At 45.9% G+C, this 72,089-nt stretch overlaps 1 protein-coding gene across 1 annotated transcript; it reads left to right on the top strand.

Annotated features, from left to right (window-relative positions):
• The first annotated feature begins 29,376 nt into the window (after positions 1–29,376).
• Positions 29,377–60,244, top strand: LOC132832967 (zinc-binding protein A33-like). Its single transcript, XM_060851214.1, has 6 exons — positions 29,377–30,058; positions 30,567–30,662; positions 30,756–30,989; positions 31,572–31,594; positions 34,797–34,912; positions 58,849–60,244. Exons 1-6 carry the CDS (start codon positions 29,648–29,650, stop codon positions 59,397–59,399), a joined length of 1,431 nt encoding a protein of 476 aa, XP_060707197.1. The 5' UTR covers positions 29,377–29,647; the 3' UTR covers positions 59,400–60,244.
• Positions 60,245–72,089: the final 11,845 nt, after the last annotated feature.

Here is a 72,089-nt window from a genome sequence, read left to right as displayed (position 1 = left end):
CAGGGAGCATTGTGGGGCCAGCGACCATAATTCTATTCGTTTTAAAATAGTGATGGAAAAGGATAGACCAGATCTAAAAGTTGAAGTTCTAAATTAGAGAAAGGGCAATTTTGATGGTATTAGGCAAGAACTTTCAAAAGCTGATTGGAGGCAGATGTTCGCAGGTAGGTATAGGGAATGCCGGATGACTAAAGAAATTGAGGGTTTGGTTAAGAAAAAGAAGGAAGCATATGTCAGGTATAGACAGGATAGATCGAGTGAATCCTGAGAAGAGTATAAAGAAAGTAGGAGTATAGTTCAGAGGGAAATCAGGAGGGCAAAATCGGGACATGAGATAGCTTTGGCAAATAGAATTAAGGAGAATCCAAAGGGGTTTCACAAATATATTAAGGTCAAAAGGGTAACTATGGAGAGAATAGGGCCCCTCAAAGATCAGCAATGTGGCCTTTGTGTGGACCCACATATACCGGAGATACTAAATGAATATTTTGCATCAGTATTTACTGTGAAAAAGGATATGGAAGATATAGACTGTAGGGAAATAGATGGTGATACCTTGCAAAATGTCCAGATTACAGAGGAGGAAGTGCTGGATGTCTTGAAACGGTTAAAGGTGGATAAATCCACAGGACCCGATCAGGTGTACCCGAGAACTCTGTGGGAAGCTAGAGAAGTGATTACTGGGCCTCTTGCTGTGATATTTGTATCATCGATAGTCACAGGTGAGGTGCCGGAAGACTGGAGGGTGGCGAACGTGGTGCCACTGTTTAAGAAGGGCAGTAAAGACAAGCCAGGGAACTATAGACCATTGAGCCTGACCTCGGTGGTGGGCAAGTTGGAGGAAATCTTGTGGGACAGGATGTGCATGTATTTGGAAAGGCAAGGACTGATTCGGGATAGTCAACATGGCTTTGTGCGTGGGAAATCATGTCTCACAAACTTGATTGAGTTTTCTGGGGAAGTAACAAAGAAGATTGATGAGGGCAGAGCAGTAGATGTGATCTATATGGACGTCAGTCAGGCGTTCGACAAGGTTCCCCATGGGAGACTGATTAGCAAGGTTAGATCTCATGGAATACAGGGAGAACTAGCCATTTGTACACAGAACTGGCACAAAGGTAGAAAACAGAGGGTGGTGGTGGAGTGTTGTTTTTCAGACTAGAGGCCTGTGACCAGTGGAGTGCCACAAGGATCGGTGCTGGGTCCATGACTTTTTGTCGTTTGCATAAATGATTTGGATGCGAGCGTAAAAGGTACAGTTAGTAAGTTTGCAGATGACACCAAAATTGGACATGTAGTGACCAGCGAAGAGGGTTACCTCAGATTACAACAGGATCTGGACCAGATGGGCCAATGGGTTGAGAAGTGGCAGATGGAGTTTAATTCAGATAAATGCGAGGGGCTGCATTTTGGGGAAGCAAATCTTAGCAGGATTTCTACACTTCATGGTAAGGTCCTAGGCAGTGTTGCTGAACAAAGAGACCTTGGAGTGCAAGTTCATAACTCCTTGAAAGTGGAGTCGCAGGCAGATAGGATAGTGAAGAAGACGTTTGGTATGCTTTCCTGTATTGGTCAGAATATTGAGTACATGAGTTGGGAGGTCATGTTGCAGCTACATAGGACATTGGTTAGGCCACTGTTGGAATATTGCATGCAATTCTGGTCTTCTTCCTATCGGAAAGATGCTGAGAAACATGGAAGGCTTCAGAAAAGATTTACAAAGATGTTGCCAGGATTGGAGGTCCTGAGCTACAGGGAGAGGCTCAGCAGGCTGGGGCTGTTTTCCCTGGAGCGTCGGAGGCTGAGGTGAACCTTATAGAGGTTTACAATATTATAAGGCGCATGGATAGGATAAATAGACAAAGTCTTTTCCTTGGGGCCGGGGAGTCCAGAACTAGACGGCATAGGTTTAGGGTGAGAGGGGAAAGATATAGAAGAGACCTAAGGGGCAACTTTTTCATGCAGAGGGTGGTAGCTCTATGGAATGTGCTGCCAGAGGATGTGTTGGAGGCTGGTACAATTGCAACATATATGGATGGGTATATGAATAGGAAGGGTTTGGAGGGATATAGGCCAGGCACTGGCAGGTGGGAGTAGATTGGGTTGGGATATCTGATCGGCATGGACGGGTTGGACCGAAGGGTCTGTTTCCATGCTGTACAGCTCTATGGCTCTATGCAGCCTCACCAATGTCCTACACAACTGTAACATAACTTCCCAACTTCTAAACTCAGTGCCCTGACTGATGAAGGCCTGTGTGCCAAAAGCCTTCTTCATTGTCCTGCCTACCTGTGAATCCACTTTCTGAGAACCGTGTACCTGAACCCTAAGTCCCTCTGTTCTACTACAGTCCTTAAGGCCCTAATATTTGTCATGAAATGCTCACCTTGATTTGACTTTCCAATATGCAGGACCCCAGACTTATGTGTTTTAAACTCCATTTGCCATTTCTCAGCCCACTTCCCCAGCTGATCAAGGTCCTGCTGCAATTTCTGAGAAGCTTCCTCACAATACTGCTTATTTTCGTGTTATCTGTAAATTGTCATGTGTTGGTCAATGGGAACGTCCACATGTTTCAGACCGTGAAGTTGCAAAGGTGCATGGGTAGAGTATTTAGCTGGTCCAAGTCCAGTCCCCTTTCCCCTTCTGCCCTGCAATATTGTTTATACAGTCAAACTTTCATTCAATATTGTAGCATTGTCAGAGTTTTGGTTTCTTAAAATATTGTGTAAGCGTAAAGCTGCAGCAACAGGTCAGTGAGATTAACCTCGGTGGTGGGAAATTTTAAGGATAATATTCAACACCTTTAAGCAATTCTGGATAATTGAGGGAAGGCAGTGTGGGTTTATTCAAAGCAAGTCATGTTTAATTGAATTGATTGAGCTTTCGACTGAAGATACACTTCGGATTCAGAGTGAATTTGATCTTGGACTTGAAAAGGCTTTTGAGAAATTGCCACATAAAAGGTTTCTGTTTTGTTTCAGATTACCAGCATTTGCAATTCTTTGTTTTTTGATGACTAGGTGTGCTACAAACTTCAATTTTCAATGCCAAGGTGTGCTCCAAAAACAGGAATTGCTGGTGAGAATCAGCAATCTGGCAGCGTGAGTGGAGAGAAAGAAGAGACAACATTTTAGGTCCAGTGATACTACTGCAGTTTCTCGAGCAAAGTTTAGTTTTGGAGGATACCATGTGATTGGCAATGAAATTGATTTTCTTCCAGATAATTTCAAAGGGTTGATGAATTAGCTTTCAAGTAGGCTGAGGCATTAGCTTCCCCACTCCATGAGATCTTCTTGAATTCCCTTTTACATTGCAGGGCTGTGCCTCTGTGGTGAGAAAAGGACTGTGAACCCTCTCAAACCTATCACTTATATCAACATTTTCGACACCCTTCCACTGGACAGACACAATCAGCTCTGAAGAAGAGTCACATTGGATTTGAAATATTTCTCGTCCTTCAGCTGTTGCAAATCCTGCTGCGTTTCTCCAGCATTCTTGGAGTTTGTGTGGAATTTTGTGCTGCAGAGGGTTGTTGAGGCTGGGTCATTCAGTATATACAAGGCTCAGTTGGACAGACGTTTAACGAGGAAGGGAATCAAAGTTTATGAAGTTAAGTCCAGAAAGTCAATTTGAGAATGATCAGATTAGCTATGATCTTATTAAATGGCAAAGCAGAGGAGAGGTCACATCTGACAAACTTCCTGAGGCTTTTGAGGAAGTGACAAAGAAGATTGATGAGAACGATGGAAGTGTGTTTTTCTGACTGGAGATCTGTGACCAGTGGTGTTGTGCAGTGATCTGGCTGAGACAACGTATATTAATAATTTGGAGGAGAAGGTAGATGGTCTGAGCTTGCAATGTGTGACACGACCATTAAAAACCAAGACTGACACGAGTGCAGTACTGAGGAAGTGCTGCAGTATTGGGACTTTGACCCAAAAGTTGTGTAGAGGTGAATATTGTAAAAAAACCCACAGCCAATATTTATCTCTCATTAAACATCAAAATAATTAGATGAGCTGTTCACATTGCTGTTTATGGGAGCCTGCTCTGTACAGACTGGCTAACTTATGTTCCACGTTGCAACATTGAATACAATTCTGAAATACTTCATACACTTTAAGAAGCTTTGAGATTTCATTAAAGGCACTATGCAAATACCAGTCTTTTTATTTCAGGCATTCAGTAGGTTATTAAGGAACTTGACAGTGTTAGGATACCATGTCATCACTTGTGATGGAGACTACGGGTTATAAATATCAGACAGTCACTACTATATCCAGTTGACAGCTTCCCCTCTGCTGACTATAAGATGCAGCAGCAGAATGAGGTCATACACCAATCAGGTTCCCTCCACCATTTGAGTGTGGCTTATATATTTCTCAGTCCCCCTTCTCCTGCCTTCTCCCTGCCAACCTGCTCCATTTACTAATAAAGAAGCTATCTATCTCTGTCTTAAATGCGAGGTGCTGCATTTATGGTTACCTCAGATTACAACAGGATCTGGACCAGATGGACAAATGGGCTGAGAAGTGGCAGATGGAGTTTAATTCAGATAAATGCGAGGTGCTGCATTTTGGGAAAGCAAATCTTAGCAGGACTTCTACACTTATTAGTTAAGGTCCTAGGGTGTGTTGCTGAACAAAGAGACCTTGGAGTGCAGGTTCATAGCTCCTTGAAAGTGGAATCGCAGGTTGCTGGATAGTGAACAATGCGTTTGGTATGCTTTCCTTTATTGGTCAGAGTATTGAGTACAGGAGTTGGGAGGTCATGTTGCGCCTGTACAGGACATTGGTTAGGCCACTGTTGGAATATTGCGTGCAATTCTGGTCTGCTTCCTATCGGGAAGATGTTGTGAAACTTGAAAGGGTTCAGAAAAAATTTACAAGGATGTTGCCAGGGTTGGAGGTTTTGAGCTATACGAAGAGGCTGAACAGACTGGGGCTGTATTCCCTGGACCATCGGTGGCTGAGGGGTGACCTTATAGATGTTTACAAAATTATGAGGGGCATGGATAGGGTAAATAGGCAAAGTCTTTTCCCTGGGGTGGGGGAGTCCAGCATGAGAGGGCATAGGTTTAGGGTGAGAGCGGAAAGATATAAAAGAGACCTAAGGAGAAACTTCTTTACGCAGAGGGTGGTACGTGTATAGAATGAGCTGCTCGAGGAAGTGGTGGAGGCTGGTACAACTGCAGCATTTAAAAGGCATAAGTCTACATCCAGATAATCCAAAAAGAGCCGCCAGATCTTTTACAAATTTTCAGTTTTTTGGTGTACTGCATTGATCAGAATGTCTCCAGGACTATGTTCATAATTAACTTCTGCCAAACGAACAGACCTGGAGGTTTTCAGAGATCTACCACATCACAATTCTTTTCCTCACATAAAAAGTGAGAATAGTAAAGAGATTTTTTTCCCATGAGTGTTCAAAGAAGATAAATTGGGGAGGGCCAGGGGAAGAGAGATAAGATCCCTCTTAACTTCGATCCCCTCACGTTTCCAAATCAGGTTGGTGAGTGATTTGGAAGTAATTTGCAGGAGGCGGTGTTTCCATGTATCTGCTACTTTGTCATTCGAGATGGACGTGGTCATAGGTTTGCAAGGTGCTGTCCAAGGCTTTTTGCTGAATTTCTGCAGTTCAGCTTGTTGATAGTACACACTGCTGCTACTGAGCATTGACTGTGGAGTCAACAAGTATTTGTTGATGTAGTGCCATTCAGGTGGGCTGGTTTGTCCTGGATGATGTCAAGTTTCTTGAGTATTGTTGGAGCTGCATCCACCCAGGCAAATGGAATGTATTCCGTCACACTCCTCACTTGTGCATTGTAGATAATACACAGGCTTTGGGGAGTCGGGAGGTGAGTGACTTCATACAGTATGCTGAGCCTCTGACCTGCTCTGAAACCTTCTGCATTTATATGGTGAGGGCAATTGTACTTCTGGCTAATGGTAACCACTGGGATGTTCTCAGCAGGTAACGTAATGAAGCCATTGCATTTCAATGGGCAGTAGCTGGATCGGCTCTCATTCGGCATTTGTGTGGCACAAATTTAAATGGACAGTGTCGGCCTAAGCTTCTATATTGTCAAGTTCTTGCTGCATTTGTACATGTTCGGTTTCAGAATATGCGGAGTCAGGACTGGTGCTGAAGGATGTACAATCATCAAACTTCTGACCTTATTGTGGTGGGAAGGTCATTGATGAAGCAACTGAAGATAGTTGAGGCAAGGGCACCACACTGAAGAACTGCTGCGGAGATATCCTGGAGCTGATATGATTGAGCTCCAACAAACACAACCATCTTCCCATGTGCCAGGTAGCCAGTGAAAAGATTGCCCCCACAACCCCCCCTAATTTCCACAGACTCCAGTTTTGCTCGGATGCCATGATACCACACTTGATGAAATGTGGCTTTGATGTCAAGGGCTTTCACGCTCAAGTCGCCATGTTAAAATAAGTAAAGCTTGTGCTAACTTGTGGAATGTGGGCTATTCTTGCAATTTTTCTTCCATTCCCTCACCATTCTGTCCCCATGAGTTCCTCAATCACACTTGGGAGAAATGATTTGGTGTCCCCCTTAGAAAGACTCCCCTGAACCCACCCCGGCCCCCCACCCCCCAAGTCTGAGACCCACTGACTGATTCATCTCCACCACTGTCATGTAGCGCCACCTCCCGCCTGTGGAGCAACATTACAGGCAGGAAGGTCCCCGGGTTCCTGCAGCTCACAGCTCATTCTCCCCAGTCAGTCCCTCTCCACAATTGAGCTTCTCTTTGTTTCTTCGCTGCCCCAGTAATTATAGGATGGACCTGTCAATGCCTTTAATCCTGCAAATTGTCAGCTGGGCGAAGTTTTTCCCGCCATTATTTCTTCCCGCATGGAAGATAAGAAAGATCCTCTCTGTGAAAGTGTGGAGATAGGACATTGTGTTGGCATTGTAAAATGACACCTGTCCATTCTCATAGTCCAGGGAAACCCCAAACTTCTGGGGATTCACATTTGAGGAGAGGGAGGTCCATGAGTGGGAGGTGGTGGCAAAATAACCTCTTCTGGAATACAGCGCCACAATCTACAATCCCTGGGCTCGGGTCGATTCCCCCTTTCCTCTTCACAGACTCTTAGGCCACTGCCAGAGCCCACCTGTTCTTCCCCTCCATTTCTACCTCCCAGTAATGTCTCCCTGATGTGAATCCCTTTGATCCCAGGACACTGCCCCAGGAATCAGATCTCAACAGCGAGTCAGGGAGCTCTCTGTCTCCGAGTCTCACACTGGTCAGGTCCTCAGACAGGATGAGCCAGGGATGCGCTGTGTTCGGATCCAGAGTCAAAGAGGCTGGAGCTGGGAGAGAGATCATATAACACCATCAGAGAGAGAGAAAGAGGCAAAAAAGAGAAGACGCAAGAGAGGAGGTTGGGAGGAGGGAGTAAGAATTTGGGGGAGGTAGGGAGAGTGGGGAGGGGTGTGAATATTGAGGGAGGAAAAAGTGGTGAATTGGTGGGATAATGAAGAGTTGCTGACCGGAGGGAGAATTAACAGTATGTGAGGGGAGGGGAGTGAGGTAGGAAGAGTGGGTTTGGGCAGCAGCAAGGAAGAAGGAACCATGGGATTAGTGTGGAAGAAACTAGAAGGTAAGCGTATGGGAGAGGATGGAAGTTTGTACTTGAGGTGAGGGAAGGAAGAGTGAGGTGGTGGAAACAGAGAGGAGGCTGGAGGAAAAGGCAGACCTGGACTGGGGAAGGAAGAACGGGGTGGGAGGAGGGAGCGCAGGAAAAGTTGAGGTAGATCAGGAAAGCTTGGAGTGGAAGTGCAATGAAGAGACAGGGATGAGTGAGGGAGTAACAGCAGGGAAGAGGAGGGGGAATAATGAGCAGGGAGATGTGAAGATAAGAATAGATGACGACTGAGGAAGGCTGAAGGATGAGTGGGTGACAGGAAATGTGTGAGTAATGAGGAGGTTGGAAGGATAGTGAGGGGTTAGTAAGGGTGAGGGAGGTGAGGAGTTTAGGAGAAATTTAGGAATTGGGTTGGGCTAAATGGAGGAGGGAAGGGAGAATGATGATTGTGAGAGGGGAAGACAATCAGATGAGAGGGAATGAGTACAGTAGGAGAGGTGGAGAGGGAGAGTGGAGGTCGAGTGAAGGAGGGGGATGGAAGAGTGGGAGTGAGGCAGAAGATGGGGATGGAAATGTGTGGAAGTGGGGTAAGCAGTGGGAAGAAGAGGGGGAGGATCTGAGGAATGAAATGTGGGTGAGAGAGGGGAAAGGATGAGTGTGTTGGGGTGCAAGATGAGTCGGGGAGCAGAGGACTTAGGTTGAGTCGGGAGATGGGTGAGGAAGAGTGAAACAGAGGTGGATCAATGAACAATGAGCACTTAGGATGAAACAGGGGGAGAGGAAGGTCAATAGTGGAACGGCTGGGGAAGGAAGAGTGAGAGAGTGGGAAGAAGAGTGCAGGGTGGGAGGGAGGGAAGTCAAACAGGACTAAGAGAGAGAAGGGCAGTAGAGTGGGCTTTGAGGGAGAAATTAGAATCATCTTGTCCAGAGACCATTCAGCCCATTGTGTTGAATAAATCATTTTACAGAAACATGTTATTTCCTCTTCCAAAGGACATTTAGTGATAGGAAGCAAATCCTGGCCATTCAAGTGACATCCACATCCCACGTTAACACTGTTCTGGAGCTTTGAAAGTGGGTTAAATCTAGTTGGTGTGATTCAAACTTACAATCAGTGCTGGACATGGTGATGACTTATAGAATTGATCTGGTGAGACTACAAAACCATAAGATATAGGAGCAGGATTAGGCCATTAGAATCTGCTGTGCCATTCGATCACGGCTGACATGGTTCTCTTCCCCACATGCCTGCCTTCTCCCCACTACATTTAATCCTCTCACTGATCAAGTACCTCAAGAATGTTGAAGCAGTTTGTAGAAGAAAGCCAATTGAGGGAACAATTCCAAACAAACATGGATCCAGGATGGGTGCTTTGAGATTGGATTTCTAAAATCTGACATGGGTGTTGGATCGGACATGAGAAGACAGATCCCCTAACACTGTGAGCTTGCTTGGGAAACAGGAGGTGTTAATTGGGCATCAGTTAAACAGGATTGGGGTAAACTGACCTGAATGTGGGCCCAGCAGAGAATAAAATCTCAGTAAAAAACTACAGCGAATCTGGAGATTAGAACAAAGCTTAAAGACCGTTGGAATTTGCTCTGGATAAAGCCCACATCTATCCAGAAGGGAGACTTACACCCACATGCCTTCACTGCCTAAGATTAGATTAGATTTCCTCCATTGTGGAAACAGGCACTTCGGCCCAACCAGTCCATACTGACCCTCCGAAGGTTAACCCACCCAGACCCATTTCCCTCTGACTAATGCACCTAACACGATGGGCAATTTAGCTTGGCCAATTCACCTGACCTAGCATATGAGTTTATTGAATTGTATATTGCTCGATAACTAGAGAGAATAGGGCCTGTCAAAGACCAAAGTGGACATGTATGTATGGAACCACAGGAGATGGGCAAGGTCATTAATGAATATTTCTCCTTCGTAATTACCATGGAAAAAGGGCTGAAAACTTGGGAACTTGGGGGAAATTAATGGTGATATCTTGGAGACAGGCCATGTCAGAGTAGAGGAGATGATGGACATAGTAGATCGTATGAAGGTGCATAAATCTCCTAGTCCTGATCGGATATATTCACGAAACTTGAAAGAGGCCAGAGAATAAATTGCAGTGGGCCTGGCTGATATATTTGCATTATTGTTCGCGACAGGTAAGTTCCTGGAAGATTGGAGGGTAGCAAATGTTGTGCCATTATTCAAAAAGGACAGCAAAGGAAACCCTGGGAACCCTGATCCTAACATCTGTGATAGGTCAGTGATTTGGGAAGATTCTGAGGGATAAGATACACATGCATTTGGAAAGGTGGGGTATGATTAGGAGTGGTCAGCATGGCTTTGCACATCATGACTCACAAATTTGTCAGAGTTTGCTGAATAAGTGACCAGGAATGTCGATGACGTCAATGTAGTCTAAATGGATTTCAGTCAGATCTTTGATAAGGTTCCACATGGTAGGCTGCTCTGGAAGAGTAGATTGCATGGAATTCAGGGATAGCTGGGAAATTGGAGACACAATTGGCTTTGTGGTAGGAAGCAGAGGTAGTAGTGAAAGGATGCTTGTCAGACTGGAGGCCTGTGACTAGTGGTGTGCCTCAAGTGTTGATGCTGAGCCCATTGCAGTTGTTATCAATGATTTGGATGAGAATGTACAAGGCATGTTTAGTAAGTTTGCACTAAAATAGGTGGCAGCGTGGATAGTGAGGAAGATCAGCAGAAATTGCAGCAGGGCATTCGTCAGCTTGGGAAGGGGGCCAAGAAATGACAAATGGAGTTTAATATAGATGAGTGTGAGGTATTGTATTTTGGAATGTTTAACCAAGGTAGGAGTTTCATGTTGAATCGTGGGGCCTTAATAAGTGTAGTGGAACAGAGTTACCTTGGAGTTCAGGCGCACAGTTCTCTGACAGGTAGACAGGGCAGTGAAGAAGGCTTTTGGTACACTGGTCTTCATCAGTCAGGGCAATGAGGACAGAAGTTGGGAAGTCATGTTCCAGTTGTACAGGACATTGGTGAGGCTGAATTTGGAGTACTGTGTTCAGTTACGGTCTGTTGCTATAGGACAGATTAAACTGGAAAATTGTGCAGAAAAAATTTAGAAGGATGTTGCCAGGACTCATAGGACTAAGTTATCAGGAGAGGTTGGACAAGCTATGACATTTTCTTTAGTGTATACAAGACCTAGGAGGGATCTTATACAAATAATAAGATCATGATAGACATGGATAGGCTGAATGTTCTCTGTCTGTTTCCCAGGGCTCGGGAAATTAATACAAAAGGGCATCAGTTTGATATAAGATTGGAAATAACAAATGGGAACCTTAGGGATAACTATTTCTTTTAACACAGAGGGTGGTGTGCATATAGACTGAGCTGCCAGTGGAAGTAGTTGAGACAGATATATGAACAACATCTAAAAGACATTTGGGCAAATACATGATAGGAAAGGTTTGGAAGGCCAAGTGCAGGGAAATGGGGTTAACGTGGATGGACATTTTGGTCAGTATGGACCAGTTTGGATTGAAGGGCATTTCTCTGTGCTGTAGGACTTTATGACTCTATGTTCCTTTGCTTTCCCTCTCCTTCCATATCTTACGTTGAAAGATTGGAGCGACTGGGCTTGTATACCCTTGAGTTTAGAACCCTGGAAGGGATCTGATTGAGATGTATAAGATTATTAAAGGATTGGATTCTTTGGAGGCAGGAAGCATGTTTCTGCTGATGGGTCAATGGCGAACCAGAGGACACAGTTTAAAAATAACGGGTAGGCGATTTAGAACAGAGTTGAGAAGAAACTTCTTCACCCAGAGAGTGATGGGTGCGTGGAATGCTCTGACCCAGAGGGCTGTGGAGGCCAAGTCTCTGGATACTTCCAAGAAAGAGTTGGATAGAGTTCTTAAGGATAGTGAAATCAAGGGTATGGGGATAAGGCAGGAACAAATACTGATTGAGGATGATCAGCCATGATCATAATGAATGGTGGTGCTGGCTCGAAGGGCAGAATGGCCTACTCCTGAACCTATTGTCGATTGTCTACCCCCATACGTTTGTCATCCCAATCTCCACCTACCCTCACTGGAAGTGAAGCAGATTATTTACCACCTGCTAGTTCTTCAATGACCCATCTGCACATTTCCACACTGCAAATCCATGGAAAACTGACAAGAATATTGCACAGAAGCCCAAATATTGTATTAAATTGAGACACTGATCAAGTTCATGGAGTGGCCAGTGGGTTCAATGCTCGGTCAATGCGATAATCAACGCTGAAAATGTGTTGCTGGTTAAAGCACAGCAGGTTAGGCAGCATCCAAGGTACAGGAAATTCGACGTTTCGGGCCAGAGCCCTTCATCCGGAATGAGGAGAGTGTGCCAGGCAGGCTAAGATAAAAGGTAGGGAGGAGGGACTTGGGGGAGGGGCGATGGAGATGTGATAGGTGGAAGGAGGTCCACACACCCCACCAACCCAACCTCCACTCCCGGCACCTTCCCCTGCAACCGCAGGAAATGTAAAACTTGCGCCCACACCTCCTCCCTTACTTCCCTCCAAGGCCCCAAGGGATCCTTCCATATCTGCCACAAATTCACCTGCACCTCCACACACATCATCTATTGCATTTGCTGCACCCGATGTGGCCTCCTCTGTATTGGGGAGATGGGCCGCCTACTTGCGGAACGCTTCAGGGAACACCTCTGGGACGCCCGGACCAACCAACCCAACCACCCTGTGGCTCAACACTTTAACTCTCCCTCCCACTCCACCGAGGACATGCAGGTCCTTGGACTCCTCCATCGACAGAACATAACAACACGACGGTTGGAGGAAGAGCGCCTCATCTTCCGCCTGGGAACCCTCCAACCACAAGGGATGAACTCAGATTTCTCCAGTTTCCTCATTTCCTCTCCCCCCACCTTGTCTCAGTCGGTTCCCTTGAACTCAGCACCGCCCTCCTAACCTGCAATCTTCTTCCTGACCTCTCCGCCCCCACCCCACTCCAGCCTATAACCCTCACCTTGACCTCCTTCCACCTATCACATCTCCATCGCCGCTCCCCCAAGTCCCACCTCCCTAACTTTTATCTTAGCCTGCCTGGCACACTCTCCTCATTCCTGATGAAGGGCTCTGGCCCGAAACGTCGAATTTCCTGTTCCTTGGATGCTGCCTGATCTGCTGTGCTTTAACCAGCAACACATTTTCAGCTTTGATCTCCAGCATCTGCAGACCTCACTTTTTACAATGCGATAATCAGTATGTCAGTCTCTCAATCACTACTGTTACCTTGCTAATCATCATGACAGAAATGTTCAAATATCTATCCTTTACTGTAGAATTTATGACCTTGTTAAATTTGTGGATATTAGTCCCTGTACCCTTTTAAACCCTGAACACTTCAACAGGATTGACACACTGCCTCCATTCTCCAGTGTAGACTCTCAGGTTCTGCAACCCTTTCTGTTGATGTAATTATCTAATTCTATCCAGCACATTGGCTATCTGTTAACACAAGTTTTCAAATAACAATACGTTTTCCTTACAATATAAGTGTGAGGCAGATTTATAATGAGGAAAATTAGAATGTGTTTTACCCAGATTCATGTCACCATCATTTGTCTCCAAACTGCGTACTGTAAAGGTCCATTGAAATTTCCATTCGACAGGGTGCCCTCTGCTAGCAAGAGTTGTTGATATTCATCGTATATCCTGTAAATATTAAGTGGTCAATTTTAACAAATGCCACTTTATTAGAACATACAATAAATGATTTATATCATCAAGCTTTCAGCACTTTTATGTTTCAGCAAATGTGGAAGAAAATTAAGTGACAAATGTATTTCTATAACTGAACAAAATATAACTTGGAAATGTAAGGGTACAGGTTGAATCCATGCGATGTAAAGACAAAAACCTATAAAGCGATAGCAGATAGAGGCTGAACAGGCGGGGGCTGTTTTCCCTGGAGCGTCGGAGGGGTGACCTTATAGAGGTTTACAAAATTTTGAGGGGCATGGATAGGATAAATAGACAAAGTCTTTTTCCTGGGGTCAGGGAGTCCAGAACTAGAGGGCATAGGTTTAGGGTGAGAAGGGAAAGATATAAAAGAGAGCTAAGGGACAACTTTTTCACGCAGAGTGTGGTACATGCATGGAATGAGCTGTTGTGGAAGCTGGTACAATTGCAACATTTAAGAGGCATTTGGATGGGTATATGAATAGGAAGGGTTTGGAGGGATATGGGCCGGGTGCTGGCAGGTGGGACTAGATTGGGTTGGGATATCTGGTCGGCATGGACTGGTTGGACAGAAGAGTCTGTTTCCGTGCTGTACATCTCTATGACTCTATGTATTTTTAAGAGGACAAACTCGCTGTTTAATCTTTTGACTACGATACTTCTCTGTGTTTAAAGAGCACCTCTAACGTCTCGAACTGTTTCACAGGAGCCTTAGGTAGTGAATAAAATAAGAATGTCACCGAAATCTTAATCCTGATGATTGATGCAGGATTTAGCACATCTTCAAGGAGGAAAGAGGAATGGAGAGATGGAGAGATTCAGGGAGAGAATTCCAGAGCTGAGAGTCTGGGCAGCTGAAGGTCCAACCTCCAATGGGGTGTGGAGGCTAAAATAAGAGTTGGTCAGGAGGCTGGAAGTAGAGGAGCAGGATTCTCAGAGGGTTGTGGGACCCATGTATTGCACAGTTGGACATGATGTTTCAGTTTATTGTCTCTGTTCCACATGCTCTGTTTATAATATGGCAAGGAGATGGAGGGAATGTATACCATCTCCATGGTGTGTGATGACTCAGTAACTGATGTGTCATCAGGACATGGGCCTTTCTTTGGACCTGGGGTTTCCAGAGCATTGAATTCTGTCTGAATCCGTTACAAGTATAAGATGAGCATTTCACTTTTTAGCACATCCACTCAAACGTGAACGTCGCTGAAAGATTGAATATTTAAATAAAGTCATAAATACTCTGACAAAGCAGCATTTCTAATGTCACCTGTTTAATGTTTACAGGATTAGTAATGAGGAAAAAACACTCACAGCTGCTGATGATTCTTTGTCTCAAGCGCAGTTCATCAGACCATTACTGTACAGAGTTTGGAGAGAAATGATACACACTATTCACCCAGGTAAACATGTGCATTCATTTTCCAGATAATTGATCCAGTTGTGCAGGGTCTCCAAGGCCCCAGTTTACACCTTCAGTTTGATAGTTATGAAGTGATAGAGATGCACAGCATTGAAACAGACCCTTCGGTCTATCACGTCCATTCTGACCAGTTTTCCGAACCTAATCTAATCCCATTTGCCAGCACCTGTCTTCCCATAGACATACCTTTCCAGAAGTCTTTTAAATTCTCGACTTTTACCAGCCTCAACCACTTCCTCTGGCAGCTTTTTCCATCCACACATCACTCTCTGCATGCTAAAGTAACCCTTAGGCCCCTTTTATATCATTCTCCTCTCACCTATGCCCTTGCTGCTGAGTCCCACTCCCTTTGGTAATGTATATAAATCATTAGGGTGTGAACCTCGGAGGCATGGTTAGTCAAGTTGGCAGATGACACAAAAATAATGTCCAGTGGACAGTGAAGAAGATTATCTCAGACTGCAACGGGACCTTGATCAGGTGGGACAAAGGGCCGAGGAGTGGCAAATGGCGTTTAATTTAGATAAATATGAGGTGTTGCATTTTGGTCAGGCAAACCAGGGCAGCACTAATGCAGTTGATGGGGCACTGGGGAAGTGATGCTGAACGAGAGGCCCGGGGTAGCAGGTGTATGGTTCCTAAGGGTGGAGTTGCAGATGGACAGGGTGGTGAAGGGTGAGTATGACATGCTTGCCCCAGTTGGAGTGTGATGTTGTGGCTGTGCAGCACATTGGAGTGTGGTTCTGGTCACCCTTCTATGAGGTAAGGTGAGGCTTGAGAGTGTGTGGAGGGGATTTTCAGGGGTATGCTGAGGCTGGAGGGTGAGAGTGAGTGTCTGAGTAGACTAGGGCTTTTTTTCACTGCAGTTTCAGAAGCTGAGGGGTAACCTGAGAGGTTTATAAAGCCACGAGGTGCATGGATAGGGTGAATAGCCAATGTACTTTCACCCGTGTAGGTGACTTCAGAACTGGAGGGCATAGGTTTAAGGTGAGAAGGTAAAGATTTAAAATGAACCTGTGCATGAACCATTTCATGCAGAGGTTGGTGCGAGTGTGGAATGATCTTTCAGAGGAAGTGATGCAGTTGGTGTTATTATAACATTTAAAATGCATCTGGATGGGGACACGAATAGGAGGGGTGTAGAGGGATATGAACCAAATATTGGCAAATTGGACTACGTCTGATTGGTATATCCGGTCAGCATGGACTGATTGGATGAAAGAGTCTGTTTTCATCCTGTGTGACGGTCACTCCATCTGAATAACTTCCTAAATGTTGCAAAGGTTTCTGTCTCCTTTCAAGCAGTAAGTTTCTGATATCCACCATCATCTGGGGTAAAAATATCCTTAATTCCCCTCGAAAACCCCTGCTCCTTCTCTTAAATCTATACACCTATTATAGCCTATTCCATTAAAGGGAAAAGTACCCTCCTGTTTACCCAATCTGTAATCCTAACACCTTCATCATGTCCTCCCCTCAGCTTTCTCTGCTTCAATGAAAACATCCCCAGCCAATCCAGTCTGTCTTCAGAGGTTAAACACTCCAGCCCAGGCAACATCTTGGTAAATCTCAGCTGTTCCAGCCCTGCCCTGTCTCCTGTTGGATTTTCTACACATTCCCTGCAATAGTTCACATGGAGACATTTAAAGAATTCTGTCCTGTCTGAGCCCTTCACAATCTGCCTGTCCCAGTACATCCTGGGGATGGTGAATTCCCCGGATATCATTACCATTTTGTTTTTGCACTTCTCTGAGATTTGCTACATATCAGTGTTCAATTTGTCTAAGACTGGCGTGGGTCTGCAGAGCACTCCCAACAATGCAATTCCCATTTTTTATGAAGATCTCCCCATGTGGCCTCAATGGGGTGGACAATAAGATGCTGTTTTTCCAGTTTGTGCTGAGCCTTGAGCTGGATGAACAGGATCTCATTTCCTACTTGGGGACCCTGCAGCCTTCAAGAGTCAGTATTGAGTTCAATAATGTTTGGGCCTGAACACCTTCTTCCATATCCTTTACCCACATGGACACACCAGGCTCTATCATGACATGAGGTATTTACACTCCAACCAGCCCTATTTCACTTCCTTATAGTCCCCACTATCAGCTTTCTGTCTCCCTGGCTCACCATTATCCATCCCTTTGTCTGTCTAACTGTCATTTATTCCTGCTGGGCTCTGTCTCCATTGCTTTTTTAAATCCTTGACTAAGTCCATCCCCACATTCCCACTTCGACGAACTGCATTCAGCATGTATACTACATTTTTCTAGTTACTATCTAGTTCAGGAAGGTCACTGGATCAGAAACATTAACTCTGCTTTCTCTCCATATTTGTTATCAGAGCTATTGAGTTTTCTTGTACATTCTGTTTTTGTTTCAGATTTCCAGCATCCACGTTATTTATTTTATGGTTAACTGTGTTGATGTGAACTGCTTTGTATTATTGATAGCCAGAGCAGATGAATGGAACAGGGAAAGTGAGAATAAATATGAGGTGGGGGTGGGGGTTGGGGGAGGGAAGGGTGTAGATTGCGAGGGGAGAATATGAGATTATTAACAATTCAGATTTCGAGTAACACTGATTTAGAGCAGATAAATGATATAGAGGGAACATCAATGGAATAGCAGAGCCAGGTGGAGAGGAGAGATAGGATTGCATTGTGAGACAGAAGGGAGAGTGAGGTGGAAGGAAGCGTAATGCTGAGAGTGAGAGTGACAGTAATGGGAACTGACAGGAAGGGACCTTGTGGGATAGAAGGGGAGAGTGAGGGGAGAGATAGAGCATGAGGACAATCATCTTTGTGACCTCTTAAAAAATCTCAATCGTGTCAGTGATCAAGGTTTCCTCTGCACAAATCCATGAGGACTATCATTGCCTTTCCGAATGTATGATAACTAGCCCTCAGAATCCCCTGGAACAACTTCCCCACTAATGACATTAGGCTGATCAGTCACCTGTTTCTTCAATAATGGGACAACATTAAGAATCCTTCAGTCTTGCCTCATTTCACCTGTGGCTATTGATGATCCAAATAATTCAGCAATGGGCCCAGCAATCTCTTCCTTAGCTTCCCACAAAGTTTAAAGATGTAAAAGGGACATAAGGGGCAATTTTTTTATGCAGATGGTGATGCGGATACAGAATGAGCTGCCAGAGGAAGTGGTGGAGGCTGGTACAAATACAGCATTTAAAAGGCATCTGGATGGGTATGTGAAAGGGAAGGGTTCAGAGGGATATGGGCCAACTACTGGAAAATGGGATTAGATTAGGTTAAGATATTTGGGCAGCATGGACAAGTTGGACCAAAGGTCTGTTTCCATGCTGTATAATGTTGTGACTCTGTGACCCTGTATATCTGATCAGGTTCCAGGCACATATCTCCACCCAATGTATTTTAAGATCTGTAACACCTCCATGACTGTAATATGGACTCTTCATGACATCATTACTTATTTCCCAAAGTTGCATGTCCTTCTACACAGTAAATCACTAATGTGAAATATTCATTTAGCATCTCACCCGTCCCCTGTAGTTCCACACATAGCCACTCTCTTTGATCTGTAAGGGGCCCGATTCTCTCCCTTGTTATTCTTTTGCCCTTCGTGGATTGGTACAATCTCTTGAATTCTCCTTTACGCTATTCAGCAAAACTATCTCAAGTCCTGTTTTTCCGTCCTGATTTCCCTCTAAGTACACTCCTCCTGCTCTTATACTCCTCTCAGGATTCAATCCATTCCAGCTGTCAATACCCAGCAAATGCCTCTTTTTTTTCTTGACCAGAGCTTCAGTTTCTCTAGAATAAGATTAGAGTGGAATGAAGGGCTCCTACCTGAAACGTAGATTTTCCTGCTCCTCGGATGTTGCCTGATCTGCTGTGCATTTCCAGCACCACTCTAATCTGGACTCTAATCTCCAACATCTGCAGTCCTCACTTTTACCTCAGATTCTCTCATGCTGCCCTTCTCACTAATTGGAATGGTGAACTCTTGTGATCTCATTTTTGAAGGTTTTCCACTTTTCAACCATTCCTACACCTGTGAGCAGTTTGCCTCAGTCAGGTTTTAAAGTTCCTGCCACATACCATCAAATTTCAGATCCTTACGACAACTGAGAAGGTTCAGTTTTAGTTTTGGTCTTTGATTTTCCTTTACTATTTTTATCCTAATGGAATTATTATCACTTTGCCCAAAAGTACCCCACTCCTGAGAGCTCAGTCATTTGCCCTGCCATATTTCCCAACAGAAAGTCATGTTTTGCTCTTTCTTTAAAGAGAGTTATAGATTCATAGAGATGTACAGCATGGAAAACAGAGCCTTCGGTCCAATTCATCCTTGCCGACCAGATATCCGAACCGAACCTTGTCCTATTTGTCAGCACTTGGACCATATCCCCCTAAACCTTTTGTATTCATTTAACCATGTAGATGTCTTTTAAATGTTGTAATTGTATCAACCTCCACTGCTTCGTCTGGCAACTAATTCCATACACGCACCACGCTTTGCGTGAAAAGGTTGCCCCTTAGTTCCCTTCCAAATCATTCCCCTCTCACCTGAAAGGCCTTCTAGTTCTGGACTCCCACACCCATACCTTGTCTATTTACCCTCTCCATTCTCTCCATGATTTCATAAACCTCTATAAGGTCACCTATCAGTCTCCAAACCTCCAAGGAAAATAAGTGCATCCACATATTGAAAAAGTAAATTTTCTGGTACACACTTTGATTCCTTTCCATCCAAACCCTTAACATATTGACATTTCTATTCTGTGTTTGGAAAGTTAAAATCTCCTACCATTACAACAATATTAATCTTACATCTATCAGACATCTCTCCATATGTTGCTTCCCAATTTCCCACTGTCTATTTGAGGGTTTGTACTACAACCTCAATGAGGTATTCATCCTGAGGGACATAGGTAAACCACTGTTACTTCTGCAATCATAATTGCTGATGCAAGGTGAATGAACTAAACTACACCAGTGTATAGTTGTTTCAGCAAAGAGCTGAGTCAGCTAAAATGTGCATCCAAGAATGGAACATGCCTGCAAACAATGGAAGATGTTACAGACAAATAGATAAGTTGAAAAAGAACATCAAGATATTCCAAGCTCAGCAAATTTCCCTCATGTCAGCACTGAAGCAAGCCAGGTCATTGATAGGGGGAGTGTCGCCTGGCTTGGAGTCGGGGGAGAAGTAAACAAGGGCGGAGCGCAGCTGGACAGGGGCAGAACACAATAAGGATTATTGATAGGTTTGAAGGCCAGTAAGGTAAACGGGGAAGTACCGAGAATTAAACTGTATAAATTGTGGACTAATTTCTGGATCGGTGTGATTAGATTACTTACAGTATGGAAACAGGCCCTTTGGCCCAACAAATCCACACCGACCTGCCAAAGCGCAACCCACCCAGACTCATTCCCCCACATTTACCCCTTCACCTAACACTACAGGTAATTTAGCATAGAGAATTCACCTACTCTGCACATTTTTGGACTGTGGGAGGAAGCCAGAGCACCCGGAGGAAACTCACACAGACACGGGGAGAATGTGCAAACTCCACACAGTCAGTCGCCTGAGGTGGGAATTCAACCCAGGTCTCTGGCACTGTGAGGCAGCAGTGCTAACTACTGTGCTACCGTGCCGCCCAATGGTTACTTGCCAGTCACCCCTTCTTGCAAGAACGTTTCAATAAAATTTGCTGCTTCAGAATTTGACTCGGACTTAAATTTATTATATTGTGAGCTGTGTTTCTCACAATCCTTTGCTTATTTCTTACTTGCATCCATAAAACCTCCCTGATGGACTCCAGGAATATGCTCCTGAAGTACAGACATAATGCTGTTTTAATTAAAAATGCCACTGCCCTGAGCCATGGTTCATCACTAATAGCTGTGATATCTGAATCCTATGTTCCCAAGCTGTCAGGCCTCTTACATTAAAATAAATGAAGTTTAATTGCTCAGACTTGCCTCATTCTCTGCTGTGGTCCTGCCTACCTTGAGTATTTCACTTACTCCCTTTGTCTACTACATCTGCCTCAGTCTTATATCTGTTCTTATCATCTCTTTGAATTCCATCAACACACCTGCTCCCATCTTCTGAGTTTAAAGCCTCTTGAGTGGCACTGGCAAATCTCCCTGCCAGGATATTGATCTCCTTCCAATTCAGGTGCAACACATCCTTCTTGTGCAAGTGTCTTCGACTCCAGTGAAGATCCCAATGGTCTAAAAATGTGAACTCTTACTCCTTATATCATCTCCTTAGCCACACATTAATCTACCCTATCCTCCTATTTCTATTGCTACTAGCACATGGTAATGGAATTAATCCAGATATTACTCCTCTTGATGACTGTTTTTAATCTCCTGCATCACTATTAGAAACAATACAATGCACACATTCCCTTGGTGTCAGTGAACTTTTACACCATAACTAATCTAATCAAAACTGAAGGCTTTTGCATCATCACAGTGCTGTTCCTGTGACCTCACTGGTCACGGATTGATTCTCTCATTTCCTACATTCCAACAGGGAATATTCCACAAAAAAACTTCAATGGTTCAGAAACACTTTGGGCTGGACTATGGGCACACAGGCGATATTTGAATACAATTTGATTTGTCATACTCTACTCTGTAACATTTCCCATTTACCAGGAGTTCACTTAATTATTCACATGGTTACTAGTTGCCACTTTCTTTTCCATTTGGCCGCATTTTCCCAACATCCCAAATCACATCCTTCCCTTACTTGGAAGTGATAGCAACTTTCCAGATACCCGCTGTCTCCTGCAGGACCACCCAGCACCTTCTGACACTCCGAACTCTTGGAAAACTGACCAAGAAATTTGCAGTAAATCAGAACCCACAGGTTGAATTGGCCCTCTGATCAAATTCATGGAGCAGCCATTGGGTTCACTGCTTGATCAATGTGATTGCTCAAAATCTGCGAACAGTGGCTCAGTGGTTAGCACTGCTGCCTCACAACACTAGAGAACTGGATTCAATTACAGCCTCACATGATTATGTGGAGTTTTCACTTTCTTCCATACCTGTATGGGTTTCCTCCCACAGTCCAAAGGTGTGCAGATTGTGTCCAGGGGAGTGCACCCTAGGTGGATTAGCCATGGCAAATGTGGAGTTACCGGGGTATTGTAAGGTGTTGAGTCCTCGTAGGATGTTGCTCAGAGAGTCAGTGTGGCCTTGATGGGCTGAATGTCCTGCTTCCACACTGAAGGGCTTCGGTGATTCGATCAGCCTCACTACCTGAAAGTTGGCTTTTAACCCTCCCCTTTGGAAGTTTATAAATATCTCTGCCTTGGTTAATATTTGACTATGTTGAACCTATAGATATTTATCAGGCTCAGCAGGTTTAGCAGCACCTGTGGAGAGAAATGAAAATTAACGCTTTGGATCGAGTGACCCTTCCTCAGAACTGATGGTAGCTCGGACAGTATTGGTTTATATGCAGAAGGTAGGGTTGGGCATGGAGCGGGGTGGGGGTTGAGGGGTGGGGGGAGGGGAAAGTCGTAAGGGTTAAACAACAGTGGCATAGACCCCAAAGAGAGAGAAGAGCAGTTAGACAGACAAAGGAGTGGATAACAGTTTGGCTAGGGTGGGGTGAATAGCTGATGATAGAGACTGTCAGTGGCGAACAATGGGTGGTGTGTAATAGCAGACTCTGTGATACCTAGGCCTGGTTGGAGTAAAGACATGGGAGGTCTCAGGCCCAAAGTTATTGAATTTGATATTGAGTCTGGAAGGCTGCATGGTCTGCACATGGAAAATGAGATGCTGTTCTTCCAGGTTGCGTAATGCAGTGGTAATGCGGCAAGAGTAATGCAGCAAGACCGAGTCAGAGATGTTGGCTGGGGAACAGGATAGTGTGTTGAAAGACAACCGGAAGTTCAGGGTCTTTTCTGGCAAATGGAAAGCAAGTCTTATGTAAAGCAGTCAGACAGTTTACCCTTCATATCCCCAATGTAGAGGAGGCTACATTGTGAGCAGCGAATGCAATAGACAAGATTGTGAGAAGTGCAGGTACGTGGAAGGAGTGTTTGGGCCTTTGGATACGGAGAAGGGAGGAGGTAAGCAGACAGATGTTACACCTTCAGGTGCAGGATAAGCAGCCATGAGGCTGTGAGTGGGTGTTGGAAGTCACTAGAGTGTCCCAAAGGGAATGGTTCACAAGGGAGGAGTGGTGTGTGCTGTCTCGCTGGAAATGGCAGCTGATGATCTTCTGGATGTGTATGCTGGTGGAATTCTAGCTAAGGACAAGGGGAAACCTTATCTCTGTTGTGGGAGGGTTGAGGGCTGAAGTATGACAGGTAGAACCTGGCTGATGGACCTGTTAACAAGAGTGCTGGGGAATCCTTGGCTGAGGAAGAAGGTGGACATTTCGGAGGCTCCATGGTCAAAGTTGACATCATCGGAACAAATGTGACGGAGACAGAGTAACTAGGAGAATGGAATGGCATCTTTACAGGAAGCAGAATGCAAAGATGTACAGGCTAGGTACCTGTGGGTGTTGGTGGGTTTTTTGTGGATGTTAGTGACCAGTCTATCCCCAGAAATAAAAACAGATGTCCAGGATGGGAAGGGAGGAGTCAGAGAGTGATGAGGTGAAAGTGAGAGTGGTGTGGAAGTTGGAAACAAAATCAAGAAACCTTTCCAATTCCAGATGAGAGAAGGAGGCAGCAGTGTGCTCTGTGCTCTCAGATCCAACCCTGACTTTGTTATGAAGCCTGCTGATCAGAGTGGGGCTGTTGATGCCTGGCAGACTGATGTCTACATTTGCAGAGGCTGAGCACCAGCTCTGAGGTACCTCCTCCTATTAGCCTCTAACCTGTGACCCCATGATGGAACATCAGGCCATTCTGTGAACCATGGCAACCAACTTCATTTAATCTAGTGGTTTTCCCCCAATACCACTGCCTCCAAGCTGATAGACCCCAACACCACACAGCTCGCTTCTACCTCTTTCTCAAAATACACAAACAGGATTACCCAGGCAGACCCATTCTTTCTCCCTGCTTCTGCCTCACAGAACTCATCACTTCCTACCATGACTCAGTCTTGTCTCCCCTGCTCCAGTCCCTGCTCACAGCCACCATTTCTCTGACACTTTATGCCAGTTCCAAAATTTCCAGTTCGTGGCTCCAGCTGCCTCCTCCTTACCATGGACGTGCAATCCCTTTACACATTGATCCCCCCATACCGCTGGTCACAGGCCTCCAGGAAAGCAACCCCTTTTAATAATGCCCCACCTCTGTTACACTTCTCCTTCATTTACCCCTCTTCCTCACACTCCCTTCACCCACTCCACACCCCATGCTGCACCCCACTCCCTGCATGCACCCACGTCAATCACAGTCCCCCCACCCCTCTCTCTCCTCACCCTTCATAGTCATTCTGTGTCAACATCAAACACACCACACTCCTGGCTCTTTTACCATCATATCCATTCATCCTCACTCTCCCCTCTCACTCACATTTTCCCTCATTTTCTCTTCCAGTCGACTCTCTAATAACTCCCCCACCTCACTCCCACTCTCTGACACTTACATGCCCCAGACTCTTCACTCCCCTGTTCTGGACCAGACCAGACCAGATTCATTCAAAATATTTCAAGAAGGTAGCCCAGACCCTAACATTTCTAGTTGTGTTCAGCAGGTGTACAGTGGCTATTCTGGGAGGGATGCAGCTGGCCCAACCACTCAGTTTTAAACAAAGCAGTAATTATTTACACATGAAGAAAAGAAAACCAAATTTAGAATCATATAACTATTTAAAAACCCAATCAACTCTAGAGCAAATTAATGATACTGTTCCAAATATTTGCAACATCCCCATCAACATCCCTTTGGGGATAAAAAAGGAACAATCGAACCCAGGTTCTCATAGGACAGATGTCAGAGAGAGAGGATCATCATGGAGCAGTTTCTTTGAGCAGCAGCCTCAGAAAACTGACTGCTTACTAAAACCAAACAAAACCAAAACCAGAATTAAGCTGAGCTGGGAGAATTCCCCTTTCATTGTACAAGTGTTTTTTTTTAACTTGAAAGCTTTTTAAAGCCTACGGCAATATCGGTATCTGTAATCAAATTGGCCCTAAATCCCACACAAACCAGACACGTCGGTACATATGTGGTTACAACCCCTCTGAAAAAAAAAGCAACAACTACTGAACCTTGTTGAAGAGCAACAGCATCACACCCCTCACTCATCCCACACTCTCGGCCTTCCCCCACACATCTCTCTTTCACTCTCGCCTCCCCTATGCCTGATTCTTCTCGTCTGAGTTTCAGTCATCTTCCTCACTTCATTCCTTCATGCCTCTCCCTGACCGTCCCTGTCAATTTCCTTCTCCTTTTCCCTGACCCTCTGCCTCTCGCCACCTCAAATCTCATGACCTCACACACAGCCCACCCCCTCACTCTCTCCTCAGTTTCCTTGTCCCTATTCCTCACTGTATTCCCCTTCTGTCTCCAGACAGACCCCACTCTCCTCACCCTCCCTCCCCATCTTTCTTCCATGGATCTCACTCTCCACTCACTACCTCGAACCAACACTCCCTCCTGATCTGACACACAATTTTCTCCTGCTCTCATTGTCTCCCTTCTGCTGACTCCCCACTCCCATCTCTGACCCTACTCTGTCCTACTCTCCATATCCACCCCCACCTCTCCCACTCCATCTCTGCCCTCCTGCTCATTTTCCATTTACTCAGCCTCCAATCCCGGTCACTCTCCCTTGACCTCATTCTCCTCTTGGATTGTACCTGTCATTAACTGCCCCTTAACTTGACAGACCATTGTCTCACTGCATTCTCCACTCTCCAACCCACTCACCTCCACATTCCCCACACCCATCCATTCCTCTTGATCGTTTACCATTCAGTCCACCCCCACCCTCCAAAATTCACAATTTCTGCTCCCCTCCACCTCACTCTCCCATCCATCTCAATCTCCAATCCTCGCTCTCCTTCTAACTTCACCTCCCCTTAACTCTCCAATCTCCCTCCCCATCAATGCCCCCTCACTCACTCCTGCTCTCCTGTCCCCCCAAATCTCACAGCGCCCCCTTGCTCACTCCTCACACCCTCTCAGCTCACTCTTCCCTTTTCCTCACTATCCTCTTGAGCACCGCTTCCCAATCCAGTCACTCTCACCTCAACTCTCACTCCTGCTCCTCAGATGCTGCCTGACCGGCTGTGATTTTCCAACACCACACACATTGACTCTACATCTGCAATCCTCTTTTTCCCCTTTAATCTCATGTACTCATCAGTATCACAGGTTCATATCCATTATACTCTCCAGGTTAACCACTCCATTTGGCCGAGTTCCCTAATCTCTGGAAAGAAATTATTTTGAGTATTGGAAGGAAGTGTCCGTTGTATCCATGCTATCAGCTGATTAACTTTCTTTCTGAGCCAGTGTCAGTGGGAAGGATCCATTGAACACAGAGACCAGTTTTATGGAGGTGTCTGGGGCCTCACGGCATTGATAGGAAATGCGCTGCCTCATTTCTCCAGACTCCCTCTGGAAAGAAACATTCCAGAAACAGTTGGGAAACTGCCTGGACTCCAGTGGGAGGTGTCAGTTGTGGTTCAGTGGGAGCGCTCTTCCCTCTGAGTCAGGTCAGGGACATCAAGACCTGGACAATGATCCAGACGGAGCCTGCCGTGTGGGACTGAGAGGGGACAAGGCAGCTGCTCTGCTCACTGGGCTCCAGGTATCTGATGTATTCCCTCCATCACAGAGTACATTTAGAAAATGTTTTATAGTCTTTAAAGTGGCTTCCTATTGTTGTGAAAGGCACTAAATAAGTGCAAGAAGCTCAAAAATCCAATCACTGAAAAGACCGTCTCTGTATCGGCCATTTCTGTATCTGCAGGACATTTACAATACTTTGTGATTGTGGTTGAGCGATTGCACCAACACAATATAGGTTACGGACCTGGGTCTTCCACCAGATTTCACCAGAAGAGCTGGCAGTGACCATGAGGTCAGTCTGCAGCAGAGTGTAAGCCACAGTGGTTCCCAGGTGTCACCCCCACCTCTCTCTCTCTCTCTGTCTGTATTCCCACCCAACCCCGACTGGGCAGCATCATATGTACATTCACCCTCCCATCCCAGAGTCAATTGCCCTTTCACATTTTAATTATGTTTCTCTTGCAAAATTACATTTACCCCTTATTTATAAATATGGTGGCAGAATAAAGACTACTTTATTGAATTGAATTTATTGTCATGCGTACTGTGGCACAGTGAAAAACTTTGTCTTGTGAGCAATACAGGCAAATCGCAGAGTTAAGTAGCATAGATAGCAATGAATAGGTAAGCAGCAGCAAAAACAGAAAAAAAAAACACAGGAACAAGAGAATGGTAAGAGTTTGTGAGTCCATTCAGTATTCTAACAACAGTTGGGTAAAAACTGTTTCCAAACCAGCTGGTGCATGTGTTCAGGCTTCGGTGCCCTCTCCCCAATGGTAGAGGATGGATAAAACATTGACAGAGTGGGATGGATCTTTGAGAATTCTGGCAGCCTTTTCTCGACAGTGGGCCTGGTAGGTAGATAGATCCTATAGGTGGGAGGTTGGCCTTTGAGATTGTCCAGGCCAAGTTCACGACTCTCTGTAACCATCTCCGAACTTGAATGGTACAGTTGCCAAACCAGGTAGTGATACATCCAGACAGAACGCACTCGATGCCACACCTATAAAAGTTGGCAAGGGTGTTTGCTGTCATGCCAAATTTCCTCAGCTGCCTGAGGAAGAATAGACATTATTGGGTCTTTGTAACCAGTGCGTCCACATGAAGATTCCCGGGAAGCTTCGTGTGGATGACCACTCCACTCGTTCCACCTCTGTGCTGTTACTGTGAACGGGGGCATCCTGCTGAAAGTCAAGAATGTGTTCCTTGGTTTTGCCTGCACTGAGAGCTAGTGCATTATTTTTCCAGGTCTTCTGCCTTCAGTCTTAGTCTGCTCCATTGCCAGCTGAGATTCGACTGACTATGGTGGTGTCATCAGTGAATTTCTAAATGGCATTAGTGTGGTAATTGGCGACGCAGTTATGGGTATACAGCGAGTGTAGTAGGGGGCTGAGTATGCAACCCAGGGGGTCTCAAATGTTGATCTGTTTGTCTGATAGGCAAATTGGAGTGGATTAAGAGTAGTGGGGAGGGCCTTTATTCCTGATGAAGGGCTTTTGCCCGAAACGTCGATTTCGCTGCTCATTGGATGCTGCCTGAACTGCTGTGTTCTTCCAGCACCACTGATCTAGGATCTGGTTTCCAGCATCTGCAGTCATTGTTTTTACCTCATTGCTTTTAACCCTACTACGAATCCTCTTGCAAGGATGCCTGCCTTGAAGAAGTTTTCCTCCTCTCTCTACAAGAATCTCAGGAAGTCCCACTCCACTGTAACTCCCAGGTCATTTCCTCTCTCCACGCTTCATGCTCACTGCTTTTATTCTTGATGAAGAGCTTTTGCCCGAAACATCGATTTCGCTGCTCGTTGGATGCTGCCCGAATGGCTGTGCTCTTCTAGTACCACTGATCTAGAACCTGGAGTTGATTAATGCCTTTCAGAGCACTTTAGGACCACTGGGCAGTAGTCATTGAGACATGATGCACGAGTCTTCTTAGGCACAGGGATGATGTTGGTGACAAGGTACTGGTTTGGATTAATGACTGGTAAATATACAGACACAGAGAGTAGGAGTGAATGGGACATTCTCACATTGACAGGCTGTGACTCATGGGAAATGTCCACAATATATATCAGTGAATAGAAACTGGGGACCAAGTGTAGTCTTTTACCAATTTGTGGGGAGTACAATACTCAGGGGGAGGATGTGTTGTGAGGAAGGTCTAAAACGGCTTCTGAGGAATTGTCAGGCTTCATGAATGGGCAAGAATTCCCTGGATAGATTATAATGTGGAGAACTGTGAAAGCATGTGGAGAAACAGGTTTGCAGGGTATGTCCTGAAGGATGAGATTGAAAAGTACAGGTGTACAAGTGGGACCTCGGTGTCCTTGTCAATAAATCCCCGAAAGCTTTCAAGCGGGTGCAGAAAGGAATGAGGAAGGCTAAAGTAATGCGAGTGAGCCTTCATTACAAGGGGATCTGAGTACAGGAGCAGGAAAGATTTGCTTCCGTTGGATAGGAGTTCAGTTAGCCTGCATCTGCAGTACTGTGTGTATATTTGGTCTCCGTATCGGAAGAACTATATGACTACCATCCAGGGAACACAACGAAGGGTCACCAGACTTATTCCCGGGATGGCGGGACTGTGTCCAATGACGAGAAACTGGGCAAACGGAGCTTGTATTCCCCAGTGTTTTGAAGAATGAGAGGCGATCAAGCTGAAATTTACAAAATGCTTAAAGAGGTGGACAGTGCCGCTTCAGGTCAGACATTCCCCCCTACCCCCCCGGGCTGGAGATTCCTGAACCAGGGCCCAATTTAAATATAAAGCGGTTCTCACTTCTGTCTGAGATGAGGAGAATTTTGAATTCACTTGGATGGCTGTGAATCTTTATAATTCTCTGCAGCAGACGGGCGTGAGAGATCACTATTTCAGTATGTTTCAGGAAGGAGGTCACAGATTTGTGATTACCAACGGCTTCCAGGGTTATTGAAGTCGGGAGGGGTAAAGGGCACTGGAGTAATCGATCAGACAGAATCATGTTGAATGGTGGGGGTTGAATAGCCGGGACCCGTTCCGATTTCCTGTCATCAGTCTCTGAGTATTGCAGTGAAATTCCTCGGGGAAACGCTGAACTGAACGTGTTCACCAGCACAGGAACATTGAAACTGAAAACGGTTTGAATCAGGAAGTACTGAGGGCGAACATGGCTTCCAGACAGCAGGGAGAGAGTTGGACCGAGGAGACAATTTGTCCCATTTGTCTGGATTTCTTCACTGAGCCGGTTATACTGGAGTGTGGACACAACTTCTGCCGCTCCTGTATCACCCAGAGTTGGGAAAAGAAGGAGATAAACTCCTGCCCGGAATGTAGAGAGGAGTTTCCGGAAAGAAACCTCAGGGTAATTCGGGCCTTAGCGAATCTGGCCGAGAAAGCTCGAAAATTAAAGCTGGATCCGAAAGAGCAGGAAAATAAACCTCACTGTGAGAAACATCAGGAAGATCTGAAGCTGTTTTGTGAAACTGACAAGAAATTGATCTGTCTGATTTGTCGAGATTCGCGGGAACACAGAGAGCACCGCTTCCTGCCGATCGATGAGGCTGTTGAAATCTACAAGGTAAACATTGTATTTTGTCAGCGATATTTCGATCAGCCAGTTCACACCACTCTCTGAGACGACTGGAGCAGGGAAGCAGAGGCAGTAGCTCGATCTCTGAACCACAACTGCTCTCCTGTAAGTCTATTGTTCTCGGAAATACTTTGGAATGGTTTTGTCACATTTTATTAATTCAACAGTGGCTCAGTGGTTAGCACTGCTGCCTCACAGCGCCAGGGACCTACCTGGGTTCAATTTCAGTCTCTGGCGCCTGTCTGGGTGGAGTTGACACATTCTCCCGGTGTCTGGGTGGGAGGCACGCAGACCTCCCACAGCCGAAATGATGTCCAGCGCAGGTGAACTGGCCACGCTATATTGCCCCCAGTGTTAGATGTGTTTGTCAGGGGCAAATGTGGGGAGATTGGTCTGGATGGGTTACCCTTCGGAGGATTGGTGTGGACTTGTTGGGCCGAAGGGCCTGTTTCCACACGATAGGGAATCTAATCATATCGTTATTTCCCAACTCCAGGATCAACTGAAATCTTCCTTAGATTCTCTCACAGAGAAGAAATCGGCGGTTCTCCAAACGGAACTGACCCAGAAACGGAAGATTTCCGAAGTGAGGGTGAGCTCTCCCTGTGCTGATTTTCTGGGATCTCGGTTAGTTTTGTTCCCTTTACCGCGGGACATTAATGAGGTTTCACATTTCATTTGGTAGGAACAGGCGAGCAGTCTGCAGACCCACATCACATCCGAGTTCACTAAAATGCACCAGATTCTCACTGAGAAAGAGCAGCGTTTACTCAGAGATCTCAGGGAAGAAGAGGAGAGGATTGTAGAACCAATGGAGAAAACCCTTCGAGAGATTCAGGAGAATTTAAATTCTATTGAGGAGGAACTCTCAATTTTACAGAAACAAATGGAACAAAAAGACGAGCTGATGTTTCTGAAGGTGAGGGCTGATATTGCAGATTATTTCTGATAGCTTTCGGACATGATTACAACTGTAAAAATCATAAGGAATTTAATGTAAAAAATACTGAACTGATCTTGTGACTGCCCCGACGGCTCTACCGTTGTCTCTGCAGAAGGGTCACTGCTCCCGAAACGTTCACTCTGATTTCTCTCCGCTGATCCTTCCAACCTGCTGAGACTTTCCAGTAATTTCTGTTTTTATTTTACTAATATCTGCAGATTGTCGGGAATACCGCCATTCTCCCGCGAAAGCGTTGTGTTTCGTTATTCTCTCCTTGTTCCCCAACTTTAACTATCTCCTGGAACTCCCATTGTAATCCAATTCCAGTTCCATGTGGAGAGTGTGTGGGTGCGTCTGGGACAGTGGGAGTGTGAGAGTGAGTGTGTCTGTGAGCGGGACTGATGGTCAGTCCCAGTTTATTTCACATTCTCCTCAATCTTCCTTCAAAAATGTACGACTTTACACTGCGGTGTTGCATCTGCTCATTTCAGCAGCCTGTCTGTCTCCTCCTGAAATCTGTTACTGCCATCCTCACTGTTTGTGATTCATTTCTTTCAGGAGGAAGCTGGTCGGAAGAGAAGGTAGGACATGCTCTTTACTGAAACTCTGCACAGTTTGCTCAGTAACTCAGGGATGGGTTATTAGAGGGTTATTTCCTGGTAATTGTCGTAGGTTTTAAGGGTGATTCATTGGATAACAGTAACTCCGGTTATGGTTCACACGAGTGTTTTTATAACATGAAGCTAATTACAGGCGAGAAACAGGCTTTTATAAAACACTTCTACGATGTTGTAAACAATGACAAGATGCCTGTAAATAATCCAATCTGGTGCTCAGGCTGGAAGTGGTCACTGCACTGATTTGTGTTGTTTGTGTGACTGTAACCTTCCCCCGACCCTGTGAGAGATACAGGGCCCATGTTGCCAGGGAATGGCCATCCCTGTTCCTGCGTGGCTCCTGACCAACCCGAGACAGTCAGCGTTTAAAGGGGGAGTCATTTTTGTTTATCTTCTAACAACACTAACTCGCATCGTAGCCTTACAATAAATAGGGTACAATAAATGCAAAATAATGAAAACACACTTTTAATTAATGTAATGTAATGTTCTGAGGTATTTTAGATGACCATTGAAAATTATAGAAAAGAGTCACTGAGATATTAACACAGATGATTGATGCAGGCTTTAGTGCATTTTAAAGGAGGAAAGAGGAATAGAGAGATGGAGAGGTTCAGGGAGGGAGTTCCAGAGCTGAGGGTCTGGGCAGCTGAAGATCCAACCTCCAGTGGGAGGAGTGACTAAAATCAGAGATGGTCAGGAGGCTGGAAGTAGAGGAGCAGGATTCTCAGAGGGTTGTGGGACCCATGTGTTACACAGTTGGACGTGAGGCTTTTAGATGTTTCATTTTTTTGTTGCAGTTCCAAAAGCTCTGTTGATAATACAGCAAGGGGATGGAGGGAATGTTTAACATCTCCATGGTGTGTGATGTCTCTGTCACTGATCTGTTATAGTGACGTGGGTCTTTCTCTCACTCTTGTTGTTTCCAATGCCCTTGCATTATCGAATTCTGTCTGAATCAGTTATAGAGTCATAGTCATAGTGATGTACAGCACAGAAACAGACCCTTTGGCCCAACTTGTCCATGCTGACCATACATCCCAACCTAACCTAATCCCACCTGCCAGCACCTGGTCCATATCCCTCTGAACCCTTCCTACAAATATGCCCATTCAGATGTTAGTTACATTTAGCAATTGTACAGCTTGCACATTTGTACACTTCCTCTGGCAACTTATTCCGTACACATACCACCCTCTGCATGAGAAAGTTTCCCCTTATGACTCTTTTATATCTTTCCCATTTCACCCGAAACCTATGTTCTCTAGTTCTGGACTCTCCCACCCCAGGGAAATGACTTTGTCTATTTATCCTATCCATGCCCCTCATGTTGTTATAAACCTCTATCAGATCATCCCCCAGCCTCCGACCCTCCAGGGAAAACAGCCCTAGCCTTTTCAACCTCTCCCCATACCTCAAATCCTCCAACCCAGGCAACATCCTTGTAAATCTTTTCTGAACCCTTTCAAGTTTCACCACATCTTTCCCCCGATAGGAAGGAGAACAGAATTGCACACAGTATTCCAACAGTGGCCTAACCAATGTCCTGTAAAGTCACAACATGACCTCCCAAGTCCTGTACTCAATACTCTGACCAATAAAGGAAAGCATATCAAACACCTTCTTCACTATCCTATCTACCTGCGACTCCACTTTCATGGAGCTATGAACCTACATTCCAAGGTCTCATTGTTCAGCAACACTCCCTGTACCATAAAGTGTACAAGTCTTGCTAAAATTTGCTTTCCTAAAATGCAGCACCTGACATTTATCTAATTTATATTCCACTTACCACTTCTCAGCCCTTTGGCCCATCTGATCAAGATCCCGTTGTAATCTGAGGTAACCTTTTTCACTGTCCACTACACCTTCAATATTGGTGTCATCTGCAAACTTACTAACCATACCTCTTATGCTCACATCCAAATCATTTATATAATTGATGAAAAAAAGTGGACCCAGCACCAATCCTTGTGGCATTCCATTGGTCTCAGGCATCCAGTCTAAAAACAACCCTCCACCACCACCCCTCTGTCTTGTACCTTTGAGTCAGTTCTGTATCCAACTGGTTAGTTCTCCCTGTATTCCGTAACATCTAACCTTGTTAACCAGTCTTCCATGGGGAACCTTGTCGAACACCTTACTGAAGTCCATATCGATCATGTTCACCATTCCGCCCTCATTAATCCTCTTTGTTACTTCTTCAGATAACTCAACCAACTTTGTGAGAATGATTTCCCATGCACAAAGCCACGTTGACTATCTCTAATCAGTCCTTGCCTTTCCAAATACATGTACATCCAGTCCCTCAGGATTCCCTCCAACAGCTTGTCCATCACCGACATCAGGCTCATTGGTCTATTGTTCACTGGCTTGTCCTTAACACCTTTCTTAAATTGTGTCAACACGTTAGCCAACCTCCAGTCTTCCGGCACCTCACTTGTGACTATCGATGATATAAATATCTCAGCAAGAGACCCAGCAATCACTTCCCTTGCTTCCTACAGAGTGCTCGGGTACACCTGATCAGGTTCTGGGGATGTTTCCACTTTTATGCATTACAAGACATCCAGCACGTCCTCCTCTGTAAGATGGACATTTTTCAAGATGTCACCATCTATTTTCCAAAATCCTATAGCTTCCATGTCCTTTTCCATAGTAAATGCTGGTGCAAAATATTCATTTAGAATCTCCCACATCTCCTGAGGCTCCACACAAAGGCTGCTTTGCTCTGCTTTGAGACCACCTATTGTCTCCCGAGTTACCCTTTTGTCCTTAATGTTTTTGTAAAAACCCTTTGGTCCTTAGCACAAGACTATCTCATGTCCCCTTTTTGCCTTCCTGATTTCCCTCTTTAGTATACCCCGATTGCATTTATACTCCTCTAAGGATTCACTCAAAATATCTGTTTATAACTAGCATATGTTTCCACCTTTTTCTTCATCAAACCCTCACTTTCTTTAATCATCCAACATTCCCTATACCTACCATACTTTCCTTTTACCCTAACAGGAACATACTATCTGGTTATAATGATAAGATGAACATTTCACTTTTTAGCTCATTGACTGAAACGTCAACAATGCTGAAAGCTTGAACATTTAAATCATGTCATAAATGTTCTAACAAAGCGGAATTTATAATGTCAACTGTTTAATACTTACAGGATTACTGAGGAGCAGAACCCACTCACAGCTGCTGGTGCCTCTCTATCTCTCAGACAGTTCACCTGTCCTTTATTATGCACAGTCTGGAGAGAAACAATACACACCATTTATCCAGGTAAACATGTGTATTCATTTTCCTGATGATAAGAGCAGTTGCGCAAGGGCTCTGAGGCCCCTGCTTATATTTTCACATCACGAGTTATTCATTCTGGTAGACTATCCCTGATAACATTATAATTTCTGTGGGTGCATTTGGACAAGTGCCTGAAGCTCTCAGCCCTGTGTGTCAGAGCAGTGAAGGGTTCTGGCTAACCAGAGGAACAGAGCACAGCAACAGGATTTCTACAGGAGACTGAGGTGGCTCCATCTGGACTGACATTGGAGGAACAGTTTTTATCATAATAAAAAGGAAGACATGGAAACATAAAATAACTAGTGTTAACAGTCACCTACCTGATTGGGATTGTGGAGACACAAAAACCGAAGTTGCTTGAAAAGCTCAGCAGGTCTGGCAGCATCTATGGAGAGAAATCAGAGTTAACATTTTGGATTGATCGACCCTTCTTCAGAACTGATGCAAGTTTGGAAAAGTTGGTTTATATGCAGAGGATCGGGTGGAGGGGAGGGAATAAGGAGTAAAGGAAAGGTGGGGATAGAACCCAAAGAGAGAGAACAGCAGTTAGACAGACAAAGGAGTGGATAATGATCTGGGTAGCAAGGTGCATAGCTGTTAATGGAGACTGTTAGTGGCCAACATTAGTTCGTGTGCAATGTCAGACTATGTGAGAGCAAGGCCTGGTGTGTTGGGTGGGGCACTAGGACATGGGAGAACTCATACCCTAAAATTATTGAACTTTGATACTAATTCCAGACGGCTGAAGGGTCCAAAAGCAGAAAATGAGCACTTCAGCAAGCCGGAGATAGAGATGTCGGCCAGGGAACAGGGTTGTGTGTTAAAGTGGCAGGTAACGGGAAGTTCAAGGTCTTTTTGTGGGCAGAAAGGAGATGTTTTTCAAAGTGGTCATCCAGTCTTCACTTTGTTTCCCCAAGGTGGAGGAGACTACATTGTGATCAGTGAATGCAGTAGACTAGATTGTGGGAAGTGCAGGTGAAGTATTTCTTCACCTGGAAGGTATGTTTGAGGTTTTGGATACTGAGGTGGGAGGAAGGAAATTGGCAGGTGTTACAACATCAGCGATTGCATGGGAAGGTGCCATCGAGCTTTGAGTGGGTGTTGGGAGTGAAGGAATAGTGCACCAGGGTGTCTCGGAGTGAATATACCCTGCAGAAGGTGGATAAGGGAGGGGAGGGGAATATATGTCTGGTCGTGTCATCACGCTGGAGGTGGTGGAAATTGTAGCTAATGATCCTCTAGACGTGGAGGTTGGTGGGATGTGAGATAAGGACAAAGGAAAGCCTCCGGCTGTTGTGGGAAGGAAGAGGGGATGAGGATGGAAGTGTGGGAGATGGTCAGATCCAGTTAGGGGCCCTGTCAACAACAGTGCTGGGGGATACTTGATTGAGCAAGAAAGTGGACATCTTGGAGGCTGCCTTGTCAAAGTTGGCATCATCCGAACAAATGTGATGGAGATGGAAGGACTGGGAGAATGGAGTGGAGTCTTTGCAGGAAGCAGGGTGTGAGGATATGCAGCCCAGGTGACGGTGGGAGTCAGTGACTTTATAATGGATATTGGTGGCCTGTCTATTCCCAGAAATGGAAACTGGGATGTGGAGGAAGGGAATGGAGGAATCTGAGATGGAACAGGTGAAGGTGAGAGTGGGGTGGAAGTAGGAATTGATAACCTTTTCTAATTCCAGACAAGAGAGGGAGGCAACATTAATGTTATCATCTATATACCAGAGAAAGAGTTGTGGCTGGGGGCCGACATAGACTGGATCAAGCATGTTCCACGTACTCCACAAGGAGACAGGAATAACTAGGGCCCATGTGGGTCCCCATAACCACCTGATCTGAAGAAAATGAGGGGCGTTAAAAGAACAGTTGTTCAGGGTGAGAATGAGCTCAGCCAAGGGGAGGAGTGTGGTAGTGGGGTGTGGTTGGTTCAGGCCTTTGTTCCAGGAAGAAGTGGAGAGCCCTGAAACCAACCTGTTGGGGGATGGAGGCGTAGAGGCACTGCACATCCATGGTAAAGAGGAAGTGATCAGCAGGCTTCATAACAAAGTCCGGGTTGGATCTGAGAGCACTGTCTCCAAGCTGACAGCCCACCAACCCCACACAGCTCACTTCTACTTCCTTCCCAAATTCACAACCAAACTCATTGTTTCTGCCTGCTCCTGCACCACAGAATTCAACAATTCCTACCTTGACTCAGTCTTTTCTACGTGGTCCAGTCACTATCCACATATTTTGATTCATTGAACGCTTAATGCCAGTTTCAGAATTTCAAGTTTGCACTTTCTAGCGTTCCCCTCATCTCCATCTCCATCTAACCTCCATCCCCCACCAGGATCCTCTCAGGGTTCTCCACTTTTTCCTGAAAGCCTGAACCATCCCCATTCCTCCTCCGCTTGGCTGAGCTCATCCTCACCCTAAACAAGTTCCCTTTTCACTCCCTTCATTTTGCTTAGGTCAGAGGGGTGTCCATGGGTACCTGCATGGGCACTGGTTGTGCCTGTCTCTTTGTGGGGTATGTGGAACATTCCTGCTCTATTCCTATTCTGGCCCTCACCCAGATCTCTTCCTCTGATATATCGCTGACATCATCAGTGCTGCTTCCCTCTCTTGTCAAGAATTCAAAATATTTTTCGATTTCGCTTCCATTGCACTCTCCCCTTCGCCTGGTCTATCTATGACTTCTCCTTTCCTCAAATCTCTGTTTCCATTTCTGGGAATACACTAGCCACCAATATCCATTATCTTCCCAGCGACCCCCACAGTTACCTGGACTCTCCATCCTTGCACCATGCTTCCTGTAAATACTCCATTCCATTCTCCCAGTCCCTATGTCTCCATCACATTTGTTCCAATGGTGCCACCCAGGGAACCCTCAAAATTTCCACCTTCTTCAACCGAGGATTCCTCAGCACTGTTAATGTCAGAGCTCTCAACTGGGTCAAAACCATCTCCTGCATTACAACTCTCACCCCCTCCCTTCCCTCCTGCAACAGTGATAGTGTGTCTTGTCCTTATCTACCATCCCACTAGCATCCACAGCCACAAGATCATCAGCCACCACTTCCACCATGGAAGTAGACAGTTACCTTTGAAAGATCCTGGCTACTCCCAACATCCCTCCCACAGTCTCTTGCAGATTCTCTTGCAAAGCTAAAGACGTAACATCTGTCCATTTACCTCCTCCCTCCTCAGTAAGCATCCTAAAGTACCTGCCAGATGAAGCAGCACTTTACTTCCATTCCATACAATCTCGACTGCTGTATTCCCTGCTCACAATGTGGTCTCCTCCACAGTGGGGAAACAAAGAGAAGAGTGTGTGATCACTATACAGAATACATGCGTTGTGTTTCTTTTGGCAAAAAAAAAGACTCTGAGCTTCCAGTTGCCTGCCACTTTAACCCACCACCCTGGTCCCTGGCCAATATCTCTGTCTCAGGCCTGTTGCAGTTGCTCCAGCAATGCTCAGCACAGGCTGGAAGAAAAGCACCTCATTTTCCACGTGGGGACACTACAGTCTCGGATACAATATGATTCAATAACTTTAAGGCCTGAGCTCTCCCATGTACTTTCCTCAACCCACACAGCCAGCCCTGTTAACACAGACCTGAAGAAAGTGAGGTCTGCAGTTGCTGGAAGTCAGAGTTGATAGAATGTAGATCTGGAAAAGCACAGCAGGTCCGACGGCATTGGAGGAGCAAGAAAATCAACATTTCTGGCCAGGGTCATTCATCATGACTCACCAGTCTGACCACTTATTATTACAGAGTCTGCTATTACACACCACCCATTGTGATCCATTAACAGGGTCCATTAACAGCTATTCACCCTCCAAATCTGATCATTATCCACTCCTTTGTCAAACTGCTCTTCTCTCTCTTTGGGCTCTATCCCCAACAGTTATTTACTCCTTCTCCCCTCCCTGCCATCCTATCTTCTGTACATAAACCATCACTTTTCGACCTACCATCAGTTCTGAGGAAGAGTTACTCGATCCTATACATTAACTCTAATTTCTCTCCATAGATGCTGCCAGACTTACTGACTGTGTTGAATGCCTATCTGTTTAAACTTGTCACATGTTAAACAAGACAGAAATACTTGTATACTTCCATAAGAGAGCATGAAAAGCCAGTTTGCAGCTGGTGAGTCTGTTAGAATCAGAGGATCCCTCCAATGTGGAAGCAGGCCATTCAGCCTATCAAGTCCACAACGACCTTCTGACCAGCATCCCAGCCAACTCCCACTATATTTATGTCAGCTTTCCAAGGATTCGGAGTGTGAGAAGGTGATGGGTGGTCCTGGAAGATGTACAGGCGACTGGAAGTTGCTATCACTTCCAGGTAAGGGAAGGGTCTGATTTGGGATGTTAGGAAAATGAGGGGAAATGGAAATCAAAAAAGCAATGAATCACCAGATGAATACTTAACTCAACCCCTGGTAATGGAAAAATAATTACAGAAGTGAGTATGATAAATCAAATTGTGTTCAAATATCACCCATATGCCCACAGTATAACACCCAAAGAGCTTCCGAACTATTGAAGTGTGTTTGTGGAATATTCTCTTTTGAAATGTAGGAAATGAGTGAATCAATCTGGGAACAAAGTTAAAAATCACACTATATCAGGTTATAGTCCAACAGGTTGAATTGGAAGCACTAGCATTTAGAGCGCCGCTCCTTCATCAGGACAACCACCTGATGTACACCCCATCCAACATCAGCATCTCCAAATCCATCTGGGAAGAGTGAAGTCACAGGAGCATTGTTGGGATGATGAGAAAGTCATCAGTTTTAGTGATATTGTTTGTGATGGAAACGTTCAGTGACACCAAGGGAACTTATACATTGTATTATTTCTAATAACAATGCAGGAGATTATTTAAAAGGTTCTCAAAGGTAGTAATATCTGGATTACTCCTGGTATCACTCGGTCGCAACAGTAGGAATAGGAGGGCAGATTCATGTGTGACCAAGGAGCTGATGTAAAGAACAAGGATTTACATTTTGAACCATTGGAATCTTTTCTGGGGTAGAAGTGAGGAGTATAAGAAGTATGGGTTACATCTATACTAAAAGGGGACTTGCTAGTGCGACTTTGGAGGGTTTAGACTAGTGAGGGCTGGAGGCATGTTGATGGCACCCAAAGAGATAGTGAGAACAGAAATAAGACTGAGGCTGGTGCAGTAGAGAAAGGGAGCAACTTAAATATTCAAGGTAGGCAGGACAATGGCAGAGAATGAGGTAAGATTGAGAAATGAAACTGCATTAATTTTAATGTAAGAGGCCTGACAGCTAAGGCAGATGCACCTAGGGCATGGTCGGGAGCATTCGACTGGGATATCATAGTTATTAGCAATGAAACATGGACAGGAGTAGTACTGGCTGATTGGAGGGAAGCAAGTGTTGTTCCCCTGTTCATAGAAAGGGAATAGAGAAACCCCTGAGAATTACAGGCCAGTCAGTCTTCTGTTTATGTTAAGCAAGGTACTGGAAAGGATTCTGAGAGATGGGATTTATGACTACTTGGAAAAACATAGGTTGATTAAACGTAGTCACCATGGCTTTCTGAGGTGCTGGTAACTCATCACAAACCTGAATGAGTTCTTTGAGGACGGGATGAGACAAGATGATGAAGGTCAAGCAGTGAATGTGATGTATATGGATTTCAGTAAGGCATTTGATAAGGTTCCCCACGGTAGAGTCATTCAGAAAGTTAGGAGAGATGGGTTACAGGCAAATGTGGCTGTCTGGATACAGAATTGGTTGGCTGAAAGAAGACGTTGCGGATGGAAAGTATTCCACCTGAGGGTCGGTGACGAGTGGTGTCCACAGGGATCTGTTTGTGGGCCTCTGCTCCTTTTAGTTTTTATAAATGACGAGGATGAAGAAGTGGAAGTGTAGCCTAGTAAGTTTGCTGATGACACAAAGGTTGTGGTGTTGTAGGTAGTGTCAAGTGCTGTTGCAGGCTACAACACGACATTAACAGGATGCAGAGCTGGGCTCAGAAGTAGCAAATGGAGTTCAACCTGGATAAATGTGAAGTGATTCATTTTGGAAGGTCAACTTTGAATGCAGAATACAAGATTTAAGACAGGATTCTTGGCATTTTGGGGGAACAGTGGGATCTTGGATCGATGTACATAAATCCCTCAAAGTTGCCACCCAACTTGATAGGATTGTTAAGAAAGCATATGGTGTTTTGCCTTTTATTAACCAGGGGATTGTATTTAAGAGCTGCGAGGTTTTGCTGCAACTCTGTAAACCCTGGTTCGATCACACTTGGAATATTGTGTGTAGTTCTGATCACCTCATTATAGGAAGGATGTAGATGCTTTAGAGAGGGTGCAGAGGAGCTTTACAGGATGCTGCCTGAATTCGAAGGCTTGTCTTATGAAGAGAGATTGCATGAATTCGGGTTTTTCACACTGAAGAGAATAAAGAAGGGAGGTGACTTGATAGAGATGTACAATGTAATGAGAGGCATAGACAGAGTTTTGAGAAGATTTGTAGCTCAGGTTGAGGTTCTGGACACAGGTTCGCTTGCTGAGCTGGGAGGTTCATTTCCAGATGTTTCGTCACCCTACTTGGTAACATCTTCAGTGGGTCTCAGGAGAAGCCTCTTATTATGAGAAGCAAAAATTTGGAATAAATGGATTTTTTTTGCAAATGGCAGCCAGTGACTAGTGGGGTGTTGCAGAGATCATCAGCTTTTCACAAAACCAGTGATTTAGATAAGAACTGTAATAGTGCCAAAATTTGCAGATGACAAATTTGGATGTAGTTCACTCGCTGAGCTGGGCGGTTCATTCCCAGACATTTCATCACCCTGCTAGGTAACATCTTCAGTGGGTCTCAGGTGAAGCAGTATACATGAGTCCTGCTTTCTATTTATATGTTGGCTTTCGTTGGGTTGGTGATGTCATTTCCTGTGGTGATGTCATTTCTTGTGGTGATGTCATTTCCTGCTCTTTTCTCAGGGGTTGGGACATGGGGTCTAACTGGATGTGTTTGTTGATAGAGTTCTGGTTGGAATGCCATAATTCTAGGAATTCTCGTTCATGTCTCTGTTTGGCTTGTCCAAAGATGGATGTGTTTTCACAGTCGAAGTGGTATCCTTCCCTTTCTGTATGTAAGCATACTAGTGAGAGAGGGTCATATCATTTTGTGGCTTGTTGGCGTTCATGTATCCTGGTGGCTAGTTTTCTGCCTGTTTGTCAAATGTAGTATTTGCTACAGTTCTTGCACAGTATTTTGTAAATGACATTAGTTTTGCTTGTTGGCTGTATAGGGTCTTTCAAGTTCATTAGCTGCTGTTTTAGTGTATTGGTGGGTTTGTGGGCTACCGTGATGCCAAGGGGTCTAAGTGGTCTGGTAGTCATTTCTGAGTTGTCTTTGGTGTAGGGGAGAGTGGCTAGGGTTTCTGTTTTGTCTGCTTGTTTGGATTTGTTCCTGAGAAATTGGTGGACTGTGTTCATTGGGTACCCATTCTTTTTGAATACACAGTATAGGTGATTTTCCTCTGCCATGCATAGCTCCTCTGTACTGCAGTGTGTGTTGGGCCATTGAAATAATGTTCTGATGCAGCTTTGTTTGTGGATATTGGAATGATTGCTTCTGTAGTTCAATATTTAGTCCTTCTGTGTTGTTTTCCTGTAGACGCTGGTTTGAAATTGCCCATTGGCTGTTCACTCTACTGTGACGTCTTGGAATAGCAGTTTGTTGTTGTTTTCCTCCTCTTTCGTGAATTTTATGCCAATAAGGGTATTATTAATGGTCTTGAAGGTTTCCTCTAATTTGTTTTGTTTAGTGATGACAAAGGTGTCATCCACGTAGCGGACCCAAAGCTTGGGTTGGATGGTTGGCAGAGCTGTTTGTTTGAATCTCCGCAATACTGCCTCTGCTGAGAACCCTGATAATAGTCTTTGCCTGAGGCCCACTGAAGATGTTACCTAGAAGGATGACGAAACGTCTGGAAATAAACCTTCCAGCTCACGAGCAAACCTACATCCATAGATAGAGAAGTTAGCCAGAGACCTTTCCCCAGGGAAGAAATGGCAGTCACGAGGGGACATGATTTTTAAGTGATTGGAGGAAGGTGTAGGGGAAATGTCAGAGATAGGTTCTTTATGCAGAGAATGGAATGAACTGCCAGCAGTGGTAGTAGAGTGAGAGCCATTAGGGACATTGAAGCCACTGCTGGACAAGCACATGGACGGCAGTAAATTGAGGGGTGTGTAGGTTAGGTTGAACTTAGATTGAGGTAAATGCTCAGCACAACATCATGGACTGAAAGGCCTATAACTGTTCTATGTTCTATGATATTCCTGGGAGACGGTCCGGGGAAGTTATGTGGGTATAATGACGAAATAAGAAAAGGATGATTATCTCATTCGGATTGTAGTATAGGCCTTCAAATAGATAGTGGGAAATTGAGAAGCAACATGTAGGGAGATCTCAAATATCTATAAGATTAATCAGGTTGTAATAGTCCTGGATTATAACATTCATCGGTAATTTACTGTGGAGAAGGACACACGACTCGAGAAAGTAAATAGTGACATCTTGAAGAGTTCCATATGACAGAAGAGGAAGTGCTGCAGGTCTTAAAATGGATAAGTCCTTGAAACATGATCAAGTTTATCCCAGAATTTTGTGGGAAGCTAAGGAAGATATTGCTCGGCCCATTGTTAAGATATTTATATCATCACGAGCCAACGGTGAGATGAGACAAGACTGGAGGAGACTAAATGCGGTTCCCTTATTTAAGAAAGGCCGTAACGAAAAGGCAGGTGACTGGGGAGACTGACATCACTGTTACAGGGGATTTGGAGGGACAGGATTTACATCCATTCGGAGAGCTAAGGATTGAGTAAGGATAGTCATCATGGCTTTGTGCATGGGAAACCTTGAATCATTGACAGGGTTGAGTTTGTTGAAGAGGTGACAAAGAAGATTGTTCTCAGGCTCTGTCTCTCCCTTTGCTCTCATACTCCCTTCCCCTTCCTCCCACAACGCCCATTTCTGTCAGTTCCCATTCCTGTCAATCTCACCTTCAGCATTACGCTCCCTTCCACCTCATTCTCCCTTTTATCCCACACTCCAATGTTATCTCTCCCCTCCACCTGGCACTGCTATTACATTGATGTTCCCTCCAAATCACTTTCCAACTCTACGTCCCTGTTATTCCAAATCTGACTTGTTAATAATCTCATATTCTCCCTCCCGCTCTCCATCGCCCTCCCTCCTCATACTTATTTTCACTTACCCTAGTCCATCCATCTCCTCTGGATATCAATAATACAAGGAAGTTCATATCAACATAATTAACCATAAAATGAAATAAAGAACTTTGAGGCAGCACGGTGGCACAGTGGTTAGCACTGCTGCCTCACAGCGCCAGGGACCTGGGTTCAATTCCCGCCTCAGGCGACTGACTGTGTGGAGTTTGCACGTTCTCCCCGTGTCTGTGTGGGTTTCCTCCGGGTGCTCTGGTTTCCTCCCACAGTCCAAAGATGTGCGGGTCAGGTGAATTGGCCATGCTAAATTGCCCGTAGTGTTAGGTAAGGGGTATACGTAAGGGTATGGGTGGGTTGTGCTTCGGCGGGTCAGTGTGGACTTGTTGGCCCAAAGGGCCTGTTTCCACACTGTAAGTAATCTAATCTAATCTAAAAAAAACTGGGGATGCTGGAACTCTGAAACCAAAACAGATTCTATGAGGAAAAACTCAGTAGCTCTGGCAGCAAATATGGGGAGAAAGCAGAGTTAATGTTTCTGGTCCAGTTACCCTCTACACAACTCGATGTTAACTGGGAAATGGTGGTATATATACACTGAAGACAGTGTATCTAGGTGGGAGTGTGGGGGTGGGTTTTATTAAGAAATAAAAACATCAGTGGAGACAGAGCCCAGAAGGAGAGAAAGACAGTTAGACAGGCAATGGGATGGATAATGGTGAGGCAGGGAGACACAAAAGCTGGGGACTATAAGAAGTTGAAATAGGGCCGGCTGTGCTGCAAGTAGCTCATGTCATGACAGGGCTTGGGGTGTGTGTGTGGATAAAGGATATGGAAGAAAGTGTTCAGGCACTAACATTATTGCAACTCCATACTGACTGCTGAAGGCTGAAGGGTCCCCTAATGGGAAATGAGATCCTGTTTGTCCAGCTCGAGGCTCAGCACAAACTGGAAGAACAGGCTCTGATTTTCCACTCCATTGAGGCCACATGGGGAGAACTTTATAAAAATTGGGAACTACATTGTTGAGAGTGTACTGTAGACCCACCACAGTCAGAGACAGATTAAACGCTGATATGTCGGCCCATCTCAGAGAAGTGCAAAAATAAAATGGTAATAATATCAGGGGAATTCAGTATCCCCAGGATGAACTGGGACAGGCAGATTGTGAAGGGCTTAGACAGGACTGAATTCTTCAAATGTTTCCCCGTGATCTTTTTGATGCAGTGTGTAGAAAATCCAACAGGAGACAGGGTCGGGCTGGAACAGCTGAGATTCACCAAGATGTTGCCTGGGCTGGAGTGTTTCACTTCTTAAGACAGACTCGATCGGCTAGAGATAGTTTCAGTGAAGCACTGAAGGCTGAGGGGCCAGCCACTGGTGGCACGGTAGCGCAGTGGTTAGCATGGCTGCTTGACAGTGCTAAAGACCTGCGTTTGATTCCTGCCTCAGGCAACTGTCTGTGTGGAGTTTGCACGTTCTGCGTGGGTTTCCCCTGGGTGCTCCAGTTTTCTCCCACAGTCCAAAGTTGTGCAGGTTAGGTGAATTGGACGTGCCAAATTTCTCGTAGTGTCAGGTGAAGGCGTAAATGTAGGGGAATGTGTCTGGGTGGATGTCTCTTCAGAGGGTCGGCGTGGACTTGTTGGACCAAAGGGCTGTTTTCACACTGTAAGTAATCCAATAAAAACCTGATGAAAGTGTAGAAAGTTATGAGGGTTAGAGATTGGGTAGAGAGGAGGGTACTTTTCCCCCAGTGGAATGGGCAATAACACGGGCATCGATTTCAAAGAAGGAGCAGGGTTTTCGAGGGGAATTAAGGATAATATTTTTCCTGCAGATGGTAGTCGGCATTGGGAACTCACTGCCTGAAAGGAGATAGAAATCTTTGCAGCATTTAGAAAGTTATTCAGATGAAGTGATAGTGTCACACAGAATGGAAACAGACTCTTTCATCCAATGAGTCGGCGCAACATCGAGGGCCGAAGGGCCTGTACTGCGCTGTAATGTTCTATGTTCTATGAGTTCATGCAGAACAGATATCCCAAACAGACCCTAGTCCCATTTGCCAGCATTTGATCTATATCCCACAAAACCGTTCCTAATCATATTCCCATCCTGATGCATTTTAAATGTTGTGATTAGACCAACCTCTACCATTTCCTCTGGCAGACCACTCCATACATGAACCACCCCCTCCATAAAAGAGTTACCCCTCAGGCTCTTTTTAAATCTTTCCCATCTCACCTTAAATCTGTGGCCTCCAGTTGTCAAGTCACCTACCATGGGGAAAATACATGAGCGATTCACCCTTTCCATGCCCTTCATGGTTTTATAAATCTCTAAAAGGTCACCCCTCAGCCTGTAATGCTACAGGAAAAAAGCCCCAGCCTGTTCAGTCACTCTCTACAACTCAAACCCTCCAGTCCCAGCAACAGCCCTGCAAATGTCCTCCATACACTCTTAAGCCTCACAACATACCTAACCCGATGTGGCCTTCTCTATATTGGGGAGACGGGCCGCCTACTTGCAGAACGCTTCAGGGAACACCTCTGGGACGCCCGGACCAACCAACCCAACCACCCGTGGCTCAACACTTTAACTCTCCCTCCCACTCCACCGAGGACATGCAGGTCCTTGGACTCCTCCATCGCCAGAACATAACAACACGACGGTTGGAGGAAGAGCGCCTCATCTTCCGCCTGGGAACCCTCCAACCACAAGGGATGAACTCAGATTTCTTCAGTTTCCTAATTTCCCCTCGCCCCACCTTGTCTCAGTCAATTCCCTCGAACTCAGCACCGCCCTCCTAACCTGCAATCTTCTTCCTGACCTCTCCGCCCCCACCCCACTCCAACCTATCACCCTCACCTTGACCTCCTTCCACCTATCACATCTCCATCGCCCCTCCCCCAAGTCCCTCCTCCCTACCTTTTATCTTAGCCTGCCTGGCACACTTTCCTCATTCCTGATGAAGGGCTCTGGCCCGAAACGTTGAATTTCCTGTTCCTTGGATGCTGCCTGACCTGCTGTGCTTTAACCAGCAACACATTTTCAGATCTGATCTCCAGCATCTGCAGACCTCACTTTTTACTCACAACATACTTACCCATGGGAGGATGACCAGAATCACATTCTAGTGTGCTGCACAGCCACAAAATGATGCCCCAACTCCAGTACTCAATGCTCCGACCAATGAAGGCAAGCATGTCATAATCTCTCTTCACCACCCTATCTACATGCAACTTCACCCCAGGGAACCATGTACCTGCAACCCCAGGCCTCCTGCTCAGTAACACTCACCAGAACTACACTATCAACTGTAATAGTCCTGGCCTGGTTTGTCTGACCAAAATGCAACACCTCACATTTGTCCAAATTAAACTCCATCTGCCAATCCTCCCACTGGCCCATCTGATCAAGGTTCCATTGCAGCCTAATATCATCTTCTTTACTGTCTACTGGACAATATTTTCATGTCACCTTCCAGCTTATGAACCATGTTAGACAAGCAGGAAGCAGGGAGAACACAGCAAGCCAGACAGCAGCAGGAGGTGGAGAAGTCGACATTTCGAGTGTAACCCTTCTTCAGGACTGAGGATGGGTGAGGGGGGAGACGCTGCAGGTAAAGGGGGTGTCGGGAGCAGGGTGGTGAAATGGGCTAGGTGAAGACAGGCAGAGGATGAGACCTGGTTGGTCAATGGGCGGAATGAATCCGGTTGGTGGCTGGGAGGAGTGGAAGGGAGGGGAAGGGAGTGGGGGATGGGAAGGGAGGTTGTCTGAAGTAGAAGAACTCATCATTGGTCCTCTGGGCTATCGACCGTGCACGCAGAAGAGGTGTGGTTCCTCCAGTTTGGGAGAAAGTGAGGACTGCAGATGCTGGAGATCAAAGCTTAAAAATTTGTTGCTGGAAAAGCACAGCAGGTCAGGCAGCATCAAAGTAGCAGGCGAATCCTGAAGAAGGGCTTATACATTTTTGACCTCCAGTTTGGGAGTTGATTCATTGTGGCTATGGAGGACGCCAAAGATGGTCATGTCGGAAAAGGATTGGAAAGGGGAACTACATGGGTAGTGACTGGGAGGTCCGGTCAGCCCCTACAGACCTGGCTGCGATGCTCAGTGAACTGTTCCCTCAGTTTATGTTTGGTCCCTCCGATGTAGAGAAGACCACATGTGGAGCACCTGATGCAGTAAACTAGGTTGTAAGAGAGGCAGGTGAACCTTTCTCTCACCTGGAAGGACTGTCTGGGGCCCTGAATGGAGCTGAGCGCATGGTGTACCGGCAGGTTTTGCATCTTTTCCGGTTGCAGGGAAAGGTACGTGGGATTTTGGTGGGGGTGGTGGTGTCGGTGGGGAGAGTGATGCAAATGTAGGCCTGGCGAAGGAAACAGTCCTTGTGGAAGACAGAAAGAGATTGGCAGGGGATGATGTTCTTGAATATTGGGTCTAGTTTGAGTTGGCAGAAGTGTTTGAGGATGATGTGTTGGATGCGGTGACTGGTGGGGTGTTAGGTGAGAACAAGGGGGAGCCTCAGTCTTTATTGCGTTGAGTTAGGAATGTTTAGAGCAGTGGAATGGAGAATGGAGGTGGTGAGGTGGAGGGCTGTCTGGATGAGAGAGTGGGGGAATGCACTTTGTTTAAAATAGGTTTACACCTGGGATGCTTGAGAGGAATGTCTCCTCATCCAAGCAGATATGCTAGAGACAGAGGAATTGGGAGAATGGGGTGGAGTTCTTGCAGGATACTGAGTGGGAGAAGTTGTGGTCCAGGTAGTTGTGAGAGTCTGTGGGTTTATAGTAACCATCCACATGGAGACTGTTGCTGGAAATGGGAACAGAGAGATCAAGAAGGGGGGGAGATGTCTGAGATGGACCAACTTACAAACCATGCCTCTGATGTTTGCACCCAAATGATTTATATACATGACCAAAAGCAATGAGGCACAGTACCGACCCCGTGTCATACCGCTGGTCTCCAGTCTGAAAAGCAACCCTCTATCATCACATTCTGCCTCCTCCCTTCAATCCAATTTTTTACTGAGATGGCTAGCTCCCCCTGAATCCCATGTGATCTAACCTTACTAACCAGTCTGCCATGCAGAACCTGGTTGAATGCTTTGCTGAAGTCCACAGGCACAATGTCTACTGCTCTGTCTTCATCAATCTACTTTGTAACATCTTCAAAAAACTCAATCAAGAAGCGATTTCTCACTTGCAATGATGAAGATTTCGAATTCGTCTTTTGCCTTTCCAAATGCATGTAAATCCTCTCCCAAACTCTCCAATAACTTACCAACCACTGATGTGAAGCTCACTGGCCTACAGTTCCCTTGCTTTTACTGACAGCCCTTCTTAAATGATGGCACCAAATTAGCCGACCTCCAGTTCTGGCACCTCGCCTGTGGCTGTTGTTAATACAAATATGTCAGCAATGGGTCCAGCAATCTCTTCCCGAGTTTCTCTAGTTTCTGTTCCCGAGGGTTTCTCCAGCTTTGCACAATTGAAGACCTCGACAGCGCATCCTCTTCTGTAATGTGAACCCTTTTCAAGACATCACTATTTATTTCCCCAAGTTCCCTAGCTGCTGGGATATAGAATAGAATTTGATAGGCCCTTGATGACTAGCATGGCCACAATGGGCTGAAGGGCCTCATTTGATGCTGTGTTCCGCTCGAGCTATGCCGGCTGGTTAGCTTAATTGGCTGGGCAGTTGCCATCTGATACAGACTAACAGCAACAGTGTAGATTCAGTTCCTACACTGTAGAGATCCTGTCTTCTCATCCATGCCCCATCAGTGAAGGATGGTGATGCTAATAATAAACTCACCACTAGCTTTCTCCCTCAGATCAGACAGCAGCCTCTGGGACAATGTCAAGTTCACTTTCTTTAACTCTGTGGCTCAAGGAGTGGACTCACCATTTCTCTCAATAACTAAAGGATAACATTTTTACTGCTATGTTCATCTTACCTCAGCAAAAAGATTAATCTGCCATTAACCTTCTTAATTACTCACTGCTCCTGCATTGAACATTTTCTGTCTCATGCAGTAGGACACCCAGGTCACTCTGTCACTGGCGATTCTGCAGGTTTTCTCTGTTTCAGGAATGCTCCTTGTTTTTAAAATTCTTCCTTGTGAAGACTCCCCTTCCCCTCACATCACTCAGGCCTCACATTGTCCCTCATTCTCTCACCCCCACAACTCCCATCCACCACCCCGAAGTTGTCCTATCTCCTCAGGATAACGTAAGTATTTAAAAACCCAACTGACTTGATCACAACTTAATGATTCCCAATATTTGCAACATCCCCATAAACACACCTTTGGCAAAAAAAAGGAAAACTCAAGCCGAGGTTCTCCCAGGAGAGATGTCCGAGAGAGGGTCAGCATGGAGCAGTTTCTTTGATCCGCAGCCTCAAAAAACTGACTGCGTGCCAAACCAAACCAAAACAAGCGTTAAGCTGACCTGGGAGAACTGGAGGCTCCCCTTCCATTGGACAAGTGTTTCGTTCAACTTGAAAGCCTTTTCCTGAGGCAGGATCTGTTATCCGTGATCAAATTGGCCCCAAAACCCATACAAACCAGACACATAGGAAACTATGTGTTTATAAGCCCCTAAAACAAAACACAAGGAAAACCTAACCTTATTTAAACTGTAACATTGTCACACCCCTCACTCACCCCCACACTCTGTGCTTTCCCCCACACATTTGCTTTCACTTTCTCCTCCCATCTCTCTGATTCTCCTCATCCAAGTCATCCTCCTCATTTTCATTCCCCATCCCCCTCGCTACCAATTTCCCTCTCCATTTTCTTTATCACGCCTCTCCCCATCTCCACCCTCAGCCCACCTCTTTAATAACCCCATCGTTCTCTCCTCAGTTTCCTTATCCCTATCCCCCACTGCATTCCCCTTCCATCTCCATGCAGGCCCCACTCTCCTCACCCTCCCTCCCCATCACCGGTCCATGGATTTCACTCTCCACGCCCTCCCTCTAACCAACACTCCCTCCTGATCTCCCACCCCACTCTCTCCTCCTCTCGTTGTCTCCTTTCTGCTCACTCCCCACTCCCATCTCCGACCATACTCTCACTAGCCACGCCCAAAATCTCCCACTCTCTGCCTGCCCACCTCCTCACTCTCCATTTACTCTTGTCGCTCATTCATTGTCCCCTCTCGCTCAGCTTCCCATCCCAGTCATTCTCCCTTCGACCTTGATTTGTATCTGCCATTAACCATCCTGTAGCCTGACAGACCATAGCCTCATTGTATTCCCACCCTCCATACTACTCACCTCCACATTCCCCACATCCATCCATTCCTCTCGATTGTGCACCATTCAGTCCTCTCCCACCCTCCCTTCATTGTCCAAACTTCACAATTCCCTCTCCCCCACCTCACCTCACACTCGCCTCCACCTCTCCCATTCTCACTCTCCTTGTCACTCCACATCCCCTGGCAGTCTACTTGCCCACACCTCCCCATCAATGCCCCCTCACTCTCTCCTGCTCTCCCATTCCCCCTCAACCTTACAGCTCCCTCCTGTTCACTCCTCCCACCATCTCAGCTCACTCTTCCCACTCCCTCACTATCCTCGACCATAGCTTCCCAATCCTGTCATTCTCCCCTCAACCTAGCTGTGCTCTCACCCTCTGCCTTGCACTGCCCCTCACTCCTGTCTCATGTTCGCCGTCCCCCTCAACTCCATTCCTCCATAATCACTCTGCCATGATTACCCCACCCCTGACACTCCCTTCCCTTTTAATCTTGTCTCCTCACACTCCTCTTCCCCTTCACTCTCACCTCCACATCTGTCCCCCTCCACCTCATCCTCAAATTTACTCACCTCCTCCACATTCACAGACTCGCTCAACTTCCGAGACCCAACTCTGTCCTTCCTTTGAAACAGGGTGAAAACAATGACTGCAGACGCTGGAAACCAGATTCTGGATTAGTGGTGCTGGAAAAGCACAGCAGTTCAGGCAGCATCCGAGGAGCAGTAAAATTGACGTTTCGGACAAAAGCCCTTCATCAGGAATACAGGCAGGGAGCCTGAACCGTGAATAGAAAAGTGAGAGGAGGGTGGGGGTGGGGAGAAAGTAGCATAGAGTGCAATAGGTGAGTGGGTAAGGGGATGAAGGTGGTAGGTCAGTGGGGAGGGGGGAGTGGTTAGGTGGAAAAGAAGTTAGGCAGGTAGGACAAGTCAGGACAAGTCATGGGGACAGTGCTGAGCTGGGGGAAGGGGAAATGAGGAAACTGTTGAAGTCCACGTTGATGCCGTGGGGTTTAAGTGTTCCGAGGCGGAAGATGAGGCGTTCTTCCTCCAGGCGTTGGGTGGTGAGGGAGTGGCTGACCATACAGACCCTCATCACCTCAGGAGATCTCCCACCCACAGCTTCCAACCTCGTAGTCCGGGAACCCCACACTGCCCGGTTCTACCTCCTTCCCAAGATCCACAAGCCTGACCACCCTGGCCGACCCATTGTCTCAGCATGCTCCTGCCCCACTGAACTCATTTCTACCTACCTCGACACTGTCCTATCCCCCCGAGTCCAGGAACTTCCCACATACGTTCAAGACACCACCTACACCCTCCACCTCCTCCAAGACTTCCATTTCCCCGGCCCCCAACGCCTCATCTTCACCATGGATAGCCAATCCCTCCACACCTCCATCCACCATGACCAGGGCCTTCAAGTCCTCAGTTTCTTCCTCTCCCAATCTCCCCAACAGTACCCTTCCACCGACACTCTCATTCGTTTGACCGAACTGGTCCTCACCCTTAACAATTTCTCCTTCGAATCTTCCCACTTCCTTCAGGCCAAAGGATAGCCATGGGCACCAGTATGGGCCCCAGCTTTGTTGGCTATGTAGAACAGTCGATCTTCCGTAATTACACTGGCACCACTTCCCACCTCTTCCACCGCTACATTGATGACTGCATTGGCGCCACCTCGTGCTCTCGCGAGGCGGTTGAGCAATTCATCAACTTCGCCAACACATTCCACCCTGACCTCAAATTTACCTGGACCATTTCTGATAGCTCCCTCCCCTTCCTGGGCCTCTTCATCTCCATTAAGGACAACCGATTTGACACTGACATTTTTTACAAACCCACCGACTCCCACAGCTACCTGGATTACACCTCTTCCCACCCTACCTCCTGCAAAAATGCCATCCCGTATTCCCAATTCCTCCGCTTCGGCCATATCTGCTCCCAGGAGGACCAGTTCCACCACAGAACACACCAGATGGTCTCCTTCTTTAGAGACCGCGATTTCCCTTCCCACGTGGTTTATGACGCCCTCCAATGCATCTCGTCCACAACCTGCACCTCTGCCCTCAGACTCCACCCCTCAAACCATAACAAGGACAGAACGCCCTTGGTGCTCACCTTCCACCCTACCAACCTTCACATAAACCAAATCATCTGCCGACATTTCTGCCACCTCCAAACAGGCCCCACCACCAGGGATATATTTCCCTACCCACCCCTTTCCATCTTCTGCAAAGACCATTCCCTTCGTGATCACCTGGTCAGGTCCACGCTCCCCTTCAACCCACCCTCCCATTCTTGCACCTTTCCCGGTCACCGCAGGAATTGCAAAACCTGCGTGCACACCTCCTCCCTCACCTCCATCCAAGGCCCTAAACGAGCCTTCCACGTCCATCAATGTTTTACTTGCACATCCACTAATATCATTTATTGTATCCGTTACTCCCGATGCGGTCTTCTCTACACTGGGGAGACTGGACGCCTCCTAGCAGAGCCCTTTAGGGAACATCTCCAGGACACCCGCACCAATCAACCATACCGCCTTGTAGCCCAACATTTCAACTCCCCCTCCCACTCTGCCGAGGACATGGAGGTTCTGGGCCTCCTTCACCGTCGCTCCCTCATCACCCAATGCCTGGGGGAAGAATGCCTCATCTTCTGCCGCGGAACACTTCAACCGCAGGGCATCAATGTGGACTTCAGCAGTTTCCTCATTTCCCCTTCCCCCAACTCACCCCAGTTCTAAACTTCCAGCTCAGCACTGCCCCATGACTTGTCCGACCTGCCTATCTTCTTTTCCACCTATCCACTCCACCCTCCGCCCTCCCGTCCTATCACCTTCATCCCCTCCCCCACTAACCTATTGTACTCTATGCTAATTTCTCCCCACCCCCACCCTCCTCTAGCTTATCTCTCCACGCTTCAGGCTCTCTGCCTGTATTCCTGATGAAGGGCTTTTGCCCGAAACATCGATTTTACTGCTCCTCGGATGCTGCCTGAACTGCTGTGCTCTTCCAGCACCACTAATCCAGAACCTTCCTTTGAAACCCCCATCCTACACTCTCCTCATCTTGACTCTCCTCTCCCCCTGCACAGACTACACGATATTCTTAAGTTCATTCACCTCTAGAATCCACACAAGGCCTTATTTTGCACTCTCTCACTTCCTCACATGTATTAATTTTCTGTCCACTTAACACATCCTTATATATCCTGTCACTCCCTGCCACTCACTCTCCTCTCCCACTCACTCTTCCCTTCCCTGGCCAAACGGAACCACCCTTTCTTTCTTCTCCTCATTCACCGTATCTCCATCTTTTGACCTTCCCACTCACTCTCCCGATCTCCAAACCTCAAATGACCACTTATTTTGCAGACCTCCTGTTGTCACCCTCCCATTCTATACTATCACTCACTCTCCCCTGCAGCTTCCCAAACAGTCCCCTCCACTCACATAACCACCACATCCTCTCCCATATCCTTGCTCAGCTTGCAATCATTCCCTCCTCCATACTTACTCCATTTCTTCACTCTTCCATTCCCTGCCCTGGGGTTAAATACCTCCCCTCATTTCCTCCTAGTCTACAGATACTCCCCCCTCGCTATACTCTTCTTTACAAATGCAACCTCAGTCTACCCGTCCCTCAGTCTCCCCATTCCCTTGCTGCACATCACTCCTGCCTCTCCTCACTATTCCCATTCCCACCCCCTCACAGCACCTCATTCATCCCTTTTCTTTTGCATTTACCAACCCCTGTGCCAATCTCCCTTTCCCCTCACCCTCCTGCTCCCTTCCTCTTGTTATTGAACCCCTCATGATCACTTTCCCTTACACTCACCTCCTCTTTTTTCCCCTTCCTCTCACCTTCCCTTCCTCATTTCGTCACCATCACTCTCCTACTCACTCTCCCCTCCTAATCTGTCTCTTCCTCCTGGACCTAGCCATCTCCCCTCCCAATGCATGCCCTATCTCTCTCTCTCTCTCCCTCATTCTGCCCTCTCCCTCACAATACCCTCCCCCAACCTGTTCATACCCTTCACTCTCAGGAAACTCTTCACTCTCCCCCCACTTCTCCCCTCCCCCACCATCTGACACTCCCCTATGCTGTCCCACACCCCCTTATGCTCACTCTCCTTCCCCCCCCCTTAGTACTTTTTCTCCCTCCATTGCTGGCACACTCTCTGTCCCCCGTTCCCACCCTCCCCAGCATACTCTAACCTTTGCCACGACCATCACACCTTCCATCCACACAATCCCGCCCTTCTTCTCCCCACTCCGCCTAGCTCCCCAGGTGATCCTCCCCGAGGGATACCCCTTCAAATGGCTCTCACCTGAGCACTCAACCCTCCCATTGCTCAACTTCTTCTGAACTCCTCCTGATTCTCCACCTCTCTCTCTCTCTCTCTCTCTCTCGTACTGCCCCTTCACTCGGCCCTCCTCCTTTCCTGAAGAAGGGCTCATCCCCGAAATGTCGACCCTCCTGCTCCTTGGATGCTGCCTGACCTGCTGCGCTTTTCCAGCAACACATTTTCAGCGCTCCTCTCTCTCTACCTCTCCTCACTTTCCACCCTTTATCCCACATCTCCTCACTCTCCCTTCTCTTAAACCTTCCCCTCCCTCCTGCGATAGGGTTATGATCTTCCTGCATATTTCATTTCCCAACGCATACCCCTGCAAATGAGCTCTCTCATCTCCCTCACTCCTCCCTCCCCACCCCTCCACCTTACCTGCTCTTCCTACTCATTCCAGCACTATCATCACTCACTGCACTCTCCGTCTCTCCCTCCCCTTTCCCTGTCCTCCCCACCTTCAAACTCCTCTTTTCCAGACTCGCCTCACCTTCATTCCCCTACGCCCTCGGATTAATGAGTTCAACACGCGGCGAGATATTGAACAATTCTTCCGCCGCCTTCGCCTCCGTGCCTACTTTCACGGCCAAGACTCCCGCCCACCCTCTGATGACCCCTTCTCCCGCCTCCAACACACCCCATCCACCTGGACACCCCGTGCTGGCCTCCTACCCGCCCTCGACCTCTTTATAGCCAACTGCCGCCGTGACATTTACCGACTCAACCTGTCCACCCCTCTTACCCACTCCAACCTCTCACCCTCAGAACATGCAGCCCTCCACTCCCTCCGCTCCAATCCCAACCTCACCATCAAACCCGCAGACAAGGGAGGCACGGTGGTAGTTTGGCGCACTGACCTGTATACCGCTGAAGCCAAACGCCAGCTCGCGGACGCCTCCTCTTATCGCCCCCTTGACCATGACCCCACCTCCCACCACCAAACCATCATCTCCCAGACCATCCAGGACCTCATCACCTCAGGGGATCTCCCATCCACCGCCTCCAACCTCATAGTCCCACAACCCCGCACTGCCTGTTTCTACCTCCTGCCCAAAATCCACACACCTGCCTGCCCCGGCCGACCCATTGTCTCAGCCTGCTCCTGCCCCACCGAACTCATCTCCCAATACCTCGACATGGTCCTGTCCCCTTTAGTCCAAGAACTCCCCACCTACGTTCGGGACACCACCCACGCCCTCCACCTCCTCCAGGATTTTCGCTTCCCCGGCCCCCAACGCCTTATTTTCACTATGGACATCCATCCTGTACACCTCCATCCCCCATCACGAAGGACTCAAAGCCCTCCGCTTCTTCCTTTCCCGCCGCACCAACCAGTACCCTTCCACTGACACCCTCCTTCGACTGACTGAACTGGTCCTCACCCTGAATGACTTCTCTTTTCAATCCTCCCACTTCCTCCAAACTAAAGGAGTTGCCATGGGCACCCTCATGGGCCCCAGCTATGCCTGCCTCTTCGTAGGATATGTGGAACAGTCCATCTTCCGCAACTACACTGGCACCACCCCCCACCTTTTCCTCCGCTACATCGATGACTGTATCGGCGCTGCCTCGTGCTCCCACGAGGAGGTTGAACAGTTCATCAACTTTACTAACACCTTCCATCCCGACCTCAAATTCACCTGGACTGTCTCAGACTCCTCCCTCCCCTTCCTAGACCTTTCCATTTCTATCTCGGGCGACCGACTCAACACAGACATCTATTATAAACCGACTGACTCCCACAGCTACCTGGACTACACCTCCTCCCACCCTGCCCCCTGTAAAAACGCCATCCCATATTCCCAATTCCTTCGTCTCCGCCGCATCTGCTCCCAGGAGGACCAATTCCAACACCGCACAGCCCAGATGGCCTCCTTCTTCAAGGACCGCAGATTCCCCCCAGAAATGATCGACGATGCCCTCCACCGCATCTCCTCCACTTCCCGCTCCTCCGCCCCTGAGCCCCGTTCCTCCAACCGCCACCAAGACAGAACCCCACTGGTTCTCACCTACCACCCCACCAACCTCCGCATACAACGTATCATCCGCCGCCATTTCCGCCACCTCCAAACGGACCCCACCACCAAGGATATATTTCCCTCCCCTCCCCTATCAGCGTTCCGCAAGGACCACTCCCTTCGTGACTCCCTCGTCAGATCCACACCCCCCACCAACCCAACCTCCACCCCCGGCACCTTCCCCTGCAACCGCAGGAAATGTAAAACTTGCGCCCACACCTCCACACTCACTTCCCTCCAAGGCCCCAAAGGATCCTTCCATATCCGCCACAAGTTCACCTGTACCTCCACACACATCATCTATTGCATCCGCTGCACCCGATGTGGCCTCCTCTATATTGGGGAGACAGGCCGCTTACTTGCGGAACGCTTCAGAGAACACCTCCGGGCCGCCCGAACCAACCAACCCAATCACCCCGTGGCTCAACACTTTAACTCTCCCTCCCACTCCACCGAGGACATGCAGGTCCTTGGACTCCTCCACCGGCAGAACACAACAACACGACGGCTGGAGGAGGAGCGCCTCATCTTCCGCCTGGGAACCCTCCAACCACAGGGTATGAATTCAGATTTCTCCAGTTTCCTCATTTCCCCTCCCCCCACCTTGTCTCAGTCGGTTCCCTCAACTCAGCACCGCCCTCCTAACCTGCAATCCTCTTCCTGACCTCTCCGCCCCCACCCCACTCCGGCCTATCACCCCTCACCTTGACCTCCTTCCACCTATCCCACCTCCGTCGCCCCTCCCCCAGTCCCTCCTCCCTACCTTTTATCTTAGCCTGCTTGGTTCTCTCTCTTATTCCTGATGAAGGGCTTGTGCTCGAAACGTCGAATTCTCTATTCCTGAGATGCTGCCTGGCCTGCTGTGCTTTGACCAGCAACACATTTGCAGCTGTGATCTCCAGCATCTGCAGACCTCATTTTTTACTCGCCTCATCTCTCCTTCACTCCCATCCCCCGCCATCGCTCAACCCCTAACTACCTGCTCCCCTCTCTCTCCCTGTCTCCATCTCTCTCTGACGGTGTTATTTGATCTCTCCCCCAGCTCCAGCCTCTCTGACTCTGGATCCGAACACAGCGCATCCCCAGCTCATCCTGTCTGAGGACCGGACCAGTGTGAGACTCGGAGACAAACGGCAGCCGCTCCCTGACTCCCTGGAGAGATTTGATCCCTGTCCATGTGTCCTGGGATCAGAGGGATTCACATCAGGGAGACATTACTGGGAGGTGGAGGTGGGGGAGAAGACCCGGTGGTATCTGGGAGTGGCCCGAGAGTCTGTGGAGAGGAAAGGATGGAGCAGACCGAGCCCGGAGACTGGATTCTGGATTGTGTGGCTGGGACCCAGATGTGGTTATTTAGCCTCCACCTCCCCCTCACGGACCCCCCTCTCCCTGAGTGTGAATCCCCGGAAGATCGGGGTTTTCCTGGACTATGTGGGTGGACAGGTGTCATTTTACAATGCGGACACCATGTCCCATCTCCACACTTTCACCCACACTTTCACTGAGAGGATCTTTCCCATCTTCCATCCGGGAGAGAATGACGGCGGGAAAAACTCCGCCCCGCTGACAATCTGCGGGATTAAAGGGCACTGACAGATCTATCCCATAATTTCACCCCGTCCCCTGCCTCCTGCCAGCTGTAAACTGATGGGGGTCGGTCTCAGTCTGGGGGAGAGAAGGAGAGGGAGAGAAGAAACAAATAGAAGCTCAATTGTAGAGAGGGACTGACTGGGTAGAATGAGCTGTGAGCTGCAGGAACCTGGGGACCTTCCTGCCTGTAATGTTGCTCCACAGGCGGGAGGTGGCGGTACATGACAGTGTTGGAGATGAATCAGTCAGTGGGTCTCAGACTGGGCTCAGGGGAGTCTTTCCAGGGGGGACACCAAATCATTTCACTGCAGAGTCAGTGGAGTCTTTGCGGGGGGACTGGGCTCAATCAAGATTAATATTTCAGACTGATCTTTAGACTCCCATCATGTGTCAGTAATGTACATGATTTAGTAACATAGCGAGACTGGTTTTGTTTTGTAACTATTGTCCGGAATTTTGCTGCTCTTTCATAAAATTGGAAAATTTGAAAACCTCAGATTTGAAAGGGATGGGTGAACTGATCATTTATGTCATAATCATTTCATATTTAACCATGTTTGAAACCGTTCAGCTGGGAAAAACTGCAATGTAGTTGGAATTACAGTTATCACTTGTTCCTGAGTTATTATCCATCATCATTATCTGCACTGAGATAATCCTTACGTCAGCCCAATGAAAATGTATGTTTGATAAAAATCATTAATTACTCCAGCAGTTTGTGCACGGAACCAGTTCAGATTTTGACAATGTTTTCGTTTATGTAATTATAATTTATATTGGAGGGCAGTATCAAATTTGAAAATAGTTTCTTCAATCAAATCAACATTTGTGATTCACTAGAGTGTAAGTAAGGCTTTTTTTTTAAAAAAACTACTTCATCAATAAATCCAAGAGAGTAAACCTGTTAAGATTGTATTTGTCAATTTCTCCAAAAAATGTATCCTTATACCTTGCATTCCAACTTCGTCTGGATCATTTTAAAATTCACTATTTCAAGTCAATGGAGTGTTAGCTACCTGGAAATTTTCCCACATTTACTCTGGATCTTCAGTCATTGCTACCTTCTTTTGGGTCTTAGAATCAGAGATTGATACAGTCCTCCTCCATAGAGAGAAGCCCTTCTGCCCAAACCAAATGGTCTATCCATGCTAACCTCATTTCACTGGACTTGGCCCATATCTTTCTAAACCTTTCCTATGTCTCCAAATTTCTTTGAAATGCTGTTAATGCACCCGTCTGAACCACTTCGCTGTCAGCTTATTCTGTTTGCAATCCACCCTCACTGTAAAATCATTGCCCCTTTTTATTCTTTTCCTGCTATCTGGAAACTGATGTCCTCTCTTCCTTGATTCTGCAACCCTGGGTAAAAGACTGAGTACATTCACCCTATCCATGCCTCTCATGAACTTATTCACTTCTGTAAGATCCCCCCCTCACTCCGACTTCTTTGGTCATCAAGAAAGAATGTCTGCATGTGTCCAACCTTTCCCTATAACTCAGACCATTGAGTCCAGGCAACATCCTTGTAAAGGTCTTCTGCACTCTTTCTGGTTTAATAACATCCTTCCTACAGCAAGGAAACCAAAACTGAACCCAATACTCAAGTACAGGGACAAGGTAGGACTAATAAATTAAACTTCATTTATTTCAATGCAAGGGGACTAACAGGGAAGGCAGATGAACTCAGGGCATGGTTAGGAACATGGGACTGGGATATTATAGCAATTACGGAAACATGGCCCAGGGATGGGCATGACTTGCAGCTGAATGTTCCAGGATACAAATACAACAGGAAGAATCGAAAGGGAGGCAAGAGAAACGGGGGAGTGGCAAAATAAGGGATAGCATTACAGCTTTTCTAAGGGAGGATATTCCTGGAAATTCATCCAGGGAAGTTATTTGGGTGGAACTGAGAAATAAGAAGGGGATGATCACCTGATTGGGATTGTATTATAGACCCCCCTAATAGTCAGAGGGAAATTGAGAAACAAACTTGTGAGGAGATCTCAGCTATCTTTGAGAATAATAGGGTAGTAATGGTAGGGAATTTTAACATTCCAAACATCGACTGGGATTGCCATAGTGTTAAAGGTTTAGATGGAGAGGAATTTCTTATGTGTGTACAAAACAATTTTCTGATTCAGAATGTGGATGTACCTGCTGGAGAAAGTGCAAAACTTGACCTATTCTTGGGAAATAAGGCAGGGCAGGTGACTGAGGTGTTGTGGGAGAGCACTTTGGGCCAGCGACCATAATTCTATTCATTTTAAAATAGTGGTGGAAAAGGATAGACCAGATCTAAAAGTTGAAGTTCTACTTTGGAGAAAGGCCAATTTTGACGGTATTAGGCAAGAACTTTCAAAAGCTGATTGGAGGCAGATGTTCGCAGGAAAAGGACGGCTGGAAAATGGGAAATCTTCAGAAATGAAATAACAAGCATCCAGAGAAAGTATATTCCTGTAAGGGTGAAAGGGAAGGCTGGTAGGTATAGGGAATGCAGGATGACTAAAGAAATTGAGGGTTTGGTTAAGAAAAAGAAGGAAGCATATGTCAGGTTAGATCAATGAATCCTTAGAAAAGTACTAAGAAAGTAGGAGTATACTTAAGAGGAAAATCAGGAGGGCAAAACGGGGACATGAGATAGCTTTGGCAAATAGTATTAATGAGAATCCAAAGGGGTTTGACAAATATATGAAGGTCAAAAGGTTAACTAGGGAGAGAATAGGGCCCCTCAAAGATCAGCATGGCGGCCTTTGTGTGAAGCCACATAAAATGGGGGAGATACTAAATGAATATTTTGCATCAGTATTGTAAGAAACAAACTCAATAAAATTAGGCGAGACCACCAAAGCTGGAAACAAGACAATTTATTCTCTGATCTTGCAAGAAAGGACCCCAATTGCAGAAAGCAATTGAAGTGAAGAGATTTCGAAGTACCACACAATTATACTTTTTGAGGTGTGTGAGATCTCCTCTTCCGATCCCTACATTACTCAATCTTTCTTACCATTCCATCTCTGCTCATCTATACTCCACGCCCATTGTCCCCTTCTTTCCAAGTTGTCAATCATCCCCCTTGTACGTGCGGACCTCGGCTAAACTTGTATCTTGATGTTCCCTTCTTTTATTTTGTAACATCTTTCATTGTTCACAGGTACATTCCATTCTTGAACATACATCTTAACAATGGATCTTTTAGTGCCTCGCTTATATGTTTCAGCAATCTTAGTTTTTTTTTGCTGAAATTACTGTTTTAAATATTTCTTTAAGAATTCTACATTAAAGTTAGTACTTTTAATCCGTATTAAAAGTAAAGATACATTTCCCTAATACTTGCCTAGATCCCTCAAATACTCCCTTAAAAAACAACACATTTCCCCATTTCTTACAATTCCCCCATTTCTTTTTTAAACAATTGTTGTTTTTCAAATTTTTATTTTCTGCCCTTTTTTCACCCTATGGTGCCGAGGTTCACAATCTTGTCATTTCTATCCTCCTTAGTCTGCCTAGTCTCAAACTCTTGGAGTAGCCTATCACATTCTCTTTCTTGCGCTTGAGTTATATTCATAATCATCATTGACTGTTGTCCTCCCAAAGAAATGACCAGCCGAGTCATTATCCATTTTAACACATTGAATTCTATTAGTAAACCTACAATTATTAGTCATACATGTATGCCTAAATTATCTAACCATTTTCCCCAACCGGTCAGTCTCCAGTCACTCCATCCTCATCTTTCGTCTTTTCGGAGTTCATCCTCAATTTCTCTTATATTGCTTATCTTTTTCTTTACTATTACTGCCTTATCTTCCACTATGGAAGAGGTGTCTGGGATGAAGGTGCAGCATTTCTTACCAATCGGCGCACAGGTTTCTCCCTTTTTGGGCCAAGAGGTAGTCTAAAGCCATTCGATTATGTAAAGCTATTAGTCTTGTTGCTATCATTTTGGTTGTTATGGCTGATATCTGGGATTGAGTTTCTCCCATTGCGCCAGCAGTATCAATAATTAAATTTTCAAGGGGGTCCGCCAGTTTCTGTATTTCCACCCCTTCCCTCGGAGTGCCGTAGCCTGGGAGTAGTGTCCACAGTAGGCAGTCTCCTTCAGGGAGCTCTCGGGTGTGACGTCTTATCCCCCCCTCCTTCCTCGGGTTGTGCTCATGTTTTTCTATTCGGAGGTGAGGGACTAGATAAGCAAGGTAACAGCAACCACTCCAGCCTTTCTTGTTTTGAGGCAATGTTTATTCACTGCTCCTTTCAGTGGGAAAATTCTGAGGCGATTGATAACACATCGAGTTTTCGGGGCTGGTCTTGGGAACCATCCCGCAAACTTATAGGTCCTCCTTTCATATTCCCACTTTGTATTATTTGAGCCTGAGTCAAATTGTTGTACATCACATACTTCCTATTTAGTGAGCGGTATTACCGAGGTGGAGATCCCAGATTCGCCACGGTGTGGAATTTCTGCACAGGCCCAACAGTCAGCAAGCCTCTCTTGTTTGGCATAATTTTGGCATAGTGTAGTGAAGTGATTTTTCCTGTTTCCTTGAACAGTTAGTACTACTAACGTTATAATACTATTCCAGTACCCACCCATCTCTGAACCCTGCCTATTGCCCTATCTTAATCTTTTTAGGTACCAGGGAGAGGTGAGTCCATGCAACCCTTACAATTAATACAATATATATCATCAAACATTAAAAGAGTCTTTTATCTTAGTTCATTCCCTCTTTCTCAGCTTAACTTTCAGAGGGTTGTCTGTTGGATGAGTGTACCATTCCAACAATGGGGCGCTCACAGGACCTTTGACGCGAGTGTGATGACTCCACCCTTTCTCAGCAGTCCGGAATGCTGTCTCAGTAGTCAGGAGGGTTAGGTATGGTCCCTCCCAGCTTGGGTGGAGTTTGGTATCTTTCCAGGTCTTGATCAGGAACCAATCACCCAGTTGTCGAACTCAAGTGGAGGTATCTGGGTCAACAGACCGTTCTTCCTAAGGACAGACAAAGAAGAGCCGAGCGCCACAATATAGTTCTTTAAAAACTTATCATTGAACTCTACAGTTGGTAATTCCTCTCTTCCACCCAAGAAAGGTAATCCAAACATCATCTTATAAGGAGAGAGGCCTATGTCATGTCTAGGAACAGTCCTAATGCATAGCAATGCGATAGGCCAACATTTTGTCCATGGTAATCGAGTCTCTGGGACTAGCTTAGATAATTGCTTCTTTAAGATTTGATTCGTTTGTTCCACCCAGAGGAGGGTGGGTGCCAAGTGGTGTGGAATTCCTGAGAGAGCTCTAATCCTGCCATTACTCCTTGTAAGATCTTTGGAAGTAAAATGGCTACCTTGGTCTGAATCTATACTTTCCACTATACCATACCATGTGATGATATTTTCAAGGAGGTTTTTTACCATTCCTTTTGAGGTGGCTAAGGATATTGTGAAAGCTTCCTCCCAGCCAGTCAAGTGGTCTACAAGGACCAACAGGTTCTTCTGTTTTCCCACTAGGGGTAGTTCGGTGTAATCCGCCTGTATACATTGGAAGGGTCTCACCCCTGGGTTTCTTCCTCCTTTTAGCCTTTCCCTTATTATTTTATACATACTTAGAATCAGTGTAAATTGTCCCATCCTGATTCTCTAAGTGTTTTAAAACTTGATTTAATGGGTACAATTCACAGGTCTGGGCTGACCATGTGTTAGGCAGCTGGTCTGCCTCCACTGTTTAGTTTTTGTTACCGTCCACTACTGCATATCCATTGTGTCTTTTTCCTTCCACTACTCTCGATGATCCATCTATCTCCATCATGCAAAGGTAGATCTCTCAGGTCCTGTCTAATTTTAGTTTGATACTCTATGATATCTAAACAGTCATGTTCTAATTCTCGTTTGTCTCGGGGTTCTCCCTTCCATAAGAAGGTAGCTGGGTTTAGACAGGTGTCTGTTGCTAACACCAGGTCATCGTTTTCCATCAGGATGGCCTCGTCAACCATCTTCCTGCCTTTTGGTTTAACACAGTTCTGACTTGATGGGTGGGGCGAGGGGAGGGGGATACTAACGACTATAAGGCTGCTCCATCTGCTGTCTTTGCAGCTCCTAAATCTTTCAGTCCCTTTCCCCCCTTTGTAGTAAACAATGGGGCATTCTGAACATCTGAAATTGCAGGTATTAGGGAGTATATCACTGCTCCTTGTGGATTCAGGGTCGCTTTTTAACCACCTCTTTGACCAGTCTATTTCCCCTTACTTCCAGCTCATTCACCTTCTGATATCCATTTATATGAACTACGACTATTTCTCTCGGGAGTAACAGAGATTCCAGCACTTGTTTTATCAATTCCTCATGAGCTAGTTCTTTTCCTCTGCTATTTATCAGTCCACTTTCTTGCCAAATGTTTTTTTCCAAAAGTATGTACCACTCCAAAGGCATATTTGGAGTCTGTACATATCGTTCCTTTTTTTTTGTTTTCTAAGGTTTTGAGAGCTCTTTCTAGGGCATAGAGTTCACAAGTTTGGGCTGACCAGCTGTTAGGTAGTCTTTCAGCCTCGATAATACTTCCCTCTATGCCGTCTACGACAGCATATCCATTGTGCCTTTTACCCTCAATCATCCAGGAGGACCCGTCGATAAACAACAGAGCTCCCGCATGCAACGGTACGTTTCTTAAGTTCATTCGCACTTTAGTCTGATAGTCAGTAATATTGCAATATTTCTTGCTCCCTGTAATCTCAAATATAATTTAACAATTTATGATTGTCTAACTTTAAAGCCTGTTCCTAGATATATATTTAGGAATCTTACTTGTAAATATATATATATATAGTAAATTCATTTATTCAGTGTTTAATATTTAAAATGTAAAATGCATACAGTTCTCAACGTTGAAATTCACTATAATTACCTGATTTTAGTCCCTTGATCCAAAATTAGTTTTCTTAAGTAGTTCTGATCAGTCTTTGCTCAATTACAATGCTATAGGTCGTTTTTTAAAAAAACACTTCTAATGCATGAATAATGGCCGAATCCAAGGTCACGGATTTTAACCATAGGATTTTTTTTGATTTGTTACAATCTAATGTTGAACTGAAACTTCAACTGTCCTCCATAAATCGCTTTTATGTAAGGATAAAAGAGATTAGTTAGAAACTAATAGTAAGGTAGTCATGACCTGTAAAAAGAGCAGGAGTTAACATTTTATTTCATAATCTTGCAAAATCCTTAACCTGAAAAGAAATCATGTTAACATTTCTATAATAGAAATCAGATTTAAAACAGTCCCGGATCTCAAGTTCCAGGGAACATTCAATCACCAACAAACAAATGTGCATTCAGACTGAATCACAAAGGGTTAAACTTTCTACTAACTGTACAGCTCTTTTCTCTCTCTCACACTCACACTCACACACACACACGCACACACAGAGAGACACTGTAACTCACAGACAGTTTGAGCTACCCGCAATGACTCCTCGAGGTTTTGAATATTTTTCTGGATGTCTGGCTATAAGTTAGTTATGAAGTGTACCCTCAGTAGCCCTTCAGCTACTAGCCCTTCTGACACGAAACATAACCTGATTCCTCCTGACTGTAAGGCTATTTTCCATTGACATCTTATCATTTTTTTATCATTTCCTTGCGTTCGAGGATTGTACTTCCAATCTCTTAACATTTTTCCTACATGTCTCCTTCGACACTTAAACTCACTATTCTTATTTTCCACTTTAATACTCGGTCGTTTCTTTATATAATTTTAATTAACCTCTCTGAGGTCCGGTGTCACCTTCTTCCACACCCACTTCAGGGTCCTGACCTTCACGTGGGGGTTTTCCCTCTTAACAACCGGTCTAAGGCTGGGTGATCAAATCAGGTAGACACCTTACTCGTTAGATTAATCTAGACAATTAAAGATCTTTATTCTCTATTTTTTAAAGTTGCCAATTCCCCCATACTTCTCGTACAGAACCGACCACCAAGGTAATACTTAAAGGTCAATTTTCATAGCTTGGTCAGTGCACAAGAGTTACCTGGTCAAATGCGCACCCCGTCCCGTGGCAATACCAGACAGCAAAAACCGTTGTCAATCTAGGTCGCCCGAAATTTACCTTTACCTGGGTCTTATGTACACAAGAGTAACCCAACCGAACCACCACGTCTTAGTGCCCTTCGCACCGCGGCGAAACAGCAAGTAATGATGCAAATCCCGGCCGCATAAGAGTTACCCGACCAATCCACCACATTCCAGTGCACCTAGATCCACAGCGAAACAGCAAGTACTGCTGCAAATCCCAACCGCCCACGAATGCGGATCTTAAGTCCATAAGAGTTACCCGACCAACACGTCGTGTCTTAGTGCGCCTTGCTCGTGGCAAAGACTGACAACAAAACAAAACCCGCTGCCGACCCCGGTCGCCCGGATAATACTTATTTAAGACCTTTTTCTTACCCTGGTCTTGTGCACAAGAGTTACCCAACTGAACCTGCCGCGTTGCGTCTGCACGTCTTGTTTCCAGGGTCTCTCACTCCGGATCTTGCTCGTCCGAGCCGCCGTAGCAATGGGGGTAAGTAGAGACCGCCGAAATCGGTGGGGTGCCCCTTCTCCGATTTTTCCGAAATTGGTGAGCGACCGGAGCTTGGGATCCCAGGACGAGCACCCAAACCTGGAAGAAACAAACTCAATAAAATTAGACGAGACCACCAAAGCTGGAAACAAGACAATTTATTCTACGATCAATTGCAGAAAGCAATTGAAGTGAAGAGATTTCGAAGTACTACACAGTTATACTTTTTAAGCTACGTGAGGTCACCTCTTCCGATCCCTACATCACTCAATCTTTCTTACCATTCCATCTCTGCTCATCTATACTCCACGCCCATTGTCTCCTTCTTTCCAAGTTGGCAATTTTCCCCCTTGTACGTGCTGACATAAGGCTAAACTTGGATCTTGATGTTCCCTCCTTCTATTTCGTAACATCTTTCATTGTTCATAGTTACATCCACTCTTGAACATACATCTTAACGATGTATCTTTTAGTGCCTCGCTTATATGTTTCAGCAATCTTAGTCTTTTTGATGAAATTACTGTTTTAAACATTTCTTTAATAATTCTACATTAAGTTTAGTACTTTTAATCTACATTAAAAGTAAAGATCCATTTCCCTAATACTTGCCTAGATCCCTCATATACTCCCTTGAAAAACAACATGTTTCCCCATTCTTACAGTATTTACTGTGAAAAAGGATATGGAAGTAATAGACTGAGGGAAATAGATAGTGACACCTTAAAAAATGTCCATACCACAGAGAAGGAAGTGCTGGATGACTTGAAATGGTTAAAGGTGGATAAATCCACAGGACCTGATCAGGTATACCCAACAACTCTGTGGGACGCTAGACAAGTGATTCCTGGACATCTTGCTGATATATTTGTATCATCGATAGTCAAAAGTGATGTGCCGGAAGACTGGAGCTTGGCAAACTGTTTAAGAAGGCGGTAAAGACAAGCCAGGGAACTATAAACCGGTGAGCCTGACCTCGGTGGTGGGCAAGTTGTTGAGGGAATCCTGAGGGACAGGATGTACATGTATTTGGAAAGGCAAGGGCTGATTCGGGATAGTCAACAAGGCTTTGTGTGTGGGAAATCATGTCTCATAAACTTGGTTGAGATTCTTCGGGAAGTAACAAAGAAGATTGATGAGGGCAGAGCAGTATATGTGATCTATATGGACTTCAGTCTGGCATTAGACAAGGTTCCCCTTGAAAGACTGATTAGCAAGGTTAGATCTCACAGAATACAGGGAGAACTAGCCATTTGGATATGGAACTGGCTCAAAGGTAGAAGACAGAGGGTGGTGTTGGAGCGTTGTTTTTCAGACTGGAGGCCTGTGACCAGTGGAGTGCCACAACGATCGGTACTAAGCCCTCTACGTTTTATCATTTACATAAATGATTTGGATGCGAGCGTAAGAGGTACAGTCAGTAAGTTTGCAGATGACGCCAAAATTTGATGTGTAGTGGACAGCAAAGAGGGTTACCTCAGATTGCAACAGGATCTGGACCAGATGGGCCAATGGGCTGAGAAATGGCAGATGGAGTTTAATTCAGGTAAATGCAAGGTGCTGCATTTTGGGAAAGCAAGTCTTCGCAGGATGTTTTCACTTAATGGTAAAGTCCTCGGCAGTGTTGCTGAACAAAGAGACCTTGGAGTTCAGGTTCATAGTTTCTTGTAAGTGGAGTCGCAGGTAGATAGGATAGTGAAGAAGGCGTTTGGTATGCTTTCCTTTATTGGTCAGAGTATTGAGTACAAGAGTTGGGAGGTCATGTTGCGGCTGTATGGGACATTGGTTTGGTCAATATTGGAATATTGCATACAATTCTGGTCTACTTCCTATTGGAAAGGTGTTGTGAAACTTGAAAGGGTTCAGAAAAGATTTACAAGGATGTCGCCAGGTTTGGAGGATCTGGGCTATGGGGAGAGGCTGAACAGGCTGCGGCTGTTTTCCCTGGAGCGTCGGAGCTGAGGGGTGACCTTATAGAGGTTTACAAAATTATGAGGGACATGGATAGGATAAGTAGACAAAATCTTTTCCTTGGGGTCGGGGAGTCCAAAACTAGACGGCATAGGCTTAGGGTGAGAAGGGAAAGATACAAAAGAGACCTCAGGGACAACTTTATCATGCAGAGCGTGGTATGTGTCTGGAATGAGCTGCCAGAGGATATGTGGAGGCTGGTACAATTGCAACCTTTAAGAGGCATTTGGATGGGTTTGGAGGGATATGGGCTGGACGCTGGCAGGTGGGAGTAAATTGGGTTGGGATATCTGGTCGGCATGAACAGGTTGGACCGAAGGGTCTGATTCCATGCTGTACAGCTCTATGACTCTATGCAGCCTCACCAATGTCCTACACAACTGTAACATAACTTCCCAACTTCTAAACTCAGTGCCCTGACTGATGAAGGCCAATGTGCCAAAGACTTCGTGATTGACCTGTCTCCCAGTGACTCCACTATCAGAGAACCATGTACCTGACCTCCAAGTCCCTCTGTTCTACTACACTCTTTAAGGCCCTAATATTCATCATGAATTGCTCACCTTGATTTGACTTTCCACAACGCAGGACCTCAGACTTATGTGCATTAAAATCCATTTTCCATTTCTCGGCCCACTTCGCCAGCTTGTATGGCAACTCCTCTCCCAGGACCAAAAACTATTGAGCATATGTACAAAGTCCAGACCATCATGGATGCCAACCTTCTATCCATGATCTCCGTTTCCACTTCTTGTTACTGTGGAAAGGCTGCCAACATCATCAAAAACCCCTCCTACACCAGTAATGCTCTTTTCTAACATCTTCCATCAGGGAGAAGATACAGAGGCTTGATCACATGTACCAACAGATTCAAGAACAACTTCTTCCCCTGCTGTTAGCAGTCTGCTGATCTAACTTTAATAGTATTGATCTTGCTCATGTTGGTCTTGCTTTGTGCACCTCCTGTGCAATTGTAACCTTGAATACTCACTCGGTCTAAGCATCCAATGAACTGTATGTCCTAGTTGGCTATCATTGACCTGTGGTACTGCTTGCAAAATGAAACTCTTTGCTGTACTTTGCATAAGTGACTACAATAAACCAAATCAAACCAACATGTCACTGCCAATCACAAACTATACGACAAAATCAGAAATTGCTGGTGAAACTCAGTCGGTCTGGCAACATCAGTGGAGGGAAAGTCGAGTCAACGTTTCATGTCCAGTGATCACTTTACAAAACTGGAGTATCACTGGACCTGAAATGTTCACTCTGCTTTCTTTCCATAGAGGCTGCCAGACATGCAGAGTTTCTCCAGCAATTCCTGTTTTGTTTCACATTTCCAGCATCAGCAACTTTTTGTTTGTTTGCTCACAATGTGTTCTAGACTGACAAGTTTCCTTGTCACAATGATTATCCTGAAGCTTTTACCTTTGTCCAGTCTCTCCCATCAGCAGGTTACTAACCCGACCCTCTCATCATGCACACTAGTTCATTACACCTAATTGTTAATAATCTCATTGTTTCTATCAATTACCCTTTCCCCCTGGGCCCCCCTAAACAAAGATCTCAAGGATCTGCTGGATGTTCTGGATCCATAAAACCCTCACTATCATTGAGGCATTTTCTGCTGCACCCAATGAAACTGATCAAGCAGAAGGTGTAACATGACAGATAAAGTGAAGCAAGATTTTCAAATTAAGTGCTACACTTTTTCCCCTGTCATGTCACATGGATACGGCATTGAGTTCAGGCACATTGTCTGGCTAAAGCAGGGCTGTTCAAATTGGCTTTTATCTATGTCGGAGAAATTCAGTCCAATGAATCAGGGATCATAAATGTGGATCGCGGTGAAATTGACAGTTTATTTAAAAAAAGCAACATCGCAGAAGAGAAATTGACCAGGCTGACACCGAACTGATTCTCTGCCCAGATGGCCAGAACGATCATCCCTGCATGGGGAGTGCAGGCAGGCTTTATCGGGGTACAACGCAAAGGTGATAATTGTAAAGTAGTTACAGTACAATGGTGAAAATTGTAAAGCGATTGAAAGAAGATTAAACTGACTGGACATTAACCAAGCGTCCGGCAGTAGCAATTCACTTTTAATTGACACAGAGGATTCCAGCCATCTCCCTGAGTAGTTAAGCATATCTTTGAGAGGATTCTTCAC

The sequence above is a fragment of the Hemiscyllium ocellatum genome, chromosome 35 (assembly GCF_020745735.1).
Source record: "Hemiscyllium ocellatum isolate sHemOce1 chromosome 35, sHemOce1.pat.X.cur, whole genome shotgun sequence".
NCBI classification, from domain to species: Eukaryota; Metazoa; Chordata; class Chondrichthyes; order Orectolobiformes; family Hemiscylliidae; genus Hemiscyllium; species Hemiscyllium ocellatum.
This window is presented reverse-complemented; position numbering and strand designations above follow the sequence as displayed.

Coding starts and splice junctions, on each gene's coding strand:
- LOC132832967 (XM_060851214.1), top strand. CDS start 29,648: ATGGCTTCCAGACAGCAGGGAGAGAGTTGGACCGAGGAGACAATTTGT. Junction 30,059..30,566: donor AGGCTGTTGAAATCTACAAG/GTAAACATTGTA, acceptor TCCCAACTCCAG/GATCAACTGAAATCTTCCTT. Junction 34,913..58,848: donor AATACACACCATTTATCCAG/GTAAACATGTGT, acceptor TCTCTCCCCCAG/CTCCAGCCTCTCTGACTCTG.